The sequence below is a fragment of the Hemiscyllium ocellatum genome, chromosome 33 (assembly GCF_020745735.1).
Source record: "Hemiscyllium ocellatum isolate sHemOce1 chromosome 33, sHemOce1.pat.X.cur, whole genome shotgun sequence".
NCBI classification, from domain to species: domain Eukaryota; kingdom Metazoa; phylum Chordata; class Chondrichthyes; order Orectolobiformes; family Hemiscylliidae; genus Hemiscyllium; species Hemiscyllium ocellatum.
In genome coordinates this window covers 13,273,282-13,345,370 of record NC_083433.1, presented here as the reverse complement: position 1 = coordinate 13,345,370, position 72,089 = coordinate 13,273,282, and the positions used below count along the sequence as shown (strand labels likewise).

The following is a 72,089-nucleotide window of genomic DNA, read 5'->3' as shown; positions in this document are numbered from 1 at the left end:
AAGAGAACTCCAATGACCAGTGTGTCAAAGGGAACACCGATGACCAGTGGGTCAAAGGCAACACCGATTACCAGTGGGTCAAAAGTAAAACCAGTGACCAGTGGGCCAAAGGGAACACCGATGACCAGTGGGTCAAAGGGAACAGCGATGACCAGTGGGTCAAAGGGAACACTGATGAACACTGGGTCAGACGCAACACCGGTGACCAGTGGGCCAAAAGGAGCACTGGTGACCAGTGGGCCAAAGGGGACACTGGTAACCAGTAGGTCAAAGGGAACACCAGGAACCAGTGGGCCAAAGGGTTCAACGGTGACCAGTGGGCCAAAGGAAACACCGGTGACCAATGGGCTAAAGGAACACTGATGACCAGTGGGCCAAAGGGAACACCAGTGACTAGTGGGTCAAAGAGAACTCCAATGACCAGTGTGTCAAAGGGAACACCGATGACCAGTGGGTTAAAGGCAACACCGATTACCAGTGGGTCAAAAGTAAAACCAGTGACCAGTGAGCCAAAGGGAACACCGATGACCAGTGGGTCAAAGGGAACAGCAATGACCAGTGGGTCATATGTAACACTGATGACCAGTGGGCCAAAAGGAGCACTGGTGCCCAGTGGGCCAAAGGGAACACCAGTGACCGGTGGGCCAAAGGGGATATTGGTGACACAGGGCCAAAGAGAACAACAGTGACCAGTGGGCCAATGGGAACACTAGTGACCATTGGGTCAAAGGGAACACCGATGACCAGTGGGTCAAAGGCAATACCGATGACCAGTGGGTCAAAAGGAACACCGATGACCAGTGGGTCAAAGGGAACACCGATGACCAGTGGGTCATATGTAACACCGGTGACCAGTGGGCCAAAAGGAGCACTGGTGCCCAGTGGGCCAAAGGGAACACCAGTGACCATTGGGCCAAAGGAACACCGATGACCAGTGGGTCAAAGGGAATACCAATGACCAGTGGGTCAGACGTAATACCAGTGATCTGTGGGCCAAAAGTAACACCAGTGACCATTGGGCCAAAGGGAACATTGATGACCAGTGGGTCAAAGGCAACACTGGTAATCAGTGGGCAAAAGGGAACACCGGGGACCAGTGGGCCAAAGGGAACACCAGTGACCATTGGGCCAAAGGAACACCGATGACCAGTGGGTCAAAGGGAATACCAATGACCAGTGGGTCAGACGTAATACCAGTGATCAGTGGGCCAAAAGTAACACCAGTGACCATTGGGCCAAAGGGAACATCGATGACCAGTGGGTCAAAGGCAACACTGGTAATCAGTGGGCAAAACGGAACACCAGTGACCAGTGGGCCTGAGGTAAAACCGGGGACCAGTGGGCCAAAGTAACATCGGTGACCAATGTGCCAAAGGGATCACCAGTGACCAGTGGGCCTGAGGGAACACCGGAAACCAACGGGCCAGAGGGAACACCGAGGGCCAGTGGGCCATAGAGAACACCGGTGACCAGGGGGTCAAAGAGAACACCAATGACTAGTGGGTCAAAGGGAACACCAATGACCAGTGGGTCAGACGTAAAATCGGTGACCAGTGGGCCAATGGGATCACTGGTGACCAGAGGGCAAAAGGGGACACCGGTGACCAGTGGGTCAAAGGGAACACCAATGACCAGTGGGTCAGACGTAACACCGGTGACCAGTGGGCCAAAAGGAACACTGGTGACCAGTGGGCCAAAGGGAACACTAGTGACCAGTGGGCCAAAGGGAACACCAGTGACCGGTGGGCCAAAAGAGACACTGGGGACCAGTGGGCCAAAGGGTTCACCAGTGACCTGTGGGCCAAAGGGAACACCGGTGACCAATGGGCTAAAGGAACACTGATGACCAGTAGGTCAAAGGGAACACCGATGTCCAATGGGCCAATGGGAACACGATGACCAGTGGGCCAAAGGGAACACTAGTGACCAGTGGGTCAAAGAGAACTCTGATGACCAGTGGGCCAAAGCGAACACCGTGGCCCAGTGGGCCAATGGGCACACCGGCGATGAGTGGGCCAGAGGGAACACCGGGGACCAGTGGGCCAAAGGGAACACCAGTGACCAGTGGGCCATAGGGAACACCAGTGACCGGTGGGCCAAAGGGGACATCGGTGACCAGTGGGCCAAAAGGAACACCAGTGACCAGTGGTCCAAAGGGAACACCGATGATCAGTGGGTCAAAAGTAAAACCAGTGACCAGTGGTCCAAAGGGAGCACCGACGACCAGTGGGTCAAAGGGAACACCGGTGACCAGTGGGTCATATGTAACACCGGTGACCAGTGGGCCAAAAGGAGCACTGGCGCCCATTGGGCCAAAGGGAGCACCAGTGACCGGTGGGCCAAAGGGGACATTGGTGACCCTGGGCCAAAGAGAACACCAGTGACCAGTGGGCCAATGGGAACACTAGTGACCATTGGGTCAAAGGGAACACCGATGACCATTGGGTCAAAGGGAACACCGATTACCAGTGGGTCAAAGGGGAAACTGGTGACCAGTGGGCCAAAGGGGACACCGCGGCCCAGTGGGCCAAAGGGAACACCGATGACCAGTGGGCCAAGGGGGACACCGGCGACCAGTGGGCCAGAGGGAACACCGGTGACCAGTAGGCCAAATGGAACACCAGTGACCAGTGGGCCAAAGGGAACACCAGTGACCGGTGGGCCAAAGGGAACACCGATGACCAATGGGCCAAATGAACACCAGTGACCAGTGGGTCAAAGGGAACACCAGTGACCAGTAGGCCAAAGAGAACACCAGTGACCAGTCGGCCAAGGGGGACACCGGGGACCAGTGGGCCATTGGGAACACCGGTGACCAGTGGGCCAAAGTAACATCGGTGACCATTGAGCCAAAGGGAACACCAGTGACCAGTGGGCCTGAGGGAACACCGGAAACCAATGGGTCAGAGGGAACACTGGGGACCAGGGGGTCAAAGAGAACACCGATGTCTAGTGGGTCAAAGGGAACCCCGATATCCAGTGGTCCAATGGGAACACCAGTGACCAGTGGCCCAAAGGGAACACCAGTGACCAATGGGCCAAAGGAACACTGATGACCAGTGGGTCAAAGGGAACACCGATGTCCAGTGGGCCAATGGGAACACCAGTGACCAGTGGGTCAAAGAGTACACCAGTGACCAATGGGACAAAAGGAGCACTGGTGCCCAGTGGGCCAAAGAGAACACCAGTGACCGGTGGGCCAAATGGGGACATTGGTTACCAGTGGGTCAAAGGGAACACCGATGACCAGTGGGTCATATGTAACACCGGTGACCAGTGGGCCAAAAGGAGCACTGGCGCCCAGTGGGCCAAAGGGAACACCAGTGACCGGTGGGCCAAAGGGAACATCGGTGACCAATGGGCCATAGGGAACACCAGTGACCGGTGGGCCAAAGGGGACATCGGTGACCTGTGGGTCAAAGAGAACTCCGATGACCAGTGGGTCAAATGGAACACCGATGACCAGTGGGTCAAAGGGGAAACTGGTGACCAGTGGGTCAAAGGGAACAGCGATGACCAGTGGGTCATATGTAACACCGGTGACCAGTGGGCCAAAAGGAGCACTGGTGCCCAGTGGGCCAAAGGGAACACCAGTGACCGTTGGGCCAAAGGGAACACCAGTGACCGGTGGGCCAAAGGGAACACCGGTGACCAATGGGCCAAAGGGAACACCAGTGACCGGTGGGCCAAAGGGGACATCGGTGACCTGTGGGGCAAAGAGAATTCCGATGACCAGTGGGTCAAATGGAACACCGATGACCAGTGGGCCAAAGGGAACACCGCGGCCCAGTGGGCCAAAGGGAACACCGATGACCAGTGGGCCAAGGGGGACACCGGCGACCAGTGGGCCAAAGGGAACACCAGGGACCAGTGGGCCAAAGGGAACACCAGTGACCAGTGGGTCAAAGGGAACACCAGTGACCAGTGGGCCAAAGGGAACACCGGTGACCAGCAGGCCAAAGGGAACACCGGGGACCAGTGGGCCATAGGGAACACCGGTGACCAGTGGGTCAAAAGGAACACCAGTGTCCAGTGGGCCAAAGTAACATTGGTGACCAGTGAGCCAAAGGGAACACCAGTGACCAGTGGGCCTGAGAGAACACCGGAAACCAATGGGCCAGAGGGAACACTGGGGACCAGGGGGTCAAAGAGAACACCGATGACTAGTGGGACAAAGGGAACCCCGACATCCAGTGGTCCAATGGGAACACCGGTGACCAGAGGGCCAAAGGGAACACCAGTGACCAGTGGCCCAAAGGGAACACCAGTGACCAATGGGCCAAGGGAACACTGATGACCAGTGGGTCAAAGGGAACACCGATGTCCAGTGGGCCAATGGGAACACCAGTGACCAGTGGGTCAAAGGGAACACCAGTGACCAGTGGGCCAAAAGGAGCACTGGTGCCCAGTGGGCCAAAGGGAACACCAGTGACCGATGGGCCAAAGGGGATATCGCTGACCAGTGGGCCATAGGGAACACTGGTGACCAGTGGGCCAATGGAAACACCGATGACCATTGGGTCAAAGGGAACACCGATGAACAGTGGGTCAAAGGGAACACCGATGAACACTGGGTCAGACGTAACACTGGTGACCAGTGGGCCAAAAGGAGCACTGGTGACCAGCGGGCCAAAGGGGACACCAGGAACCAGTGGGCCAAAGGGTTCAACGGTGACCAGTGGGCCAAAGGAAACACCGGTGACCAATGGGCTAAAGGAACACTGATGACCAGTGGGCCAAAGGGAACACCAGTGACTAGTGGGTCAAAGAGAACTCCAATGACCAGTGTGTCAAAGGGAACACCGATGACCAGTGGGTCAAAGGCAACACCGATTACCAGTGGGTCAAAAGTAAAACCAGTGACCAGTGGGCCAAAGGGAACACCGATGACCAGTGGGTCAAAGGGAACAGCGATGACCAGTGGGTCATATGTAACACTGGAGACCAGTGGGCCAAAAGGAGCACTGGTGCCCAGTGGGCCAAAGGGAACACCAGTGACCGGTGGGCCAAAGGGGACATTGGTGACACTGGGCCAAAGAGAACACCAGTGACCAGTGGGCCATAGGGAACACTGGTGACCAGTGGGCCAATGGGAACACCAGTGACCATTGGGCCAAAGGAAACACCGATGACCAGTGGGTCAAAGGGAACACTGATGACCAGTGGGTCAAAAGTAAAACCAGTGATCAGTGGGCCAAAGGGAACACCGATGACCAGTGGGTCAAAGGGAACAGCGATGACCAGTGGGTCATATGTAACACTGTTGACCAGTGGGCCAAAAGGAACACTGGTGACCAGTGGGTCAAAGGGAACACCAGTGACTAGTGGGCCAAAAGGAGCACTGGTGCCCAGTGGGCCAAAGAGAACACCAGTGACCGATGGGCCAAAGGGGACATCGGTGACCAGTGGGCCAAAGGGAACACCAGTGACCAGTGAGCCATAGGGAACACTGGTGACCAGTGGGCCAATGGAAACACCGATGACCATTGGGTCAAAGGGAACACCGATGACCAATGGGTCAAAGGGAACACTGATGACCACTGGGTCAGACGTAACACCGGTGACCAGTGGGCCAAAGGGGACACTGGTAACCAGTAGGTCAAAGGGAACACCGGGAACCAGTGGGCCAAAGGGTTTACCGGTGACCAGTGGGCCAAAGGAAACACCAGTGTCCAGTGGGCCAAAGGGAACACCGGTGACCAGTGGGCCAAAGGGAACACCAGTGACCTGTGGGCCAATGGGAACACCAGTGACCAATGGGCTAAAGGAACACTGATGACCAGTGGGCCAAAGGGAACACCAGTGACCAGTGGGTCAAAGAGAACTCCGATGACCAGTGTGTCAAAGGGAACATCGATGACCAGTGAGTCAAAGGCACACCGATTACCAGTGGGTCAAAAGTAAAACCAGTGACCAGTGGGCCAAAGGGAACACCGATGACCAGTGGGTCAAAAGTAAAACCAGTGACCAGTGGGCCAAAGGGAACACTGATGACCAGTGGGTCAAAGGGAACACTAATGATCAGTGGGTCAGACGTAATACCGTTGACCAGTGGGCCCAACAGGAACACTGGTGACCAGTGGGTCAAAAGCAACACCAGTGACCAGTGAGTCAAAGACAACACTGGTAATCAGTGGGCAAAAGGGAACATCGGTGACCAGTGGGCCAAAGGGAACACCAGTGACCAGGGGGCCTGAGGTAAAACCGGGGACCAGTGGGTCAGACGTAACATCGGTGACCAGTGGTCCAATGGGATCACCGGTGACCAGAGGGCCAAAGGGAACACCGGTGACCAGTGGTCCAAAGGGAATACCAGTGACCAGTGGATCAAAAGTAACACCGGTTACCAGTGGGTCAAAGGGAACACCGATGACCAGTGGGTCAAAAGTAACACCAGTGTCCAGTGGGTCAAAGGGAACACCAATGACTAGTGGGTCAGACGTAACACCGGTGACCAGTGGGCCAAAGGGAACACCAGTGACCGGTGGGCCAAAGGAGACACTGGGGACCAGTGGGTCAAAGAGAACTCTGATGACCAGTGTTTCAAAGGGAACACCGATGACCAGTGGGTCAAAGGGAACACCGATTACCAGTGGGTCATACGTAACACCGGTGACCAGTGGGCCAAAAGGAACACTGGTGACCAGTGGGCCAAAGGGAACACCAGTGACCAGTGGGCCAAAAGGAGCACTGGTGACCAGTGGGCCAAAGGGAACACCAGTGACCAGTGGGCCATAGGAACACTGGTGACCAGTGGGCCAAAGGGATCACCAGTGACCAGTGGGCCAAAAGGAGCACTGGTGCCCAGTGGGCCAAAGGGAACACCAGTGACCAGTGGGTCATAGGAACACTGGTGACCAGTGGGCCAAAGGGAACACCAGTGACCAGTGGGTCAAAGGCAACACCGATGACTAGTGGGTCAAAGGGAACACTGGTAATCAGTGGGCAAAAGGGAACATCGGTGACCAGTGGGCCAAAGGGAACACCGGTGACCAGTGGGCCAAAGGGAACACCGGTGACCAGTGGGTCAAAGGCAACACCGATGACTAGTGGGTCAAAGGGAACACTGGTAATCAGTGGGCAAAAGGGAACACCGGTGACCAGTGGGCCAAAGGGAACACCAGTGACCAGTGGGCCAAAGGGAACACCGGGGACCAGAGTGCCAGAGGGCACACCAGGGACCAGTGGGCCAAAGGGAACACCGGTGACCAGTGGGCCAAAGTAACATCGGTGACCAGTGAGCCAAAAGGATCACCAGTGACCAATGGGCCAAAGAGAACACCGGTGACCAGCGGGTCAAAGAGAACACCGATGACTAGTGAGTCAAAGGGAACCCCGATATCCAGTGGACCAATGGGATCACCGGTGACCAGTGTGTCAAAGGGAACATCGGTGACCAGTGGCCCAAAGGGAACACCAGTGACCAGTGTGCCAAAGTGAACACTGGAGACCTGTGGGTCAAAGGGAACACCGATCACCAGTGGGCCAAAAGGAACACCGGTTACCAGTGGACCAAAGGGAACACCAGTGACCAGTGGGCCAAAGGAAACTCCAATGACCAGTGTACCAAAGGGAATGCCGGTGACCAGTGGGTCTAAAGGAACACTGGGAACCTGTGGGTCAAAGGTGACACTTGTGACCAGTTGGTTAAAGGTAGACACCAGAGAGCTATGTGACAAAGGGGGACACCAGGGACCTAGGGTCAAAGGGGACACAAGAGACCAGTGGGGCAAAGTGAACACCGGTGATCTGTGGGCCAAACCAGCAACCCCCACTGTGGTCCAAAGCGGGGACACCAGCGTCTCCTGGGCCAGTGCAGAGTGCGGCAGCAGCCAATGGTCAGACCACGTGGAGGTCTCCTGTGCTGGTCTGTGGTGGACAACCTTTGGAGAGAGACTGCAATGTTGTCTTGGTTTTACTGAGCTACGGTACTACTGTGAATTGCTGTAATGGTCCTTCTTTTTCCTCATTTCTTTATTCTGTAACTAAGGATTGTACCTAGGTGCTCTGTACCTCAGATGGCACTGTATTCGGCAACTTATAAATGAGGTAGGAGAAAGGGAGGAATGCAGATGCTGGAGATCAGAGCTGAAAAATGTGTTGCTGGAAAAGGGCAGCAGGCCAGGCAGCATCCAAAGAGCAGGAGAATAAATGTTTCGGGCATAAGCGAAACGTCGACTCTCCTGCTCCTTGGATGCTGCCTGACCTGCTGCTCTTTTCCAGCAACACATTTTTCAACTTATAAATGCATACATGTGACAATAAAGCTAATTCAACTCAGATCAATGAAACTCTGGAATGAAAAATCTAATGATGGCCATTGTTCGTTGTCAATTGTCAGGAAAAACCCATTGGGTTCACTGATGTCCTTTAAGGAAGGAACTCTGCTGACCTTACCTGGTCTGGCCTACATGTGACTCCAGACTCAAGGTAATGTGATTGACTCTTAACTACCCTCTGGATGGGCAATAAGTTCTGGACTAGCCAGCGCCGCCCTCATCCTGTGAATGATTAAACAAAAATCTCTGATGAGGGTGAAATAAACTGATAGCCTACTACACATTGACAATCACAGTAAGCCTCAGTGAGTGACACTGTACTTAAATTGAATTGCACACTATTTACATGTGCTGCTAAAACTGGCATTTGAACACCCCATGTACCCCCTGGTGAGTGTGGAAATTCTTTGTGGACAAGCATAGGGTTCATCTTAGAATTAGATTAGATTACTTACAGTGTGGAAACAGGCCCTTCGGCCCAACAAGTCCACACCGACCCACCGAAGCACAACCCACCCATACTACGGGCAATTGACCCACCTAACACTACGGGCAATTGAGCATGGTCAATTCACCTGACCCACACATCTTTGTGACTGTGGGAGGAAACCAGAGGACCTGGAGGAAACCCATGCAGACACAGGGAGAACGTGCAAACTCCACACAGACAGTCGCCTGAGGCAGGAATTGAACCCGGGTCTCGGGCACTGGGAGGCAGCAGTGCTAACCACTGTGCCACCACGCCGCCCACGTGTGGCCCATGAATCTTGGCCAATATTCACCCCGCAAGCAATACTATGCATGAATTTTCAAGCTTTTTCTAGAAAATTCTAGCCATGCATGAATTTGTTGTTTGTGGGACCTTGTTGCATACACTAGAGTCTTCTATACCTGCCAATCATGCAAACATGACTGCATTTTGAAAGTAGTTTCTCATTCATAAAGTCGACTGGGCCATGTTGAGTATGTAATGAGCCGTTATCAAAAATACAAGTTCCTCCCCACCTTGACAATAAATGAAAATGAGATAATTTATTCTCCATTGTTAAATTATGATGTAACTTTTATTTTGGAGCACAGGAACAGTGTTTTCAAATTCATTCACGAGATATGGGCATTTCTGGCCATGTTAAAGTTTGTTGGCTCTCCCTAATTGTCTTTGAGAGGTTTGCAGTAAGGAGCTTAAGGTGAGACAGGAGAGATACAAAAAGGTCCAGAGGGGCAATTTTTTGCACACGGACATTGGTGAGTGTCTGCAACAGGCTGCCAGAGGTAGTGGTGGAGGTGAGTACAGTTTTATCATGTAAGAAACATTTGGGCTGGTACCTGAATGGGAGGGGTACGGAGGGATATGGACCAAACACAGGTAAATGGGACTAGACTATTTGTGAAAACTGGGTAGTATGGACAAGTGGGGCCGAAGAGCCTGTTTCCATGCTGTAAACCTCTGTGACTCTATGCTGTCTATACATAGAACATAGAAAAATACAGCGCAGTACAGGCCCTTCGGCCCTCGATGTTGCGCCGACCAAAGTCTACCTAACCTACACTAGCCCAATAACCTCCATATGCTTATCCAATGCCCGCTTAAATGACCATAAAGAGTGAGAGTTCACCACTGCTACTGGCAAGGCATTCCATGAACTCACAACCCGCTGAGTAAAGAATCTACCCCTAACATCTGTCCTATACCTACCACCCCTTAATTTAAAGCTGTGTCCCCTAGTAACAGCTGACTCCATTAACAGAAAAAGGTTCTCAGTGTCTACCCTATCTAAACCCCTAATCATCTTGTACACCTCTATCAAATCTCCCCTAAACCTTCTTTTCTCCAATGAGAACAGCCCCAAGTGCCTCAGCCTTTCCTCATACGATCTTCCTACCATGCCAGGCAACATCCTGGTAAACCTCCTCTACACTCGTTCCAATGCCTCCACATCCTTCCTATAGTATGGTGACCAAAACTGCACACAATACTCCAGATGAGGCTGCACCAGAGTCTTATACAACTGCAACATGACCTCAGGACTCTGGAACTCAATTCCTCTACCAATAAAGCCCAGTACACCATATGCCTTCTTCACAGCACTATTTACCTGGGTGTACCTATATTGCTGTTGAGGAACAGGGCGCACACTTCCCTACCCCCATCAAACCTCCCCCTCTCAGAGCCCGTCAACTCCTTCTCACAGTCATTCTAATGGTCACCAGCATTAATTTCTGGGTCAAAATCCTGCAATTCCCTCTCTAACAGCACACAGACTACTGCAGTTCATAAAGGCAGCTCACAACTGGAGAGGAAGTCTTATGAGGAAAGGCTGAGGGACTTAAGACTGTTTTCATTAGAGAGAAGAAGGTTGAGAAGTGACTTAATTGAGACATATAAGATAATCAGAGAGTTAGATACTGTGGACAGTGAGATCGTTTTTCCTTGGATGGTGATGGCTAGCATGAGGAGATTTAGCTTTAAATTGAGGAGTGATAGATATAGGGCAGATGTCAGAGGTAGTTTCTTTACTCAGAGAGTAGTAAGGGCATGGAACGCCTTGCCTGCAACGGTAGTAGACTCGCTAACTTTAAGAGAATATAAACGATCATGGGATAAGCATATGGATGAAAATGGGATAGTGTAAGGTAGCTGGCTTCAGATTGGTTCACAGGTCGGCGCAACATTGAGGGCCAAAGGGCCTGTACTGTGCTGTAACGTTCTATATTCTATGTTCTCAAGGACAGTTAGGGATGAACAACAAATTTTGGCACCCTGTCAACAAATAATTAATGCCTTCCAGAATCCCTACACTGTGGATGCAGGCCATTCAGCCCATTGAGTCCACACTGACCATCCAAAGAGCATCCCATCCAGAACCCTCCCCCCCCCCCCCCCCCCACCCCCACCACCATATCCTCAGATTTCCCATGGCTAACCTACCTAGCTTGTACAGCCCTAGATAGTAGTCACAGTTAACCCACCTAGCCTGCACATTTCTGGACATTATTCATGGTCAATCCACCTAACCTGCACATCTTTGGAGATGTGAGAGAAAACCGGAGCGAATCCACATAGACAGAAGAAGAATGTGCAAACTCCACGCAGTCGCCCGAGGGTGAAATCAAACTCAAGTCCCTGTCACTGTGAGGCAGTAGTGCTAACCACTGAGCCGTCATGCCACCCCTTTTAGTTCATATAAGTTGGTCATCCTGCACAGATTCTTCTCTTTCATTCTCTCACAGCTTTCTCTGCCTCTGTACTTCCTCAAAACCTGTAACAGCTTGGATGGCAGATGAATGATACCAACAGTGTGGCTTCAATGTAGTGGTTGACTTCACCATGAAGGTCTGGGCTCTTAACCACAGAACTTGCTCGGAGAGGTGGTGACCCTCAGTTTAAACCGCCACCAGTTGTTTCTCTCTAATGAAGGAGCAGCCCTCTGGTTCAGTTAGATAGTGGCAAATTTACCCTGACCTTTAAAGAGTCTTACGTTTCCGAAAATGTGCAGGGAATCCAGAATGAGTCACACTGTAATTTAGGTGCAGGCATCTGCTACACGACACACACCAAGTAGAATATCAAGGACACACCCTTTGTCCAATATGATTCAGGTATGTCTCACAGAAAACTCATATTCTCCTGCGTGCACGTCAGGTCAAAAGGTGATGAATCACTCACTGTGTACACGCTTGTCTGTTCCCCTCTCTGTGTAGAACATGTACGCACAAGACAGTCACAAAATAAACAGTACATCACCTTCGGGAAATGGAAGCCTTTTAGGGGAGGTGTTGGCAAAGTGGGAACATCACTGACCTAGTCAACCAGGTCAATAGTTTTGGGATAGTTCAAATCTCACCATAACAGTGGGAGGTACTTAAACTTAGTTTAAAAATAATTTACAAAGCTGTTCTCAGGGATGGCAACACAGACAATATCACCAAATGCTGTAAAGAAATCCTATTTAAATATAAGAACTGTTGCTAAGCTCTCTTTGGGTACACTGATAGTGAGGAGGAAATAAAATAAAATAAACAGGAGAGCACTAAGCTGGCTGGGTCAAAGCTTATTGACACAAAAATAAAATTCTTTCAAAAAGTAACAGCCTATCTGGCTCATTTGTCACTCGGGGAAGGAAATCTGATGTGCTTTATGTGGTCTAGCCGACATGTGACTTTTGACCTAAAGTGATGTGGATGAATCTTGTTATATTTCTCCCTATACATCTATATCCCAATATTATAACTCTGGGGTATAGGGTCACTGCGGTGTCATGAAGAAATGTCTCCCTTTCTCACTCCTAAGTAGCCAACCCTATATTTTGAGAATATGATTCTCCATTTTAGAGTCTCCCGACAAGGCAAATGCCCTTCCGGTATATCCTCTGTGTAGTGCCGGAAGGCCCTGCTGTGGTATAGAAACAATAATGCTGGGAAGGTGATGGCCTAGTGGTATTGTTGCTGGACTGTTCATCCAGATACCCAGGGAATGTTCTGGATTCCTGAAATCCCACCACAGCATTCAGTAGAATTTGAATCAATGGGAAAACTGGAATTTAATAATGACCGTGATTTCATTGACAAACGTCAGGAAAAACACATCTGGTTGTCTGATTTCCCAAGAGAAGGAAATCTGTCATCCTTACCTGGTCTGGCCTACATGTGACTCCAGACACACGGTGATGGGGCAGACTCTTAAATGTCCCCTGGAGTGGTGTAGCAAGCCATTCAGTTCAAGGGCAATTAGTGGTGGGTAACAAATGTTGACCTTGCCAGCAACACTCTCTGAAATAAATCCACAGAGGCCTGTACACTGTCAACAAGTCACCCTTAATCACACATGAATAGTCCTTGACTTTAGTACCGTCTCTTTAGACAGTTCTGACACTGCTCTGTGAGCCGGGGCTCTCTGACTGGAACAGATTACCAGCCCCAATCAGGGAACTCATATTCAATGACGTCCAACTGGCTGACCTCATTACAACATGATTCCTTCCTGATGACGGTCTCATGCCCGAAACATCGACTCTCCTGCTTCCCGGATGCTGCCTGACCTGCTGTGCTTTTCCAGCGCCACACTCTCAACTCTGACCTCCAGCATCTGCAGCCCTCACTTCCTCCACTTTTATAATCACTACCCTCTCATTCCTTGACAGCATTAAAAAAAAAGCCTTGAATTTTTGTCTATGTTTCAGACCAATCAATGAGGGTGCTTTGTTTGTGTCATTGGATGATCTCATTAGTGACCGTCTCTGGGCCATTATTTGGAAAGTTGATCAGCAAAGTTGGGAAATGGCTATGCCATGTAGTGGTTGAAAAAACTCTGAGGAGAAGGAATTCATGTGATTAAAAAAATGCCAAGGGCACATACTCGGACAATAAAAGCTTTGTTGCGGTTCAGAGTTCAAATCATCTCTCTGATTTAAAGTAGCTCACATGACTATCCCCATGGCAACAGTATAACTCAGAAGTGCCTCTTGAAAGAGATTGATGTTAAAAACTCTTGCATTTGTGTTGAACCTGTTGTAAACTGAAATATCCTTTCTCCTGAGTCACCTCAGATGAGGAGATAGTAGGACAGACCACCAAAATCCTGGTCAAAGAGGCAGGTTTTTGGGAATTTCTCTAAGAAGGAGAAGGTAGAAGACAGGCAATGAGGCCTGAAAAGGAAACTCTGTGCTGAGGGCCCGTGCAGCTAAAGATATGGCTCCCAATAGTAAACTGTTTAAAGGTGGCTTGACAAGAGTCCAGAACTGGGATGGCAGAGGGTGGGGTTTAAGCCAGGCCACAGACGGGAATAAAAGCAAGAACAATTTGCAATCAAAAATTGCTGCAGAAACTCAGCAGGTTGGATTAGATTAGATTACTTACAGTGCAGAAACAGGACCTTCAACCCAACAAGTCCACACCAACCCTCCAAAGAGCAACCCACCCAGATCCATTCCCCTACATCTAGCCCTTTACTCATTCCTGATGAAGGGCTTATGCCCGAAACGTCGAATTTCCTGTTCCTTGGATGCTGCCTGACCTGCTGCGCTTTTCAAGCAACACATTTTCAGCTCTGATCTCCAGCATCTGCAGACCTCACTTTCTCACATAACACTATGGGCAATTTAGCATGGCCAATTAACCTAACCTGCACATTTGTGGGCTGCTAATAGAATTCACTGAGCTTGAGATTTCGACACTGGTTTTTCTTCACAGATGTTACCAGATCTGCCGAGTTGCTCCAGTAATTTCTGTTTTTGTTTTTGCTTCCCAGAAGGTGCAACTCATTGTTTACTTTCCATTTTAAAACCAGCACCTTTCACAACTTACAAACGTGCAGAGCTGGCGAAGTATTTACAGAGGCTAGTCATTGATTAGACATAGCAGCCAATTGTGCTTGTTCTCACAAACAAGCAGTGTGATAACGATTAGATAAACTGTCTACAGTGTCACTAGTTGAGGGATACATTTTTGGTCAGTAAAATCACCACCGTCCCAGAGATCTCATTAGAGAAAGATAGATGGCTGGTTTTAACCTGAGGGTCACCGCACCTCAGGTGAGGTGAAAGGTTAAGAAGCTAGCATTTCACAGTGCCCTCAGTTGATACAGGAATTGAATCCAAGTCACTCTACGTCAAAAGCCAGTCATCCAGCCAAATGAGCTAACCGACTCCACAATAAGTACTCTGTGTGAGGCCAGTATATCGAGGATAATTCTCCTATTTCTTGTTAAATTAGTGGCAATGGAAATCTTTACATCCACCTGAAGAAGTAGACAGGGCCTTAGTTTAACATTTCATTCAAAAGCTGACCCCTCCCTCAATGTGTGTCCCTCCCCATGATTGCGTTCTCATGACCTGAGCGTCTATGCTCAGAGACATAGTCCATCAGCTACAATTTGTACTTACCTGTTCCTGGGGTTGATTTTAGTTTGTCCTGCCCAGTTTCTGGAAGGGAGACAGGGGCAAGGGTGGGACAATGGGAAACAAGTGGATCAACCCTCTCCAATCCATTCCAAACCCCACAAAACGTAGTTTAATACAACTAAATTATTGGGGACTCATTACAGTTTTACCTGACACTCAGACGAGAAACAACAGTTTCCTTCTAAGCAGAGAAAATAGGAGCAGAAGTAGGCCATTCGGCCCCTCAAGCCTGCACTCCATTCAGTATGATCATGGCTGATTGTCCAACTCAGTACCCTATACCCATTTTGCCCCATGACCATTGATTGCCTTAACCCTTAGAATTATATCTAACTCTTTCTTGAAAACATTCAATGTTTTGTCTTCAACTGCTTCCTGTGGCAGTGAACATGTCAAAATCAATGAGGATAGTTATCCCAGCCAGAGCCTGAAGAGATCTGTAGTGATGCATGTTTTAAATTTTTTGATAGGTTTCCTCATGTGCGATAAGAAAGAGAGAACTTACTGAATGTCACAGTGCATTCCTTCTCTCAGTTCCCTCACCTTTAGCCACCTCCCTCTCCTTGACCTCCAACTCCTTACGTGATAAAGTTGACAAGTAGTCTGTAATCGAAGCCGCGTCAGATCCCCCTGTCACGGTTCCCAAACTCACCAACTTTTCACCAGGCCCGGAATAAAAACATAACCAAATGGTCTTGTTTCCCTTCATTTCCTTATTCCTTCGCTGGCCCAGATATACTGTGCCCATGGATATGGTCCTCCATCTACCATCATTACTGTATACTGCAGGAAAAAGGCACATTTTTCATCTTGTTCTCATCAGAACAATCCACAGGAAAGCCAGCGCAAAATGGAACAGCATTCTACACTGACATACAATGGTCTCCTTTGCATTAGTATTCTTATCAATTGTCCCAATGAGTGCAGGACAACAAACCTCAACAACATGTGTCTTTTTCAGCAAAATTCAAGTCCCATGCCATCAAAACACTTTCCTTGTTATGTTTCAGTGATTAATAAACTCACTCTTTGAAAGCTTGCTTAAAATGACTTCCTTGAAAATATAAGCTCATTTGGTTCAGGAACATAGCAACAGAAAAAGGCCATTCAGTCCCTCAAGCCTGTAAAGCCATTCAGTGAGACCATGCTTGATGTTCCTGCCTTTGGCCCCTATCCCTTAATACCTTTGCATTAAAAAAAAGTATCTAGCGCAGATTTAAAATAAACAACTGATCCAGCATCCACTGCAGTCTGTGAAAGATAGCTCCAAACATCTCCCGCCCTTTGTGTGTATAACTTCCCTATATCCCTCTTGTACAGTCTGGCCCTAATTCTCATTCTATGCCCCTCATCCTTGAATTCCCAAATAGTTTACCTTTATCTACCCTGTCTTTTCCTATTTATATCTTGAGGACTTCCATCAGATCACCCCTTGACCTTTTAAATTCTGGAGATAAAAGGCTTAAATTCTCCTCATAACTCAACCCCTGAAGTCCAGATATCATGTTTGTAAGCATATATTATATTCCTTCTGAGGACACTATATCCTTCCTAGGTGTAGTGCCCAGATCTGCTCACAGTGCTCCAAATGGGGTCTAACCAGGGATTTGTACATCTGCAGCATAACTTCTACACCCTAGTAGTCCAGTTCTCTGATATGAGGGACAGCATTCCATTAGCTTTCTAGATTATTTTCTGCACCTAAAATGTTCATAGCATTTTAAAGAGGGTTTGATATAGGGAGAGGCTGAACAGGCTAGGGCTTTTCTCCCCCAGAGGCTGACGGGTGATCTTATAGAGGTTTGTAAAATCATAAGGGCTTGGATAGGTTGAATAGCCAAGGTCTTTTTCCCAGGGTAGGGGAGTCCAAAACTAGGGGGCATAGGTTTAACATTAGTGGGGAAAGATTTAAAAGGGACCTAAGGGGGCAACATTTTTCACACAGAATGGCGTGTGGATGGAATGAGCTGCCAGAGGAAGTGGTGGAGGTTGGTACAATTACAACATTTAAAAGGCATCTGGATGGTATACAAATAGGAAGGGTTTAGAGGGATATAGGCCAAATGCTGGAAAATGGGACTAGATTAATTTAGGATACCTGTTTGGTATGGACAAGTGTGACCGAAGGGTCTGTTTCTGTGCTGCACAACTCTATGACTTACAATTCTATCTATACATCTCAGTCCCCAAAATACTTTTGGACATTCATTATATTATACTTCGAACCAACTTGAAAATCCCCTGATATATCCTTGCTCGATTCAAATGGGTAACCTAATCCATGCTTAGATTGAATGCCATCTGCCACAGTTTTGTCCATTCACTGAGTCTATCAATATCCCTTTGAAGTTTTCTGCCATCATCTACATTGTCAGGGGAAAGGGTATCCACAAGGGAATGGGTCTGCTTTTCAGTGAACCCTATGGCAACCAACTGAGGGGGTGAGTAAAGAAGACGGGACAGTTCATCTCTCCTCACCCAGTCTGCATATGCCAACTGGAACTGCCCAGAGTCTGGCCATAACACTATTATTGAGCCACAGAGTCATAGAGATGTGCAGTACAGAAACAGATCCTTCGGTCCAACTCATTGATGCCGATCAGATATCCTAAATTAATCTATCCCATTTCCCGGTATTTGCCCATATCCCTCTAAACCCTTCCTATTCATATACCCATCTAGATGCCTTTGAAATGCTGTAAGTGTACCAGCTTCCACCACTTCCCTGGCAGCTCATTCCATACACACACCACCCTCTGGGTGAAAAACTTGGTCCTTTGGTCTCTTTTATATCTTTCTTTTATATCTTTATCACCCTAAACCTATGCCCTCAACTTTTGGACTCCCCTACTCTGGGATAAAAAGACCTTGTCTAATCACTCTATCCATGTCCCTCATGATTTTAAAAACTTCTATTATAAAATGTATAATAAATAATAGTGTTATCTTGAAGACTGTTCTTAGCTTTGCCCTTCCCTCAACCATCCTGTCTTGAACACAAGCTCATAATCTGGCTTTGTGATGAGAAGGCCTACAGTGGCTACCAAGAGAGGACTCATCTCTAGGTCAGCCATACTTGACGCAGAGTGGCACCTCCTCAAGGGATAAACTCTATCTGCAGGCTCGCATTCCAGGAAAAAACAAATTTGGGTCAACAGACAAAATTCATGTGGCCTGACCATCTTATGCAAGAAGCTTTCTCAGTCTAAAGACAGGCTCAGTGCAGATATGATACAGGCTACCCTGCAGTTCCTTCCTCTCATTGTTAGAGGGTGACAAAGTGCTTTGTAAACGAGCTATTGACCATTGTTGCCTGGAGCCCTGAGCATTTCACATACACTCCGCCCAGCACAGCAGCATTGCATTCCCTTTAACCAAATGAGACAATACACAAAGATAATGGATATTTGGCTCTGCCAGCAATTGTTATAACACAAAGTACAGCATAGTCCCAGCCAGTCAAAGTGCACTAACGAATTGCTAAATTGTCCGATAACATGAGTCTAGCAATGTAGGTATCCGAATGGAAATACTGTGGCATAAAACAGAATTCTCAGAAAATGTGAACAAAGTAAATTTGAATTTGTCCAAGTTAATGGAACAACTGCACTACTGAATATTTGGTCAAACTTTTTTTTTTGCTCTGTAAACTTTATTTCGAGAAACAGCAGGTAAGTGAATAAAATGCTCAACCATTAGCAATCAAGGTAAAACATTAATTCGGAATTTAAGAAGGATCACACAACACAGGTTTGTCAAATATTTTTTGCTTGCTTCAGTGGGGTCACTGACTATGTGGGTTCGTACAAAAATGTTATACCTATCAGGTTTAGTGGAGTCATTGGCAGAGAGATTGAATGCACTGTCCAACTGCTCTCTATACCATAGCTTTTTCCTACCTGTTAACCATTGAACTTTGAACCACAAGTCTCAGTGCCATTGAGAAAAAGAAAGCTTTCCCCAACAGAATTCAATGCCTCGTTCCCTCCCAGCGTGGCCAATGGCACTGTCAGTGATCTTGTGTGACAGGAACATTAGTGAAAATGACTAGAGACTGGAGGCAGATTCGACAGTAACTTTGAAAAGGGATTGGACAAGGGGAGAATATTGCTGAACAATGGGGCAGAGAAAGGCGGGGGGGGGGGGGGGGATTGTGGGACTAATTGAAGAGCGCATAGTCTCCTTCACAGCTGTACGCAGGGAGAAAAGTTGACAACGAAAATTCCAATCGATTCCAAACTCTATTGTGGTCACTCCATGTCTCAGAAAAGGCCAGAGATTTAACTCATTAAAAAAAAAGAACCTCTTGATATTTATTCTACAGAATACAGCAGGGTATCCTTCTCTTCTGCACAGGTTGGAAGATCACAGCACGAATAGCCTCATCAAATATTGTCTTTAGGCCCTTCTGTTTGTAGGCCGAGCTTTCAATAAACTTTGCAGCTCCTGTGCAAATTGAAAATAAGAAAGAAACATTTTTCAGTGTTTGTCTTCTGTTTATTTTTTTTAATCAGGTTCTCCTCATGCACTTCAGGAAATCTTTCCTGTAATGGACTGATGGACAGTTGTGAGCCTGAGGCCTACATGTCCATGATATGGATGGCAGATGGTCAAGTTAGGCCCATTCACCTAGAGAGTGGCAGAGGCGGTGGCCTATTGGTATAATCACGACTCAATTAATCCACAACAGGCCCTGGTAATGCTATGAGGCTCTGCGTTTTGTTATTTTTAATCAACCTATTCAGACATACTATGACAGGGATTTGAATCAAAATATCCAGGGATATTGTGACACACCTCTGGTGCAGGTGTGATGTGAACTGAGGCTTCCTACCTCAGAGGTAGGGACACCTCTGGGCAGCACGGTGGCACAGTGGTTAGCACTGCTGCCTCACAGCGCCAGAGACTCAGGTTCAATTCCTGACTCAGGCGACTGACTGTGTGGAGTTTGCACATTCTCCCCGTGTCTGCGTGGGTTTCCTCCGGGTACTCCGGTTCCCTCCCACAGTCCAAAGATGTGCAGATCAGGTGAATTGGTCATGCTAAATTGTCCGCAGTGTTAGGTTGGGGGTATGGGTGGGTTGCGCTTCGGCGTGGACTTGTTGGGCTGAAGGGTCTGTTTCCACACTGTAAGTAATCTAAACCATCACTGCACCATAGGTCCCCCAGGGATCTGGGTTTGAATTCTGCAATGGTAGATGGAGAAATTTGAATTCAATATTTATTGTAAAATTCTGGAATTAAGAGTCTAATGATTGACTCCAGTATCATCCTTCACCAACTAGCTTTCCAGAATGGAAAACTCTGTTTGCAGATAACCACAAAGCACACCATGGCCTTATTATCACTTAGGAGACTGCCAATGGTCAACTTGGTGTAAAGGACCATGCTCTCCTCCAGCAAGAACATCACTTACCGATCTCCTTTGCTATCTGTAAGCCTTCCTCATGGGTAACAGGGACTTGGTTCCTCTCTTTCAGTTTCTCGATGGTTTCTTTGTCATCGCGTAAATCAAGCTTGGTGCCCACGAGGATGATGGGAGCATTGGGGCAGTGCCGCTTCACTTCAGGGTACCACTACATGAGGAGAAAGGGGAAAGAAAAATGGGAAAATTACTAACTATATTTACATGGCTTACACTATAATAGCAATTTTCATAGCTGTTATGACAACGGATCATCATGCTGCATGACTTACAAGGAAGTGAACTTTTACATACAACTGGGTCTTTTGAAAAGAAAGAAATAGATGTCAAAAGCTGGCTGAGGCTATAAATTCAATTGTTTGCTAAAAGCCTCATGTGGGTTACACTGAATCCCAAGAGGAAGCATGGAATAGCCAATGGACTAAAGCGTGTTCGGGAGGGACACAGCTAAGAATTTTCACTAGACACCCCTTGACCCTCTTCAGACATGACATTCTATGATTGGGACATGACAGATTAGGGGGAATCACTTTATAGATAGGGTCCTGGAGATCCTGGTGGATGGAATAGTGTCGAATTTATCCCAGGACCAGCAGAGAATGCCACGCCATCAGACCTTGTCAGCGTGGTTTTGCTACCTAGATCATTGTGGCCTCAGGTGACTGCGGGAATGCCAGGCCAAATGGGCTGAGAAGTGGCAGATGGAGTTTAATTCAGATAAATGCAAGGTGCTGCATTTTGGGAAAGCAAACCTTAGCAGGACTTATACACTTAATGGTAAGGTCCTAGGGAGTGTTGCTGAACAAAAAGACCATGGAGTGCAGGTTCATAGTTCCTTGAAAGTGGAATCGCACGTAGATAGGATAGTGAAGAAGGTGTTTGGTATGCTTTCTTTTATTGGTCAGAGTATAGAGTACTGGAGTTGGGAGGTCATGTTGTGGCTGTACAGGACACTGGTCAGGCCACTGTTGGAATATTGCGTGAAATTCTGGTCTCCTTCCTATTGGAAAGATGTTGTGAAACTTGAAAGGATTCAGAAAAGATTTACAAGGATGTTGCCAGGGTTAGAGGATTTGAGCTATAGGGAGAGGCTGAACAGGCTGGGGCTGTTTTCCCTGTAGCCTCAGAGGCTGAGGGGTGACCTTATAGAGGTTTACAAAATTATGAGGGGCATGGATAGGATAAATAGACAAAGTATTTTCCCTGGGGTGGGGAAGTCCAGAACTAGAGGGCATAGGTTTAGGGTGAGAGGGGAAAGATATAAAAGAGACCTAAGGGGCAACTTTTTCACACAGAGGGTGGTACGTGTATGGAATGAGCTGCCAGAGGATGTGGTGGAGGCTGGTACAATTGCAACATTTAAAAGGCATTTGGATGGGTATAGGAATAGGAAGGGTTTGGAGGGATATGGGCCGGGTGCTGGCAGGTGGGACTAGATTGGGTTGGGATATCTGGTCGGCATGGATGGGTTGGACCGAAGAGTCTGTTTCCATGCTGTACATCTCTATAACTCTATGACCTTCTCTCCTCCAACAGGATAAGTGCCATTATCTGTTCTCTGCTCCCCCACACCCAGTCCTTCCCAACCACTGTACCCACCTCCCATCAAAAGTTGTATTCTACCACTCTCGCTATTGCCTCCAACATTTTCCTCACTCGCTCTCACCCACCCAACCCTCGCCCACAAAACACTAACCCTGCATGCCCCCTTTGATGCCTACTTACCATCACAGGACGACTGACCACCTTTCCAACACCTGCATCAGCACTACCCAGCTTTTCCAGCCACTGCCATCTCACTCAGTCCCTCCCTTTATTTGGTTCCAGTGGAAAACAGGGTAGAAAGAGCCAAGACAGATGCCAGACTGATTGGCTTTCAGCTCCTCAGCCTCTGTGAGGAAAGGCACTCAGCTCCAACCATTCCAATGGCCAACTGACCATGCCCATGCTTCTGGACTGATATCGGAGTCTGCCCCTTAACATACTGCCCCCTTAACCTGAAGGTTGGCTCCCTTGAGACGGATGTAGACCTGCTGACAGTAATGGCAAGCTTCCTGGCTTTGTGTCTGTGCTAAATGGTATGGCAAGACAGAAGGAATGCCACTATGAAGAGCTTATGCTCGAAACATCGACTCTCCTGCTCCTCGGTTGCTGCCTGACCAGCTGTTCTTTTCCAGTGCCACACTCTCGACTCTGATCTCCAGCATCTGCAGTCCTCACTTTCTCTTGGAAAGAATGTCAGCCTGGTAGCTCTGTGTGGGAGGGCAAAGGACAGACAGACCAGGTAGGGATGGCGTGAGCGTCAGGTAGGCCCAAGAAGAGTGAGCATTCAGACAGCGAGCGAATAAACAGGAGATGCAGCCTGGCTCAGTCCATGAGCTGGGCACCTGACCCTGTGTGCAGAGTGACCTCGCTGGTTTCGGAGTTTATTTGCCAGTTGTTGGCATTCTCCAGAGGGCAGCTGTAAACTGCAGAAGCATCCTGTCGATCAGAAAGACTCCCTGACCCATTAGATTGGCAGGCATCAGTTGCCAGGGCCCATTGACACACGTGTGGATGGAGCGTGGAGACGTTGTAGCCGGGTGTCTGAGATGACAGCTCGGAGGAACAAGTGGCAAGCTGGAGTCATTAGATTCCCACTTTGATTTTCACATTGGGAATTGTTGCCACCTAGTTTCCTCACTGCTGGCAGTTGGAGAAGAAGCTGCATGTGCATGAGGAGAGATTTGTACTTATTAAGATTGACAACAAGTGGTAAGCCCAGTAACTAGGAAATTCAGAGCACCCTGCAGAGAATCTGGCCTCAACAGCGACAATCTGTCGCAGGTGTGATGAGCTGCTCCTGATGTCAAGAGAGACCTCGCCCAATTCCTCACCCACTTCTCCCAGAATTCTCGGTGTAGTACACATCATGCAGGCCCCAATAAGATTCCATTTGAAGTCAATCCCTGGTTTGCTGAAAACAAGTCATAAAGCCACTGTTGATGGAAACTGGCCAAATGTCTTTCAGCTCGTGACAGAATCAAGAATCTCCAATCAACTATTCAATTGCCAAGGCTAGTGCCATCAGAATCTCTAAGCTGAACGGGTGTAGAGTTTTACAAACTTTTTGTCTCAGACAAGCTAAAGTATATTCTCCATTTACTTTAATTTTTCGACTCACCTCTTATTTCCCAGTGACTGCAGAATTCCTTCCAGAGACACATTGCCATTTTTGTCAATTGTGAGGCATCACAGACACAAAACAAACAGAGAACATGGAGATCTCAGGCGACTGACTGTGTGGAGTTTGCACATTCTCCCCGTGTCTGCGTGGGTTTCCTCCGGGTGCTCCGGTTTCCTCCCACAGTCCAAAGATGTGCGGGTCAGGTGAATTGGCCATGCTAAATTGCCCGTAGTGTTAGGTAAGGGGTAAATGTAGGGGTATGGGTGGGTTGCGCTTCGGCGGGTCGGTGTGGACTTGTTGGGCCAAAGGGCCTGTTTCCACACTGTAAGTAATCTAATCTAATCTAATCTAATCCATGAACAGAGAAAGAGAGTTAAGGTTTTGAATTCAATGTGACTCTTCATCCTCCTGTCTCCAGCAATCTCTGCAATTGTTTCAGATTTCCATCGTTCACCACAGGCATGATCCTCATTGTATTGTCAACTGAAGAAAAGGAACAGCAGCAACCACTGGACAGGGCCTCTCTTGACATTGTAAAAGCCTCAGTCTCTGTCAATTTTGTAAGCTTATGGTGTAACTTCTTGGCAGTCCTCAAACCTCATCCGACACCTACTTCACGATGATATGCCAGCTGTGATCCTCATCAATGGAACCACCAGAGGATCATAACTGAGTGAAGAATGAGTTCAAAAAAAGGTGAATGCAGTGATTGTAATGAGGTCAGCCATACAGAATGAGTTCCCTGATTGGGGCTGTTAACCTGGTCCAATTAGGGTTCCCTGGCTGACAGATAAGAACAGGAGTATCAGATATCCTGTTCACTCTGAGAGCTGGCTCTGAGGAAACTGGATCAGTGTCAAGGGCTCTCCACATGGAAGTAAAGGGTGATTTGGTGAGGGGATACCGGCATCTGTGGAGTTATATCAGTGAGTCAATACAGCAACCCTCTTCTCCATTTTCCTCACCACTCTCCAGCCTCAGCAGATAATCTACAGAGCAGAATTAAATTATTTAATACACGCTGCCTCCAACCCAAACTTCATACACTCCAACCTCAACCTTCAAGTACACAGGATAGTAGCAACTTGATGAGTTACAAGGAGTGGCTGGGTAGGCTACCACAGCTCACCTGAGGGAAGAGAGAGAGAGGTCCGAAACAGGGTCTTCCTGGTAACCTCAGCCACATCAGGAATTGAACCTGTACTTTGATGTTTGCAAGCCAACTGTCCAGCCAACTGACCTTCAGCTGACTGTAATCTTTATCTGTGCTTCTGTATAAAGAGTCATATAGCATGGAGGAAGGCCATTTGCCCCATTGTGCCTGATCTAGTTCAAAGAAAGAGCCATTTTGTTCAGTCCTATATCCTAGCCTTTTGCCTTACTCCAGGTCTCCTTTACAATGATCTACGGGGTCAGCTGTCATCACTTATCAGAGCAACCATTCCAAATGCGGATAACACTCTCGGAGACAACATTCCTCTTTGTGTAAAATGGGTCGACAGTACAGAGAAAGGCTCTCTGGCCTATCAGGTCTGTGCCAATCAAAAAGAAGGAACGAACAATTCTCGCCCCATTTTCCAGCACTTGACCCTTGTCTGCCTTGGCATCACAAGTGTACATCTAAATTCTTCTTAAATGCTCTGAGGGTTTTCTGCCTCGATCATCCTCACAGAAGATGAGTTCCAGGTTCTCATCACCCTCTGTATGAAAAAGTCTTTCCTCACACCTCTTCTAAATCTGTTATTGAAATACCTAATCTACCCTTTAGACCCTTTGAGAGTGATCTTAAATCCTCCATATCTAATCATTACCCTTTACCCCACAGGGAATAATCTTCCTCTCCCTCCTCTGTGAAACTCGACTGGAAAAGTCTTATTCGGCTCAGCTCTTAACTTGCTCTACTCCAAGGAGAACATGTTTACATTTTGTAACCTCTCCTCATAACTTCACAACATCCTGTTGCAATTATCCAAACTGGAGCTGATTTCCTGTTGGAAAGAGCTGGATTGTTTTGTCTGTAGCGCAGAAACAATCTGAGGAAACCAATGCAGGGCAAAGCAAAACTCATATTCAAATTCCAGTTGGTATTTGCATTTTCTTCCTCCCCTGCCAACTTATCCAGGATTTCTGAACATCATATGCAAATTGAAACAAACAAAACTTGCAAAGAGAAAGAACACCCTCAAGAGAGCTGCCGAACGGAAGGTGAGTAGTAACCCTCCTTGCAGACTTACGGGAGAATACTGTGGTAACTTCATCTCAGTGAACATAAGTCAACATTGTGGGCACTCTGTGGAATCAACTAGAAACTCAAGAACACTCTTCAAAGGCCTCACTTTTCTTTTCAAGCAGGTATGTTTTAACCACGCACGTTTCTGTGCCCAGACATCCAATCTGGGATACTCGCACCAACCAACCTCACTGCCCCATGGCTGAACATTTCAACTCCACCACCCCCTCGCAGCATCAAATATATGCAGGCCCTGGGCCTTCCCCATTGCCAAACCCTGACCACCCGACGCCTGGAGGAAGAAAGCCTCACTTTCGACCTTGGGACCCTGCAACCACACAGGATTAATGTGGATTTCACCAGTTTCCTCAATTTCCCTCCCCCTCATCTTATCCCACTCCCAAGCATCCAACACCCCTTGACCTGTCCATCATCTTTCCCATCTATCTGCTCCACCCTTCTCTTCGACCTATCATCTTCTCCCCACCTTCATCAACCTATTGTATTCCCAGCAACTTACCCTGCACCTCCACCCCCCTCCCATTTATCTTTCAGCCACACCCACCACCTCCCCCCCCCACCACCGCCTTGCCCACAAGCCTCATTCCTGATGAAGGGCTGATGCCCGAAACATCGATTCTCCCTTTCCTCGGATGCTGCCTGACACGCTGTGCTTTTCCAGCACCACATTCACAAATCTATCCATGTCTGTCCTATAGGTGTTGGCTGGTTATTTTGACCACACAATTCATGGCGTGATAGACATTGTCATCGATCCCTGACACCCACATTAGATTAGATTAGATTACCTACAGTGCGGAAACAGGCCCTTCCACCCAACAAGTCCACATTGACCCTTCGAAGAGAAACCCACTCCCACATATTTACCCCTGACTAATCCACCTAACACTAGGGGCAATTTAGCATGGCCAATTTACCTAACCTGTACACCTTTGGACTGTGGGAGGAAACAGGAGCACCCAGAGGAAACCCACGCCGACACGGGCGAATGTGCAAACTCCACACCAACAGTTGCCCGAGGCCAGAATTGAACCTGGGTCCCTGGTGCTGTGAGGCAGCAGTGCTAACCACTGAGCCACCATGCCGCCCCACCTTTGTACCTCCAGCAAATTGGACAGCAATGAAGACATGGAACCCAGGCTGATTATCCCTTCACCAAAGAGGCAATAAGAGCATAACGTAAATCTCTTCTGACCCAGGATGTCAATTCTCCAGGATTTTCCAAGAGCTTCCAGGATCATCTCCTGACCATCTCTTGGAGACAACCAGGGAAACAAAAACACTGGGCTATTAAAACAGCAGTCAGAGGAATTCATCTTTCAATTTCCTCTGGAAACTCTTTCATTGCTGAAAAAAATATCGCAGATGGGGAAGAAAAAGGTTTGATGGGATAATTAGATGTGGAAGGTCACATGATAACATCTCCACAAATGCAACCAAGTGAAGTTTGTAACCCCACTTCTGACTGTTCTAAGAATCAAAGGTAAGCTGAACATACATTCCTGATGAAGGGCTTATGTCCGAAACGTCGACTCTCCTGCTCTTCAGATGCTGCCTGATCTGCTGTGTTTTTCCAGCCCTGCACTTTCGACTCTGATTCTCCAGTATCTGCAATCTTCACTTTCTCCCCGTAAGACGAACACAACTGTGCCTAGTGGGTAAATCCTCATAGTCCCAGAAGACCTCTGGGTTACTAATGTATTTGAGAGCAGGAGACAACTAGTGAAAGTTTAACCTGAGTGCTACCAGAGCTCAAGTGAGGGGAGAGAGAGGTCAGGAAACAGGATCTTCCTGGTAACCTCAGCCACAGCAGGAATTGAACCTGTACTGTGATGTTAGCTCCATGGTGCAAGCCAGCTGTCCAGCCAACTGACCCTCTCTGCTGGGAAGGGAATGTGGCTGTCTACATTCAATACTGAGCTCACTAACTCATCCCTTAAGAACAGTGGATGTGAAAGCAGGTGGGGAGTGCGATTTTACACATGAACTTTGCATCTATCTCCTGCCATACCTAACCTGGGAATATGATATGCAAATACTAATGCCTGGGGCAAATGCACTGAGAAAGTGTTCTGTGTCCTTGAGCCTGAATAAAATAGTGGATTTAGTTAGAGTTCAGAATGAAGGCAGATGCTCATTGTTGTCCATGGAAGACTTCCTGAAAGAGATAATATCTTGTGTATTTGGTCTTATCTGGTAAAATGCAAATAGAGTGAAACTGTGCAAATGGAAATATAACTTGGTTTCTGTTCTGTGTTTCATTAGAAACCATTAGTGTTTCTGAATTATAATATGCCGGCTAACAACATGCATTGATATAGCACCCACATATCCCATGTTGCTTCTGAGGTGACCAATGTTTGACACCAAACCAAAGGACACATGAGAACAGCTGATCAAAGAGAAGAGTATTAAAGAAGGGAAGAGAGCTGCACAGGTTAATGTCTGGCATTCTAGAGTTTATGGGCATCCATTAAGAGTCTGGAAACTCAAAGATCAACCTTCTGCATTGTAAGAAATATTATGCACTCTATGTGAGGTTAAGTATGGACTGTTATGTAATGTATCTTGACATATTGTATGAATGAGTTTTGAAAAACATCTCTATGCAAAGCTGCTATTGGCGGAATGACAAAAGTGAATCCCTGAATTGGAGAGAATCAAGGTTTCTGAAAGGTCGTAAGATTGGACAAGGTTACAGGAGGAGCTGGAGAATCTGAGTGGTTTGAACTTATGAATGCAAATGAAGTGGAGTTGTTCAGGAAGCTTTCATTTTCATGTACACGCCTGGGAGGCTAACTAAAGGAACCCAGAAGCAAGCTCCCCGAGGCTGATGGAAAGGCGATTAGACGGATCAGAAGTTGAACAAAACATTTCTGAGTTCTGAAATTTGATCGGATGGTCAGGACTCTGGGTTCACACAGTTTTAGGGCTTGAAGCATCTTCACACACGTCCTTACCCCCGACCCCCCCCCCAAACACACACACACACACACACACACTTGTTATTAAATGCTCTACTACTACACACAACATACTGTTAGCCACTCATTGTCCCCATTTGTAGCTATTTATTCTCCTCAGTGGATTGTTTTCCACTCCTTTGTCCATTCTGCTGTTCTTCTCTCTCTTCGGGCTCTATCCCCACCTATCATTTACCCCTTAACTCCTCCCACCTCCCAATCTTCTGTGTATAAACCTACTTTTTCATCAGTTCTGAGGAAAGGTCACTGAACCCAAGAAATTAACTCTGATTTCTCTTCACGGATGATGACTGACCTGCTGACTGTTTCCAGCGATTTCTGTTTTGGTTTCTGATTTCCAGCACAAACAGTTCTTTCGGTTTTTATAATTAGTAAACCTACTGATACTGAGAAGGGCAGTTCCTCATTAAAACTATAAGGGTCCAGATTGCAAAGGATAGATGTAGGAGAGAGGTAGAAGAGAAAGGGTGAAGTTTCAATGTGCATCTCCCATTGGAAAACCAATTCTGTGGGTTAATGACTCGTTGCAGAAAACTGCCTGATCATCATTATCACCAACTTCAACGGCTTCTTTAACGGCCAACCATTCTGCAACATCAGTTTTTCAGTTCATCACAAAACATACTACATTAAAAATAAAAGAACCAAATTTACTGTACAGTTGCTACTACCTGCAAAGTCCACATTTATCATAAGTTGGTAGACAGATGCAGCAAGTGATTAGGAATGTTCACAGAATGATTGCATTCATCGCAAGTTTGCTTCATCAATGACCTTCCATCCATCATACGGTCAAAGGTAGGGATATTCGCTGATGATTGCACAGTACTCAGTACCATTCACAGTTTCTCAGGTTCAGAAGAAGTTCATGTTCAAATGCAACAAGATCTGGACAATATCCAGATTTGGACTGACAAGTGGCAAGTAACATTCGCAACACACAAATGCCAGCCTATGAGCATCTCCAGTAAGAGACAATCTAACCACTGTCCCTTGAAATCCAGTGGTGCTCCCATCACTGAATGCCCCCCATCAACACCCTGGAGGTTACCATTGACCAGAAACTGAACTAGACTCACCACATAAATACAGCAGCTACAAGAGCAGATCAGAGGCTAGGAATACTGCAGTGATTAACTCACCTCCATCATCTATAAGGCATAAGTCAGGAGTGTGAAGGAATACTCCCCATTTGCCAGGATGGGTGCAGCTCCAACAACACTCAAGAAGCTCAATACTATCCAGGACAAAGCAGCCCACTTGATTGGCACCACATCCACAAACATCCACTCACTCTAGCACCAACACTCAGTAGCAGCAGGGTGTACCATCTACAAGATGCAACGCAGAAATTCACCAAAGATCCTCAGATAGCCCCTTCCAAACCCACTTCCATCTCGAAGGATAGGGGCAGCAGATACATGGGAACACCACCCCTTGCAAGTCACCTTCTGAGCCAGCCACTCACTATCCTGACTTGGAAATATATTGCAGTTCTTTCACTGTTCAAGGGTCTAAATCCTAGAATTCCCTCCCTAAGGACATTGTTGGTGAACCTACAGCACATGGACTGCAGCTATTCAAGACGGTAGCTCACTCCCACCTTCTCAAGGGCAACTAGAGATGGGCAATAAAAGCTGGCCCGGCCAATGACACCCAAGTCCCACAAGTGAGTTAAAAAAAAGGATCGAAATGCAGAGGTATTTTGCTACAGCTGATGATACTACATCTAGAGTACAGTGTCCAATTTTGGATTCCTTATTCAAGAAAAGGCATTACTGTATTAGAAGCAGTTCTGAAAAGATTCAGGAGACAGTGAAGTCTGCAGATGTTGGAGACCAGTGTTGAGAATGTGTTGCTGGAAAAGCACAGCAGATCAGGCAGCATCTGAGGAGTAGGAAAATTGACGTTTTGGGCCAGAGCCTTTCATCAGGAATGATTCCTGCTGAAGGGCTCCGGCCCGAAACGTCAACTCTCCTGCTCCTCGGATGCTGCCTGATCTGCTGTGCTTTTCCGGCAACACATTCTCAACTATGAAAAGATTCATTCAAGAGAGGGTCTGTTTCCATGCTGCATGACTCTATGAGCAGTCCATGAACATGGTTCTGGGCAAGGTGTATCTTCTGAGGAAATGTGGACAGGTTGGACCTGTATCTATTGGAGTTTAGAAGAATAAAGGGTGACCTTCTTCTTAACAATATCCTTTGCCTGAGATATGGTAACCCTCCGGTTAAACTCAAAACCAGTCATCTCTCTCTCCCTCTCTTTAATGGGCAAGAAGTCCGATGGTCCTCTGGGACTATGCAACTATACTTTACTTATAATATGATCCTGAGAAAACTTAATTGGGTGGATGCTGAGAGGATCCTTGTGCAATAGAGCGGAACTGTCAGACACAGTTTCAAAGGTTCTCCTGTCTACGATGGGAATGGATTCTTTCTCTCCAAGGACCATGATCCTCTGCAACTCTTCACACAGCGGGTTGTGAGTTCATGGAATGCCCTGCCCGTATCAGTGGTGAACTCTCCTTCTTTATGGTCATTTAAGCGGGCATTGGATAGGCATTTGGAAGTTATTGGGCTAGTATAGGTTAGGTAGGATTCGGTCGGCGCAACATCGAGGGCCGAAGGGCCTGTACTGCGCTGTATCCTTCTATGTTCTATGTTCTAACTCTCTTCCCTGAAGGCTGGACCACTGGCTAGAGTCATAGAGATGTACAGCACAAAAAAAGACCCTTTCGTCCAACTCATTCATGCCGACCAAATATTTCTAAATTAATCTAGTCCCATTTGCCAGCATTTGGCCCATATCCCTCCAAACCCTTCCTATTCATGCACCCATCCAGATACCTTTTAAATGTTGTAATTGTACCAGCCTCCACCACATCCTCTGGCAGCTCATTCCATACATGCGCCACCTTCTGAGTGAAAATGCTGCCCCTTAGGTCCCTTTTATATCTTTTCCCTCTCATCTTAAACCTCTGCCCTCTGATTTTGGACACCCCTACCCTGGGGAAAAGACCTTGTCTATTTATCCTATCCATGCCCCTCATGATTTTATAAACCTCTATCAGGTCACCCCTCAGCCTCCAACACTCCAGGGAAAACAGCCCCAGTCTATTCAGCCTCTCAACAGCTCAAGCCCTCCAACCCTAGCAACATTCTTGTAAATCTTTTCCGAACCCTTTCAAGTTTCACAACATTTTCCTGATAGCAAGGAGACCAGAATTCAATGCAATATTCCAAAAGTGGCTTAACCAATGTCGTGCACAGCCACAGCATGACATCCCAACCCCTCGGCTCTGTACCAAGTGCCTTCCTCACCATTCGGAGTACTTTTAATGCAGAGCTTCTTGACTGATGAAGGAGTCAAAGAGCATCAGAAATGGGCATGGTCAGATCAGTCTTGATCTTACTAAATATCAGAACAGGCCGAAGATCTACTGTAGCTCCAAACTTGCTATCTGGATCTGGTCATTAAAACAAAATGTGTCACTTTACCATGACAGTCAGACACTACCTATGAGAAGCCTTGACTATACTGAGCAGATCAGTTATTGCTCAGACTACATTTGTCAGGTTTGATAAATATTTCCTAACCAATCTGTTCAGAGATGTTATAATAAGTGTTTGGAGACTGTATTCAACCCAAGGGGTGTAAAAGACCTTTCTAAAGTCTAACACTGGAACAACAGCTAGGGTTTACAATGCAGGAGACTTGGCATTGACTTCATTGGAGCTGAGAATGGATTGTTAAGAATGCATAAAGGAAGATTAATTTTCGTAGCAGGCGAATCGTGAGATATATTATTTGGCGTTTTAGAGTCAAGGAAATTTGAACTGTGCCACAACAACAACACTTTGCATTTACATGGCCTTTCTAACGTAGAACCACAATCACAAGTTGCATTTTTCCACCAGCCATTGATTGAAGCTAAGGAAAATATTTGAAAAGGAAAGCAGAGAAGTGGGCTTGGACTTGAACATTCTGGTGCAAGGTGTGATTAATGGCAGTGCTCATTTCTTCTGAACTATCCCCCAGGACTTACCTTGACACGTACGTTCTGGAAAGAAGCAGGACTGACAAGTGAAAAGCAGATCACAAAAACATCCTGGAAAAGAATAAAGTCCAACAATTAGCTGAGTGGTCCTCAGTTCCATTCTACTCAGCTTTGTGTCAAACTATAGGACATACAATAGAGAACAGTACAGCACAGGAACAGCCCATGATGTTGTGCAGAGCATCATGCCTGCCCTTGGTCCATATCTCTCCGTTTCTTGCATATTCATGTACTTATCTAAAAGCCCCTTAAATGCCCATATTGTACCTGCCTCCACCTCCACCCCTGGCAGCATGTTCCAGACACCTACCACTTGCCCCTCACACCTCCTTTGAACTCTCACCTTCACACCTTAAACGCATGCCCCCGAGTATTAGACATCTCAACTCTTGGGAAAAAGGGTCAACCCTCTCTGTTCTTCTCATAATTTTATACAGTTCTATCAAGTCTCATCTTGGCCTCCACTGTTCAAGCCTTCTCCTTACAGCGCATACCCTCCAATCCAGGCAGCATCCTGATAAACCAATTCTTGCACCCTCTCCAAAGTCAAATATGATTATAAGGTTTACAATCTGGAGTGGTATTTCTGCATCAAAACCCTGGAATGTGTTAACTATGATTTCCACCATTTTAATAAGTGCTGGCCTTGCCACCCATGCTCACCATGTTCCCAAGGAACGATTATTCACAAATGTAAAGCTTGCTCATCTAAGATGCAAGCAAGTCCAAAGTTCACCAAGAATCTGATTCTAGGGAGGGAGGGTATGTGCCATTGGAATCACACTTTCCACAGCTTTTGTCTGATCACAGTCACAGCAGGGATCCAAGATATCTGGGTAGCCTGGTCTCTGCAGGGCATTGCCAGACCAGGGTATACTCCAGTCTAACAATTATTAATCATGACTTATATCATATTTTTGTTTTATTCGTTCACAGCATCGCTGGCTAGGCTATAATTTATTGCCCAGATGGCAGTTAAGGGTCAGCCGTGTTGTTGTGTGGTCTGGAGTCACACATTAGTTAAGGACAGCAGTTTTCCTCAATAAAAGGCATTATCAGAAGTCAGATGACACCAGGTTATAGCCCAACAGGTTTATTTGAAAACACAAGCTTTTGGAGCGCTGCTCTTTCTTCAGGTGAAGTGTAACCTCACCTCAAGAAGGAGCAGTGCTCTGAAAGGTTGTGACTTCAAATAAACCTGTTGGGCTATAACCTGGTGTCAAGTGACTCTGTCCACTCCAGTACTTCCAAATAAAGAGCATTAGTGAACCAGCTGGAGTTCCCACTCTCCACCCCCCAACAATTTCATGGCCATCATTAGGCTCTTAAGTCCAGACTTTCATTGGATTCAAATTCCCTCCATCTGCCCTGGTGGGACCTGAACCCAGATCCCCAGAACATTATCTGGATCATTGGGATAATAGTCTAGCAATAATACCATTAGGCCATCACATCCCCTATCACTGCTGAATAAGGCAAGAAGTTAGGCCCAAGGCCTACCTCATGCATGAGGATCAACCCCATACTATTGGCAATACACTTATTTAATGAAGTAATTAGTCCTCCCGCTCTCTTGTAAAAAGACAGAAAGAGAGTGACAGGTTTTCTGTGGAAGTATCCTTACAGTTTGAGGGTAGGAGAGAGGTCGCAGCTTGTCATAGTCTTCCTGACCAGCTGTGTCCCACAATCCCAGGTTCACAGCGTGGCCATCGACGGTCACAGAGGTCGAGTAGTTGTCAAAGCTGTCGGGGAAGACAGTAAAAAGATGTCAGACCAAAACAAAATGAGATTAATTTGGCCTCAGCAGCTCCAGGTCAATAACCCAGGGCAGGATTTTGATGTGGGTGTCAGTTTTGGCTCAATGTGTAGCGCTCGCATCACTGAGTCAGAAGGTCATAGGTTAAAGCCCCACATGAGGGAGGTGAGTGAGCACCACATCTGGCCTGACACCAAAGAGCAATACCAATGGGACTCCTGGACTCTAGGAGGCGCTGATTTTTAAATAAGTCATTAAACCCAGCGCTCATCATGTCTGGCCTCTCAGCTGGACACAAATGTTTCAATGCCAGCATTTTCAAGAAGAAGAACTTTCCCTGGTGTACTGACTAATATTTATCCCTGGACCAAATTCAGAATAAATAGCAGTCTGTTTCTGGGATCTTGTTTCAAACTGGCTTCAATATTACAACCTTACTACCTTACTATATTGCAACCTTACAACAGTCAACTATGCTTGCACTGTACTGAGTGTCAAGCTTTTGAGATATCCTAAAGTTGTGAAAGGTGCTATATAAATGCACATCCTTTCCCTTTGTATAATAGAAACAGCTCCTATACTTACTTGAAAAGGGAACTGGGTGCAGCTGGTGCTTGATGAGTAACCAGACTGTCACAGAAGGGACAGTGCCCTCAAAGGCCGATGGAATGTTGCCAGACATTGCAAGAGAAATGGAAAATACTGCGACTGTACAGGCGATCGGACATCTGCAGCACAGTGTACTTAGTCAGCTTCAGAGAATCAGTGTGGAAAACAGGCCATTTGGTCCATAGAATCCATGCTAACCCTCTGAAGATTGAACCCCCTACTTGTAACCCTGCCTTTCCCATGGCCAATCCACCTAACCTGCATATCTTGGAACTTTGTGAGGAAACCAGAGTACCTGGAGGAAACCCACACAGACACGGGGAGAACGTGTAGACTCCACACAGACAGTCACCAGAGGATGGAATCAAACCTGGGTCCCTGGCGCTGAGAGGCTGCAGTCCGAACCACTGAGCCGCCATACTGCCCATTGCATTGACTGAACTGTGAAGGTTGCTGTCACCATCGTCATTAAGTGAAAGGAACAACAGGGCCTGCTTTATATGGTGTAAATGAGGGAAACCACTTCTGGGTCAAACTGGGCGAGTCCCTCATATTTGACCAAATTTATTTCAATGTGTGTTCGCCACTAGTTATGGGCTTGCTTTGATATGATGGACATTGTTCCACTGGAGAAGCACTCAGCATCAGGTCTCACTCCTTCAGGATCCCTACAAGTACATGTCACATCATGACACTCCTCAGTATTTACCCTTTCAGATCCTGTCTTATCCAACACAGATCTTGAGACTGATTCCTGGCTTGAAGGGCTGAGAAACATAGAAAAAGGTAGGCCATTCAGCCCATCCAGTCTGCTCCACCATTCAATATAATCATGGCTGATCATTCAATTCAGTCTCCTGTTCCCCCTTCCTCCTCCATACTTTTGATCCCTTTAGCCCTAAGAACTATATCTAACTCCATGGAAATATTCAATGTTTAGGCCCCACTATTTTCTGGGCTAACGAATTCCACAAGGTCAGCACTTCCTGGGTGAAACGATTTTGCCTCAATTCAGTCCTAAATGGCTTACATTACACCCTTGGACTGTGACCCTTGGTTCTAGACCCTCTAGTCACTGTGAATTATCCACCCTGCATTTACCAGGTTTATTTTCTGAAGAAAGCTGGTCCAGGTTAGACCTTTCATTTAGGAAAATGTGAAGTGATTTTTTTTTTGGAAACATATAAGAGCCTGAGGTGACAGAATTGGATGGATACAAAGTGGATCTTTCTTCTTGTGGGGAACGCCAAAAACCAAGGCTTATAGTTCAAGAGTAACAGGCGTCCATTTGTTTTCTGTCAGAGGTTCATTAGAGTGTGGAATTCTCTTCCCCAGAAGGCAATCGGAGGTCAAGTTTTCAAAAGGTTGAGTCAGATAGGTTCTTGAAGGACAATGAAATCAAGGGTTATATAGTACACACAGGAAAGTGGTGTTGAGATGTAGGCACGAGTTTAGCATGCTCACCTTCATTGCTCAGTCCTTTGAATACAGGGCTTGGGAAGTCATGTTGAGGTTGGGCCAGGCATTGGGATTGGCAAGGCCTCTTAGAGAATACTCTGTCTAGTTCTGGTCACCCAGTTATAGGAAGGATATTATTAAGCTAGAGACGGTCCAGTAGAGATTTACCAGAAAGTTGCCAGGTGTGGAAAACGAGGTATAGAGATAGGCTGGATAAACTGGGACATTTTTCACTGGAGAGTAGGAAGTTGAGAGGTGAACTTACAGAGATTTATAAAATCATGAGGGGTAATGGATAGGTTTAATGGCAGGTATCTTTTTCCTACGATGGGGAATTTCAAGACTAGAGGGCATACTGTTAAGGTGAGAGGAGGGAGATTTTAAAAAGGATCGAGAGGCAAATCTTTTACAGAGAGAGTGGTTCTCATGTGGAATGAACTTCCAGAGGAAGTGGTGGATATGGGCACAGTTACAACGTTTACATGAGTAGATAAAGGTAAAGTTTGGAGAGATATGGGTCAGGAGCAGGCAGGTGGGACTAGCTTTGTTTGGGATTAAGTTTGGCCTGGACCAGTTAGACCAAAGAATCTGTTTCCGTGCTGGATGACTCTATGACTGTAGGTCATAACCAGATGATCGATGATCTTACTGAAAGAGGAGCAGGTTCAAAGTTCCAAACCGCCCACTCTTTCCCTATGTCACACATTCCTGTGTTCAGAATTTTGATGGTTCCATTTAAATATCATTGGTGTTGCTGGTGTTCAAGTATGTATGGCATCCTGCTGGTGCCAAGAGCTATATATTGTAGGATGTAACCATATTTCTTGTCACTCATTGACTGCGCAATGATCTTCCAAAGCAAACTCACTTTAATGTCAATCAGCATTAAGAGTGGTCAATTCTTTGGCATTGCCCTGGAATCTGAATGAATTAAAGGCCAGGACATTGTTGCCCACTATTTATGACCAGTTCAAACAATTTGTGGAAATGTTGGTCTCACAGGAAAGATTGGCAATATGTGAATTTGCTAAAATGCAAATGTTGGGATTATGGGATAGATCTTGGGCCAGCTCCAGACACACTTAAGCATGAAGGGTGAGACCCGGATGCAGAAGACCTTTTGCCCTTTGTTGTAAGATTCCGTTTTCTCCAACAGGAAAAGGGAGCAAGATGTGAATTGTGCAGTTGGGAAAGCAAGATATTTTGAAATTAGTGCTGAGTTCAGACTATTTCTTCAAAATCCTGAGCCGATTGTCTGGTAGTCATGAATTTATAGCATGATCGTAAATGCTTTTGAAGGGTAAATAAGTTCTGTTTAGGTGTCACAATCTGAAGTCCTTAAAATACCCAGTTTTTAGTTATGATAAAAATAAAGTGCTGGATCTGTCAGTTATGTTTGAAAACAAAACGTTTTACTTTGATTGATAGACAAACTGGTGGAGATTATCTGGTTCTTCAGTTTCAATGATGTTCATTGTCGTGTGATGAGATGTGCCTTTAAGAGAGATTGGTCTCTCCTGATTCTCTTGAAGGGGCATGTTGTAAATTTGGTGCCTAGGTGTCTACTCCATGAAAAGCAGCATAAATAGCTTTGGTTTTTTTTAGAAAACAAGAAGCATAAGTGGGTTGAGTCAGGCTCAATCAAACCCAGGGAGGGATTTAATTTTGCTTTCAGTTGTTGAAGTTGGGTCTTTTGGACTTGAAGCTGCTAGAGATAGCTCTCCAACTATTGCTACAAAAAGCTAGAGTTCTGACTCTGCTGCTAGACTCATTTGGTACTTCTTCCTAGACTGGACGTAGCACAGTTCTGTATTGCTGAATTTGCTTTTGCCAAGGGCATGCTTATGGGATGCTGCTACACTGAAAGAGTTGATGAGTAGTAGTTACATGATATATTGTTTTGTTAAGCATTTGTACAGAGTTAAAATTAAAACAATTCTTATTTTTTGTTTGTGTTTTAACTGTGGTATAAGAATAACATCTGTTTTGTTCAAAGCCTACTAGTTTGACCAATTGAATCCCATCTGGAATGCAACATCTTACACTTGCCTTTAAATAAGATAAAAGTTAGAGTCTAGGCTATCTCCTTGGTGTGTTTTGCAGGAGTTTGGTCTGGTCTATAACAGTTGCTATTTCCAAAAGCTGTTATTAGAGGAACGGTCAGACTAAATGCTTGGCTAAGTTGCAAAATCTCCCAAAGCACTTAATTGGTAAAGTGAGGCTGAGTTAACATTTTATTGATAATTAAAAATGTCTATTAAAGGAGCAGCCATGTTTGACATGGTTTTTTGGATCAAATTTTGTTTTTATAACGGAATGAATACTGGAAAGGATTTAAAAGCTTTGAAATTCTTATGAATATTCTTAATTTTTTAGTATTAAGCATTAAGTCATGCATTAGATTATAGTCATAGAGATGTACTGCTTGGAGACAGAGGTTTTGGTCCAACTCATTCATGCCAACCAGATATCCTAGATAAATCTAGTCTCATTTGTGAACATTTGGCCCATATCCCTCTAAACCCTTCCTACTAATCCCTCCATCCAGATGCCTTTTAAATGTTGTAATTGTACCAGCCTCCACCACTTCCTCTGGCAGCTCATTCCATACACACATCACCGTCTGCCTGAAAAGATTGCTTCTGAAGTCCCTTTTTTTATCTTTCCCTTTTCACCTTAAACCTGTGCCCTGTGTTTTTGGACTTCCCTACCCTGAGGAAAAGACCTTGGCTATTCACCCTACCCATGCCCCTCATAATTTTACAACTCTCTATAAGGTCACCCCTCAGCCTCTGAAGCTCCAGGGGAAAAAAACTCAGCCTATTCAGCCTCTCCCTATAGCTCAAATTCTCCAACCCCGGTAACATCCTTGTAAATCCTTTCTGAAACCTTTCAAGTTTCACATCATCCTTCCGCCAGCAGGGAGACCAGAACTCAATCCAGCATGCCAAAAGTGGCCTCACCAAAGTTGTATGCAGCCACAACATGACCACCCAACTCCTATTATTGATCATCCATAGTTACCCAGAGGATAGTTTAGAGTCACATAATTGCTGTGCTTCTGGAGCCACGCATAGGCCAGACCAGGTAAGGATAGCAGATTTCCCTCTCTGAAGGACATTTGTGCGCCAGGTGTATTTATGATAGTTGGCAATGGTTTCATGACTAGAGAAAGTGAGGACTGCAGATGCTGGAGATCAGAGTCGAGATTGTGTTGCTGGAAAAGCACAGCAAGTCAGGCAGCATTCAAGGAGGAGGAGAATCAACGTTTCCGGCCGGAACCCTTCATCAGGCTTCCTAATGAAGGGCTCTGGCCAAAAACGTCGAATTTCCTGCTCCTCGGATGCTGCCCCACCCGCTGTGCTTTTCCAGCAACACACTCTCGAAAATGGTTTCATGTTGCCAAGAGGCCAGTATTTTATTCATCAGGAAACTCTGAGGCATCTAAACCCAAAGTAACCATCCTATGTAAGGAAGACCTGAAAGTAGAAGTGAACAAAGTAGTAATGGATACTCACACAGTCGGAATGTACTCCTCAGGGAAGTCATTGGTTGTGTAAGTGATGAGGAGGCAAGTTTTCCCAACAGCTCTGCAGAAAGAGAGGAATCCAGTTTGCTATCAATCTCTCTCTCTTTTGATAGTTAACCATTGGATATGGCTTCAACAGATCCGAAATAACAATGATCAGAGTGACCAAGGCTCAACATCTCTCTGTCTATACGTCTGTTCTTCTCCCCAATACCTGCTGCTTGACATTTGCACTATCAACAACAATTTATAACTGGAAGATCGTAATGAATAAGAATAGGATAAGGCCATTCAGCCCCTCAACCCTGCTCTGTCATGGCTGATCCAACACCTCTCTTGTCCACTTTCCCCATAACACTTTATTCCCCTATTGCTTCCTACTTTGCAAAATACCCCAAAACTACTGCTTGGGAGTGATTATTAAACAAATATTTGAACCTAGCCACTGGAGTCGATTTCGGTCAGGTGGCTAAGAATTCAGTCAATGAGGTGAAACTGAGGAACCACCTATCGAAGAGTAAGAGAGAATGCCAGAGTTTAATGTCCAGCTGAAAGTAAGGCTATCAACGTCCAGTCATTAAAAATCAGGGTATTGTTGCAGGAGATCTGCATTAGAGGATTGCAGAAACTTTAGGGGAATACAGGGCCACAAAAGGTTTCAGATCGACACATAACAATTTGTCTCTCCCTCTGTTCTTTCTGCTAACTTCTCAAAATACTGTGTTCTCTGAAAAGCCTATTTCTTCGAACCCGGTTCACCTCATCTGCCACTCTTCGAAACTCCATTTCAACTTTTGATCTAAATGCTTGGCTAAGTTGCAAAATCTCCCAAAGCACTTAATTGGTAAAGTGAGGCTGATCGAATCTCTTCAGCCCCTCACACACATACAAACAAGAGTGGGCCATTCAGCCCATGTAGCCTGTTCTATCATACATAGCAATCATGGCTGATCGAACACTTCAATGCCTTTCACCCCCAGACCCTGCACTCCATCAGGAATCAGAAACCTATCCTTGTGTGGACGCACACAACTATTTGCTGTTTGAAAATGCTGCCTGAAAGGTCATCAGAATTAGATTCAGTTTGGAATGGGAATCTCTTGAAAAGGGAAAGGATGTATGATTAATTAGATGTCTCTTTCAAAAGAGTTGGCACAGGTATGATGAGCCAAATGGTCTCCCTTTGTCCTGTAAGACATCATGCTTCTTTTGTGACCAGCAGTTAACAGACTGTGGGACACAATTTACAGAATTCTCGAGCATCAGTTTCCATGTTATGTGAAGGCAGACTCTGCATCTTCCCTCTGATTTGATTTGATTTGATTTATTCCTGTCACCAAGGTCCAGTGAAAAGGGCCTTAAGTGCTTTACGGGGAGGTCGTGCATCAAGGTGACAGAACAGAATGCAGGATATAATGTTATAGTTGCCGAGAAGATGCAGAGAGAGATCCATGTTAATATTAAAGAGGGTCCATTCAAAAGTCCTTTAACAGTGGGGAAGAAGCTGTTCTTGAATCTGTTTGTATATGTACACAAACAGTTATATCCTCTGCCCGATCGAAGAGGGTGCAAGAGAATATAATCATGGTGGGAGGGGATTTTGATTATGTTGGTTGCTTTCCCAAGGCAGTGGGAAGTAGAGATGAAGTCAGCAGATGGGAAGCTGGTTTGCATGGTGGACTGGACTTTATTCACAGCTCTCTGTAATTTGTCTCAGTCTTGGGAAAAGCAGTTGCTGTACCAGGCTGGGATACATCAGGATAGGATGCTTTCTATGGTGCATCCATTAAAATCAGTAAGAATATTGATGGACATGTCAAATTTTCTTAGCCTCCTGAGGAAGTAGAGGCATTGTGGGCTTTCTTGACTGTGGTGTTGACGTGGATGGACCAGACAGACTGTTGGTGATATTTACTTCTAGCTCTCAACCATCTCCATCTCAGCACCATTGATACAGACACAGGAGTGTCCCCTTCACTCCCCTTCCCAAAGTCAATGACCAGCTCTATCATTTTGCTGATGTTGATGGAGAGATTATTGTCTTTACACCATGCTGTTATGCACTCTATCTTTTTCCTGTACTCCATCTTGTTTTGAGATCCAATCTACAATGCTGGTGTCGTCAGCAAACTTTATAAATGGAGTTGATGCAGAATTTGGCCACACAGTACCATTACGGGCTGAGTTCACAGCCTTGCGGGGCCACTGGTGTTGAGGATTATCAAGGAGGAGGCATTGTTCCCTATCCTTACTGACTCCCAGTCTGATGGCCCGGCAGTCAAAAATCCAGTTACAGGGGGAGGACCAGAGACTGAGATCCTGGAGTTTTGACATGAGCATGTTAAGAATGCTGGTATTAAAGACAGAGTTGTGGTCAATAAGTAGGAGCCTGACTTAGGTATGCTTGTTGTCCAGATGTTCCAGGGATGAATGTAGGATCTACCATGGACCTATTGCAAATTGCAAGGGATCAAGGCAATTTGAGAGGCTGCTGGTGATGTGAGCCATGACCAACCTCTGCAACCACTTCATAAATATGGACGTCAGAGCCACCAGGCGGTAGTCTTGAGGCAGGCTGTATAATCATTCCTTGACGCTGGGATGCTGATGGTCTTCTTGAAGCAGGTGAGGGGCTTCAGGTCATAGTAAGGAGAGACTGAAGATGTCTGTGAACACTCCTGCCAGTGGTCCACACAAGATATGAGTGCACAGCTAGGGACTCCATCTGAGCTTGTCCTTTTCCATGGATTCACCCTTAAGAAGCTGATCCCATGTCTGTGGCGATGGCTGAGGGTACAGGTGCATCTGAGGCTGTGGGGACAGGTGATGTTGTTTCACTGCCCTTCTGTTCAAAGCGAATGTCAAAATGCATTGAGCCTATTGGGTAGGGATGTACTGTTGCTTGTGATTCTGTTCGACTTTGCTTTGTAGCCTATTATGTTGTGTAAGTCCCAAAGTTTGGGTGTCCATGTGAGTTAGTCTGGGTCTCAAGTATAATTTGGTATTGCCTCTTGGTGTCCCTAATGGCCTTATGAAGGTCATACCTAGATTTCCTGTATAGGTCAGGGTCACCCGGCTTAAACGTCTCAGAACTGGACTCCACTAGGGAGTGGATCTCCTAGTTCATCCATGGGGAATGGTTGGGGAATGTTTGGACTAACGTTTTCAGCACACAGTCATCTCTGCACGTACTAATTAAGTCCATAATGGTAGTGGTATAATCGTTTAGGTTGGCCACTGAGTTCTTGAATGTGGACCAATCCACCAACTCTAAGCAGCCCTGTAGAAGCCCTTGTTTCCTCAGATCATCTTTCAATGGTGGGGAATACAAGAACTAATTGCAATTCAGCCTCTTGACCCTGTTCTGCCATTTATGATCATGAACGGCCCTCCCAGAATAGGCAAGATTAAACACAGAACATTAGTTAAAGTTGCCATTCATGTTGACTATTCAGGAACAACTGACTGAAAGGGTGTGGCTTGAAAGTAGACTGACAACAGGAGCTGCTAGATAACCGACCGAAATAAATAATAATTTGTATACGTATGACAAAGAGGTGTGGTGTAATGGGGAGCATCCTTGCTGTTCCACCAGAAACATTGAGTTCAAATCCCACGCCAGGAGTTGGCAGCTATGGGAACTGTGCTCATCAGTGGGTGGGGGGAGGGGGACCTACAAACCTGCCAAAATCACAAGCAGTGAGGTTGAGAGAGAGAGAGTCCTGGTCGTAGTCACTAACATTTGGAAAGGACGTTTGAGCTTCTACCGTCACGATCTGTGACTCCAGACCACGACTCACATATAAAGACTATGGTTTGGAGATGCCGGTGTTGGACTGAGGTATACAAAGTTAAAAATCACACAACACCAGGTTATAGTCCAATAGGTTTAATTGGAAGCACACTAGCTTTCGGAGCGACGCTCCTTCATCAGGTGATTGTGACAATCACCTGATGAAGGAGCGTCACTCCGAAAGCTAGTGTGCTTCTAATTAAACCTGTTGGACTATAACTTGAAGTTGTGTGATTTTTAACTTTGTAAAGACTATGTGTTACCACAATAGCCTGGACTCTGACTGGCCTGTAATATACCACCACCATTTTAGAAAGTGTCTTTAATGTAGTGAAAGCTCCCTGGAAACATAGAATGTTACAATTATATTGGACTCACTTATGAGAAGAAAGTGGTTAATGGAGGCAAATCAAACTTTATTGCATTTCTGGAATTTCTAAATTGAGTAGGTTTTGCTATATACCTTTCCAAATTTTATTACTTAAATATATTTTTGGGAAAATTTGTCAAATGTTGACACTGAGATATTTAAGGATATATGAGGAAAGCTGGGAGGTAAGTGTTAAGCAGCAACTTAGAGGAGGAGAGCAAATGAGATGTTTAGGAAAGAAATTTAAGGATTACAATGATATAGTGACATGCCATTGGAATAATGAGCCAGAGTCTCATGCTAAAGATCTGGGAATATGGATGGAAATTCCACAACAGTAGCTGGTTCAATCAACAAACAGAGAATTGAAAGCTGACAATTAGCAGTTAGCACTTGTCTCACAGCGCCAGGGACCCAGATTCGATTCCAGCCTCAGGCGACTGACTGTGTGGAGTTTGCACATTCTCCCCGTGTCTGTGTGCGTTTCCTCTGGGTGCTCCGGTTCCTCCCAAAATCCAAAGATGTGCAGGTTAGGGTGGATTGGCCATGCTCAATTGGCCCACAGTGTTCAGGGATGTGTAGATTAGGTGCATTAGTCAGGGGTAAATGTAGAGTAATAGGGGAATGAATCTGGGTGGGATACTCTTTGGAGGGTCAGTGTGGACTTGTTGGGCTGAAGGGCCTGTTTCCACACTGTAGGGAATCTATGAATTGACAATTGGCACTGAATGTAAAAAGAGAAAGTCATGTTCACTAATGTCCTTAATGTAAGAAAATCTACCATTCTCCCCAAGTCTGGACCATGTGTGACTCCAGACCCACAGTGATGTAGTTCCACTTAACTGATCCAGCAAGCCACTCATTTGATGGGCAGCAAATGTTGGATTTGCCAGTGATGCCCACATCCCAAAGTAATATAGTTTTCAATGTGTAAGAGATAGCTTTGGTTTGTTGAGATTGAGTCAAACTCAAATGTTTGCTTGTTCGCTTGATTTGCTACTGTACAGAATCGTTTGTGACAATGCATACTTACAGAGATATATTTTATGAACAAAATATATCTTTGCAATTTAAAAAAAAAGCAAATAAAATTTCAAAGTTTATTTTGATTTAATTGCTTCACCGTTGTCATTACCCTTATTGGGTTTTGCTTGTTACTGGTTCCCAGACCACCTGGGTGGTTTCCTGGTGGTGGACTTAAATCTTTTGCACATGGTGTCTTTTTACTGAGAAAAATAAAAATTTTTAAAAATGGAATTCCAAAGTTTAGTGCCTGTGAGGTGACAATGGTGGGGGTCCCACAATGAGACCAGAATTAGAAAAGTGGGCAATGACCAACAAAGTTGGAGGAGCAAAGGAAGAGAGACTGGGAATTATGGAACTGTGTTCATCGCGAAAGGGAGTGAGGAAAGGTATCAATTATATCACTTTCAAAGAATGCAGATACCAGGAATCATAGAATCAGACAGCACAGAAACAGACCCTTCAGTCCAACTCGTCCACACTGACCAGATATCCTAAACTCATCCACTCCCATTTGGCAATATTTGGTCCATATCCCACTAAGAGAAAGTGAGGACTGCAAATGCTGGAGATGAGAGCTGAAAAATGTGTTGCTGGAGAATGTGTTGCCTGAAGAAGGGCTCATGCCCGAAATGTTGACTCTCCTGCTCCTTGGATGCTGCCTGACCTGCTGCGTTTTTCCAGCAACACATTTTCAGCCATATCCCACTAAACCTACCTATTCATAAACTCATCCAGATGCCTTTTAAATGTTGTAATTGTACCAACCTCCACCACTTCCTCTAGCAGCTCATTCCATATACACACCACCCTCTGTGTGAAAAGATGGCAACCCAGTCCCTTTTAAATCTTTCCCCTCTCACCTTAAACCGATGCTCTCCAGTTTTGGACTCCCCTACCCTGGGGAAAAGGGCTTCATCAGCCTTTTGCCTGAAACATCGATTTTCCTGCTCCTCAGATACTGCCGGACCCGCTGTGCTTTTCCAGTGTCACTTTAATCTTGACTCTGACCTCCAGCATCTGCAGTCTTCCTTTTTTGCCGAAAAGGACTATTCCACCTAGCCATGCCCCTCATGATCTTATAAACCTCTATAAGGTCTCCCCACAGCCTCCGACACTCCAGAAAAAATAGTCCCCGCTTATTTAGTCTCTCCCTGTAGCTCAAACCCTCCAACCTTGACAACATCCTTGTAAATATTTTCTGCATCCTCTCAAATTTCACAACATTTTACCTATAGCAGGGAGACCAGAATTGAATAAAATATTCCAAAAGTGGCCTAATCAATGACCCCTACAGCCACAACATGACCTCCCAATTCCTACACTCAATGCACTGATCAATAAAGGCAATTGATTCCTGATGAAGGGCTTATGCCCGAAATGTCGAATTTCCTGTTCCTTGGATGTTGCCTGACCTGATGTGCTTTTCCAGCAACACATTTTCAGCAATTGTACCAAATACCTTTATCACTATCCTGTATGCCTGCAGCTCATATTATCAAACAAAATGAAACATTCAGGCGGTAACAACAAAGTGTACTCACCCATCACCCACCACCACGCATTTGATGTTTTGCATCATTTAGCTGCTGGATTGTATAGTTTTCTCTCAAGGAAATGAAAGAGTAAAAGTAGAAGTCAACTTCTCGCTCGAAGCAGCTCAAGGATCAATCCTGGCTTTGTTTCTGGGCTGTATGAAACCTCCCAGCCATCCGACTCTGGCTCCCTTGCTAACTGAATACGTGTCTCATGGCACACATACCCTCCTGAGCAGCTATGTAGGCAAATAAGCTAATGTTAAATTTAACTACCAAATTAGAGATTTGGTTGGGAGAAGCTTTGGACTTTATGAGTAAGCTATCGGATTAAACAAAGGGATGTGTGGAACAAGGCACCACTGAATGTTGGAGGGGACCCACTGACCAGATTATCGGGGAAGGGGATTGAGGGATTGAATGAGATGAATTGGGAAGTAGATATGAAGGACAAATACCTAGAAAGTGAGTGCATCCCATCCATACCTAACAGATCTGTGTTCAGGAAACAAGAGAGAAAGAAAGGAGAAATCACTTCGTAAATAGTGGTCATGACATTTTCCTTTCAAAGACCTATATCGCACACTTACTTATGGGATGTAAGCTCCAAAAAGAGCTTTAGGGAGAGAATCCATGATTGGACCTGACTGCTCTACACCGACATTGTTAGTGCAGTCTCAATCAATGGGTGGGAATCAGACAGCTTCCTGATCAGATCTAGAGTCAAGCATGGCCGCCCACTCTCTCTTGCCTCATTTGAGTGTTTTGTAAAGCTTTTTGTTGTGTCTATGAGGAAGGATGCGAGCCTGAGGTGGGGGTGGGGGATAGGGGGGTAACTATTCCAGGCAGTGGAGACCTGCAGGTCAAAGCCTCCCCATACATGGATGATGTCGCCGCTTTCTGCTCGGATCTGCTGTCAGTGCACAGACTCATGAGCTTCGGGTCTCAGAAGTCAAGGTAAATCAAGGCAAGAGTGAGGCCATGTTCTTTGGGATCTGGGTCAACCAATCCTATATCCTTTCACCGTCGGGACAGGTTACCTGAAGGTGCTGGGAATACAGCTCAAAGGGGAGTGTGCAAAATCTTGGGAGGAGCGCATCGCCAAGATGAGGTAGAAACTGAGCCTTTGAGAGCACCACTCCCTCTCTATTGTGGGTAAAATCCTGGTCATCAGGTGTGAGGCACTTTCTTTGTTGTACGTGGCGCAGGTCTGGTCTGTTCACTGAAACTGCGCTGTTACCTGAGCCATCTTCCACTTCGTTTCGAGGTCTACGATGGACCATGTCCACAGGGAGTCCATGTACAAAACTCTGGATAAGGGGGGGAGAAACGTATCCAACATCATGCTCATCCTGATGGCCATCTTTGTGTGTGGGTGCATCAGGCTGTGTGTAGACCCTCGGTACACAAACACCAGGTGTCACAATGTACTGATGTTCTACCTGTCCCCGGTGTTGCGAAGAATGGGCCTGGCTGTAGAACGCTCTGAGTAGTTGGACTGTTCAGTATCACCTGTCCTTTGTGGAGAAATTTGTAAAGAAAAGCCTCATTGACCACAAGTCCACCAGGAAGTGGTCAGCACGTAGCGTCCTTGAGACCCTATGGGAAAAGGAGAGGGTGGATCCTGTTGGGCTGTTCCCTGAGCAGACTGTCAAAGCCATTTGGCAGAATGCCTCATCACCAGAACTTTACAACAAGAACCAAGACATCGCTTGGCTGGTAGTGAGAAGGGTTCTGCCTGTGCGATCCTTCATGCACGCCCAGTCTCTCTGTGCCACCACATGCTGCCCTCGAAGCAGCTGCCAAGGATAGAGACAGTCACACATCTCCTTCTGGAATGTGCCTTTGCAAAGGAAGTCTGGAGAGAGATGCAGTGCTGTGTGTTGGGATTCATCCTGAGCAGCTCCATGACATGGGACTCTGCACTCTACGGTCTGTTCCCCAGGACACACACTGAGACAAACATTGATTGCACTTGGAGGACCATCGACTTGGGGAAAGATGCTCTTTGATCTGCCTGAAATCTGTTGGTCTTCTAGAGTAAGGAGCTCACCCTGACCAAGTGTGGCAGACTGGCACGATGCAGTAAAGCTTGGGGCAATTGCTGCCAATGCATAGTGGGGAAAGACCACCATCTGAGGTCTTCCTACTGAAGGTTAATGGGGGTCCGTTCAGCTATCAGACCCTCCCAGTGCCTCAAGTCTATGTAAATATAATCTTGTACAGGTAGGAAATGCATTTGGTTTGGAGTAAAACTCCAATGTTTATTTGTTTCTTCAAATATTACTGTACAGTACTGAACTGCTTTCATGACGAAGTATGCATATAAAGATATTTTTATGAATAAAGTATATTTTTTAATTAAAAAATACATGATAACGACATAGTGTTAATATCACTGAGCTAGTATTTCAAAGGCTCAGCCTAAAACTCTATTATACATGGGTTCAAATCCCATCTCTGCCTCTTCAATCAACAAATCTGGAAGATAAACATTAACCTGATGACCACAATACCTATTCACCAATTGCTGTAGAAAAAAAAACTCACCTGGCACTCTAAAATACAATCAGGAATGAAATTTGTCATCCCCACTTACATGTGACTCCAGACCCACAGCAATGTGATAGACTCCTTCCTGCCATCCGAAATGGCCAAACAAACCACTCATTATTGGGCGACAAATGTTGGCTATGCCATGGGACGTTCTCACCTCATCAAAGGATAAGTGGAAAAGATGGCCATTCGGTCCCTCAGGCCTGTGGTAGTGGTGGAATGGCTACATAGCTCCCCATTGACCTATTTTCCAGAAAAGAACCAATAACCCTGGTGAAAAGGTTGAGGCGGTAATGTTGTGATGTGCATCAATTGGATAAGATTGGAGGTTGGCTAACATGGCGCCATTATTTAAGAAAGGTGCTAAGGAAAAGCCAGGGAACTAGAGACCGATGAGCCTGATGTCAGTGATGAGTAAGTTATTTGAGGGGATTCTGAGGAACAGGATTTACATATATTTGGAAAGGCAAGGACTAATGAGAGACAATCAACATGGCCTTCTGCGTGCAAAATCATGTCTCACTAACTTGATTGAGTTTTTTGAAGAACTGACAAAGAAGATTGATGAAGGCAGAGCAATAGATGTTATCTATTTGGACTTCAGCAAGGCATTCAACAAGGTTCGTCGTGGTAAACTGGTTAATACGATTAGTTCACATGGAAGGCAGGTAGAGCTAGCCATTTGGATAAAAAATTGGCTTGAAGGTAGGAGATAAGAGGATGGAGATGAAGAGTTGTTTTTTAAACTGGAGGCCTGTGACCAGCGGTGCACCACAAGGATCAGTGTTGGGTCCACTGCTTTTTGTCATTTATATAAATGACGTGGATACGAATATAGGAGGAATGGTTAAGCATTTGCAATGACGCCAAAATTGGTGGTGTCATGGACAGCGAAGAAGGTTATCTCAGGGTACAACAGAATCCCTTGATCAGATGGGCCAAGGGGTGGCAGATGGAGTTGAATTTAGATAAACGTGAGACATTGCATTTTGATAAGGCAAATCAATGGTAAGGTCCTGAGGTGTTTTGCTGAACAAAGAGGCCTTGGAATGCACGTTCATATTAACTTAAAGTCCCAGGTAGTGAAGAAAGTATTTGGTACACTTAACTTTATTGGTCAGTGCATTCAATACAGAAGTTGGAATGTCAAGTTGCAGTTGTACAGACATTGGTTAGGCTGCTTTTGGGATAGTGTGTTCAATTCTGGTTTCCCTGCTACAGGAAGGATGTTGTGAAACTTGAAAGGGTTCAGAAAAGATTTACAAGGATGTTGCCAGGATTGGAGGGTGTGAGCTATAAGGAGAGGCTGAATAGGCTGGGGCTATATTCCCTGGGGTGTCAGAGGCTGATGGGTGACCTAAAGAGGTTTATGAAATCATGATGTCCATGGGTAGGCTGAAAAGACAAGGTCTTTTCTCTGGATTGAGGAAGTCTAAAACTAAAGGGCCCAGGGTTTAGGATGAGAGGGGAAAGATTTAAAGGGGACCTAAGGAGCAATTTTTTTACACAGAGGATGGTGCCTTAATGGAATAAGCTTCCAGAGGAAATATTGAAGGCTGGTACAAAAACAGCATTTAAAAAGATACCTGGATGATTACATGCATATGTAGAGTTCAGAGAGATATGGACCGAATGCTGGCAAATGGGAGTAGTTTAATTTAGGATGTCTGGTTGGTATGGACAAGATGGACCGAAGGATCTGTTTCTGTGCTGTACAACACTATGACGCTATTAAATTTAAGACCATTAGAAATAGGATCAGGAGTAGCTCGGTTGGTACCTTGAACCTGCTCCACAATACAATAGAATCATGGCTGTTCCAACACTCCACACGTTCAATTTCCTGCCTTTTCCCATAACCCTTGATTCCTCAACTGATCAAGAATCCATTTATATCAAAATTTAATATATACAAGGACTCTGCTCTCAGTGGCAAGGAGCTCCAATGACTCAGAACCCTCTGAGAGAAGAAATATGCTCCTCATCTCCATGTTAAATTGGCACCTCTTTATCCTGAGACTATGTCCACTGATCCTTGACGTTCCCATGAGGGGAAACATCCTCTCAGCATTTACCTTGTCAAACCTATTAAGAATTCTATATGTTTCAATGAGATCACCACTCATTCTTCTAAACTCTAGTGAGTAGAGTCCCAACCTGTTTAGCCTTTGCTGATAAGACAATCCCTCTACACCAGGGATCATCCTAGTGAACCTTCTCTGAACTGCCTCCAATGAAGTTGCATTTTTTCTTAAATAAGGAGACCAAATCTGCTCACGGTACACCAGATGTGGTTTCGTGGGCACCTTACATTTGCAGTAAGACTTTCCCACTCTTATACGCTAACCGCCTTGACATAAGGGCTAACAATCTAATTTGTTATCATGAAATCACCGCCACTAAATCACCCATGGTATTTTTATTCATCTGTTAGCCACCATCGGCAAACCATCTGTGTTTTCCAATGGATTCATCTATGTGCAAAGCCTGTTGAGGGCAATAAAGACCATCAAAGGTGGGCAGCCTTTGGGAGAGGGGGAGTGGACTAAATCAAAATGGGGTTGAAAGGGGCCAACATTCTATTAACCTTCTTGATTATCTGCTGCCCCTTTACATTTCATGTACAAGTACCCTCAAGACCTTCTGTGTTGCATCTTTCTGCAATTTCTTCTCCATTTAACTAATGTTCTATTCTTTTGTTATCCCTTCCAAAATGAACAACTTCATGCTGGAGTGACTGGAGCAAGGTCAACCAGGTGGACCTCATAGAATATGAGTTCCCTGGTTGGGGCTGTTAATCTGGTCCTGTCATAGTGTGATAGAGTCATATAGCACAGAAACATACCCTACGGTCCAACCAGTCCAAGCCAAACATAATCACAAACTAAACTAGTCCCACCTGCCTGCTCTTGCTACCTCAAAACCTTTCCTACTTGGGTATTTGTCCAAGTGTCTTTTTAAACATTGTACACACATTCACCACTTCCTCAGGAAGTTCATTCCACACATGAGCCACACTCTGTGTCACCAGGTAGTGCTGGCTGACAGATATAAACAGAAGTGTCAGGCATTCTATCCACTCTAGGAGCTGGCTCTGTGTGAGCTGGGTCAGTGTCATGTACCATGCACACGTAAATAAAGGGTGACTTGATGACGGGATGCTGGCCTTGTTGGAGTTGTTTCACATATTTTCCCACAATACACTCCATATGACTTTTGTTTTGTCCAATACTTATGATATGAGTATAGAAGACCTGATCAGTCAGTTGGCAAAAAATACTAAAATTGGTGGTGTGGTAAATACTGAGGAGGAAACCCTCGGAATATATAATGATATAAGTGGGTTGGTCAGATGGTCAGAATGGTGACAATTGACATTCAACGATATTACCATCATTGAATCCCCCACTGTCAAACATCCTTGGGGTTACCATTGATCGGAAACTCAACTGGACTTACCACATAAACACAGTGGCTACAAAAGCAAGTCAGAGGCTGGAGATACTACAGTGAGTAACTCACCTCCTGACATTCCAAAGCCTGTCCACCATCTACAAGGCACAACTCAGGAGTGTGATAGAATATTCCCCACTTGCCTGGATGGGGGCACCTCCAACAATACTCAAGAAGCTTGACACCATCCAGGACAAAGCAACCCGCTTGCTTGGCACCACATCCACAAACATTCAATCTCTCCTCCACCGGTGCTCAGTAGCAGCAGTGTTTACTATCTACAAGATGCACTGCAGAAATTCACCAAAGATCCTCAGACAGCACCTTCCAAACCCATGACCACTTCCATCTAGAAGGGCAAGGGCACCACCACCTGCATGTCCCTCTCCAACCAATCACCAGTCTGACTTGGAAATATACCACTGTTCCTTCACAGTCATTGGGTTAAAATCCTGGAATTCCCTGCCTACCGGCATTGTGGGTCAACCCACAGCAAGTGGACTGCAGTGGGTCAAGAAGGCAGCTCACTCCCACCTTCTCAAGAGGCACTAGGGATGGGCAATCAATGCTGTCCAGCCAGCGACACCCAAAATGAATACTTTTAAAAAATTGGAATTTAATCCTGAAAAGTGTGAGGTGATGAATTTCAGCAAGGGAATATATAGAACCTTGAAGGCAGCAGGACATATCAATAAAGTGGTTGAGAAGGCATATGGAATACAGGTACTTGCCCTTACAAGTGAAGGTATTGAATACAAGAGTTCATGATGATTAAGACAGCACTCACTGATCATTGTCATTGGTCAAGATTCCAATCGAATATAATTCAAATCATTCTAACAGCATGTTTTTTATAAACTGTATTCATGGGTTGAGTCAGCACTGCATGGTCAATTGCAGATATCAGAGAGCTGGATCAGCAATCAAGGTATGCATCAAGTCATGTACTGTGGCTCAGAACAGAGAGAGGAAACAGCACCATCTGTAGGAAGATCCTGGAAAATACAAATATGGTTCACAAGTGAATCAAGTCTTGCATAGCTATCATTATTTGCAAAAGTTGGTAATAAGGAGCTGGTAGCATAATAGTGATGTCACGTAGTTAGTAATCCTGCCACACTGAATAATAAAGAAAGTTATTCAAGACTAGAAAAGTTAACTCTGTTTCCCTCTCCATGGATGCTCCTGAGTTTCTCCGCTGAGGGGTAACCTTATAGAGGTTTATAAAATCATGAGGGGCAAATGATAGGGTAAATAGACAAGGTCTTTTTCCTGGAGTGGGAGACTCCAGAACTAGAGGGCATAGGTTGAGGGTGAGGGGGGAAAGATATAACAGAGACCTAAGGGGCAACTTTTTCACGCAGAGGGTGGTACGTGTATGGAATGAGCTGCCAGAGGAAGTGGTGGAGGCTGGTACAATTACAACATTTAAAAGGCATCAGAATGGGTATATGAATAGGAAGGGTTTGGAGGGATATGGGCCAGATGCTGGCAGGTGGGACTAGATTAGGTTGGGATATCTGGTCGGCATGGACAAGTTGGACTGAAGGGTCTGTCTGCATGCTGTACATCTCTATGACTCTATAATTCTCTCTTCTGAGTTCAGTATTCCAGCATCCATAGTATATTGCTTTTATTTGAGTTTTGTTACAGGAATTGTCTGCAGCTTAAGAAGATTAACTGTGTAAACCATGGTGACACAAGGCCTTCATACTTAGCTAGGAAATAAAGATAGTGGTCTAAATTTGATCAGTTTGCTAACATCAAAGCTATTTCATTCATCTCCATACCCATAAGTAGCCTGATATGGTGTCGAGTTCATGGAGAGACGTATCAACTAATCTGGACAGATCTAGAAGAGGGGGCATAGAAGGTCAATGACATTAATACACAAATTAAAGTTAGCTGTAATTAACAGAAATGGAACACTCATTTTCTAACCGCTATCACACAAACTCACTATAGAGAGGTAAAGAGAGGAGGCTGAGACCTCTATGTCATGTTGCTGGTTGAAAGGAGCATTAATGTTCTAGAGTGAGTTTTGGGACACCATCCATAACAGAAGATGCGATGGAATAACAGCAAATATTCCAAGTGTCTGAGAGCCAGCTGTGAAGAACAAAGAAATCTTGTTGTTTCTGAACTGCGAGGGACATGCTAGACATAATCCCCTCTACCTTACCAAGATGGCAGATCACCACTACCTTCTCGAGGACAACTAGGGACAGGCAGTGACACCCACATCCCAGGAGTGAATAACAAAAAAGGATTCTGTTTAACACAACATGTGCTTCAGATGTGGAAAGCAGTCTGCAAGTGTGGTGAAGGGTAAAAAATGAGGTCTGCAGATGCTGGAGATCAAAGCTGAAAATGTGTTGCTGGTTAAAGCACAGCAGGTCAGGCAGCATCCAAGGAATAGGAAATTCGACGTTTCGGGCATAAGCCCTTCATCAGGAATGAGGAGAGGGTGCGAAGGCAAGTTCAACTGCGGATTTTAAAAAGGGAACTGGATCATAATCCGAAAGTGGAAAATTAAAACAAAGCCCAAAAGGGCAGGCGAGTGGGACTGGTCGAGTTGATTTGCAAAGAGCCAGCACAGTTATGAAGAGCGAAGGGCCTCCTTTTGGGTGTTGCCATTCAGTGCACTCTATTAAATCCAAGGTAGCTTTGTTTACCTAAGGAGCAGTTAATATGTTTGATTCACTGACAATAAGATCCCAGGGCATGAAAATTCAACTAGAACCCAGAGCAGGAAACCTCTGCCCTGTTGAGGTATCAGTGATATCAAGATTGGGATGGCACAGTGGTCAGCACTGCTGCCTCACAGTGCCAAGGACCCAGGTTCGATTCCAGCCTCAGACAACTGTCTGTAGGGAGTTTGCACATTCTCCCCGTGTCTACGTGGATTTCCTCTGGGTGCTCCAGTATTCCTTCCACCATTGAAAAAGATGTGCAGGCCAGATGAACTGGCCACGCTAAATTGCCCATAGTGTTAGGTGCATTAGTCAGGGGGTAAATATCGGGTGGGGGAAGGGGTCTGGGTGGGTTATTCTTCGGAGAGTCAGTGTGGACTTTTTGGAGCTGAAGGGCTTGTTTCCATACTGGAGGAAATCTAATCTAAGTCTGATACTTGAATTCAGGCCAGGTGTAACAACATATTGCATTTATATGGCACCTTGCACTTGGTTACAGTATCAACATGCTTGACCAGAGGGTTACCAAACACAAGAGGGTATTAAGAGACAGTGACTATAAATTTCATCCGAGAGCTGGATGGAGGTAATGGAGTATGGAGAGGCAGAGAGGAATGGAGGGAGGGGGAGGTGCAGTTCCAGAACTTAAGCTGAGGGAGCAGTAGTGAAATGAAAAAAACTGGAAAATAATATAGGAGGTTAGGATTGCAGCAGACTGGAATTGTTGTCAGGCTGGAGAAGTGTGCAGAGATAAGGAGATACAAGGCTGAAGCTGCAGCAGACAACAGTTGGATTTTTTTTGGTGGAAGAATTAAAATGTCTGATTGCCCCATAAATCCACAAATGCTTTAATAAGTGGAACCCTCTGTGCTGTTTTATTTCTGTCACATTGCATTCTACCCAGCTCATAATCCTGAGATTTATGTACGACAATGTCAAATGCTTTTGTGCTCGGGTGAATACATAAAGAATAAAAAGGAAAATAGGAAATATAAAGGAATACAGAATCCAGATTGACAATTAACCCTCGCTGAGAAGAGGTGGAGTTAGAACCATTGACATTGTTCAAATTAAAGACACCCTTTAATGGCTAAACAATATGGTGCTGGAAAAGCACAGTTGGTCAGGCAGCATCCGAGGAGCAGGAGAGTCGAGCAGAAGGCCTTCATCAGGAATGATGGGATGGCCCAAGGGGGGCTGAGAGATAAATGGGAGGGGTGGTGAGGCTGGGAATGTGATAGGTAGATGAAGGTGGGGATAATGGTGATAGGTCGGAGAGAAGGGTGGTGCAGATAGGTGGGAAGGAAGATGGACAGATAGAACAGGTCTTGAGAGCGGTGCAGAGGTGGAGAGTTGGATCTGGGATAAGGTGGGGGGAGGGGAAGTGGGTAAACTGGTGAAATCCACATTGATCCTGTGTGGTTGGAGGAACACTTTAACTCTCCCTCCTACCCTGCCAAGGACATGCAAGTCATGGGCCTCCTCCACCACCAAACTCTAGCCACCCGACGCCTGGAGGAAGAATGCCTCATCTTCTACCTTGGGACCCTCCAACCAAAGGGGATCAATGTGGATTTCACCAGTTTCCTCATTTCCCTTACCTCCATCTTATCCCAGATCCAACCTTCCAACTCTGCACCGTCCTCTTGAACTGTCCTACCTGCCCATCTTCCTTCCCATCTATCCACTCCACCCTCCTCTCCGACATATCACCTTCTCCCTCACCTTCACGTACCTATCGCCTTCCCAGCTATCTTCTCCCCTGCCCCAACATCCTCCCCTCCTCCCATTTGGGCCACCCTCTCATTCCTGATGAAGAGTTTATGCTCAAAACGTCGACTCACCTGCTCCTCGGATTCTGCCTGACCTGCTGTGCTTTTCCAGCACCACACTCACGACTCTGATCTCCAGCACCTGCAGTCCTCACTTACTCCTTGCTGATTACACCTTTTAATAGCAGTTGGATGTTAGCATAGTTGCCTGCAAGGTTGGTCTGTGATGCTAACAGCACAGGTTCAATCCCCACATTGTCTGAGATTACTATGGTCTTCTCAACCTCACCCCTTGCCTGAGGTGTGGTGACCCTCAGGAGAAACCATCACCAGCTGTCTCTCCCTAATGACAGTGCAGCCCCATGGTCTGGTAAGAGTATGGTGACTTTATCTTTTATTGACAAAAACAACTACTGACCTGGAAAGGAGCCATGAAGAGATGACTTTGTTGCTTCATCTCTGGCGGAATAGCACTCAGTTGTCTGTCAGCTATGATTCACGGAGCAGCAGCCCCTTCCCTAGAGTTGGTGATTCTAGGTTCAAGGCCCACTCCAAAACTTAAGCCAAAAAGTCATGGCTGACAATCCAGATGAGAATGCTCTGTTGTCAGAGGTGTATATTTTCTGAAGGAGATGTTAACTTGAGGCCTTGTGAATGGGGCAGCTCGTGTTGTGCGCAGATAAAGGCACAGAGGGGCTTCATCCCAAGGGTCCGAGGAATCATGTACACCTCAATCAACATCACAGTCTCTCTGTTCATTACTATTATAGCAGTAAAGTCACCATGGACCGACCGCATTCTCATTGCTCTCTCTCATTAGGTAGAGATGACCTTTTAACCTGAGGGTCACCACATCTCAGAATTTGAGGTGGAGTAACCTCAAACAGCGCAAGAATTGAACCCAGGCTGTATGGTGTCACAAAAGAGCCATCCAAGTTAAACCAGCCCTCAAGATTCAAGACACATAGGTTTAAGGTGAGGTGGAAAAATGTATTTTCTTTCTAAAATTAGTTCATGAGAGCATTGCTGGCTGGGTCAGTGTTTATTACCCATCCCTAATTGCCCAGAGATCAGTTAAGAGTCAGCACATTGCTGTGGGTCTGGAGTCACATGGAGGCCAGACCAGGTAAGGATGGCAGTTTCCTTCCCTAATGAACATTAATGAATCAGATCCAATGGGCATTGAATTTGAATTCCATTATCTGCCATGGCAGGAATTGAACTCAGCTCTCCAGCACAGTACTTGGGTGTCCAGATTAAATGTCCAGAAATAATATGACTAGGCCACTCTCTCCCCTAAGAAAGGACCTGAGGGGTAACTTTTTCACACGGAGGGTGGTGGTGTGTATGTGGAAAGAGCTCCAGAGGAAGTGGTGGAGGCTGGTACGATTACAGCATTTAAAAGGCATCTGGATGGGGACATGAATAGAAAGGGTTGAGAGGGATATGGGCCAAATGCTGGCAAATGGGACTAGGTCCAATTGGGATGTCTGGTTGGTATGGATGAGTTAGACCAAAAGGTCTGTTTCCATGCTGTATGACTCCATGACTCTAAGATGGAGAAAAGGGTGATGACACCTCCCTGCTTGACTCCATTACTACAATGATGACACATCAAAAGCTATCATATTGGTCACAGAAGGCTTTGAGCTGTTCAGTATTCATGAAAAGTGCTATAGTGTAAGTCTATGCGATCAGGGAGAATAGACAATAGTCAACAAGTCTTCCTTCACACATTGGAGATGGTGGTGTTGTGGTAGATTAGATTACTTACAGTGTGGAAACAGGCCCTTCGGCCCAACAAGTCCACACCGACCCACCGAAGCGCAACCCACCCAGACCCATTCCCCTACATTTACCACGAACACTACAGGCAATTTACCCTGGTCAATTCACCTAACCTGCACATTTTTGGATTGTGGGAGGAAACCGGAGCACCCGGAGGAAACCCACGCAGACACGGGGAGAACGTGCAAACTCCACACAGTCAGTCGCCTAAGGCAGGAATTGAACCCGGGTCTCTGGTGCTGTGAGGCAACAGTGCTAACCACTGTGCCACCGTGCCACCCACCCACTGTAATCTTGTGCATTTTTTTTTAAATAACCTAGAAACCTAATACGCTGGGGACAGGGGTTTCAAAACTCACCACAGCAGGTGGTGGAATTTACAGTCAGCTGACGAAACTCTAGAATTGAGCTGTTGTGGTGCAGCGGGAGTGTCCCTACCTCTGGGCCAGGATCTCTTTGCAGCTGCATCCAAACAGCTTGATTTTAAAAATTTGTAACATCTGGAATTGAAAGCTGTCCTCAGTAATAGCGACCTTGACACCTTTCATCAATTCATGGTCCACTAATGTCCTTTCGGGAAGGAAATCTGCCCTCCTTACTTGGTCTGGCTTAGTGACTCCAGACCCACAGTAACGTGGTTGACTCTTAACTGCCCTCTGAATCGACCCAGCAGCCCTTTCTATTCATGTGTGAGATGATATTACTTTAATCTGCAATTGACCAGAATGATTCCGTCTCATTTAGAAAAGGCCTTTGTGTTTAACTGCACTCAGTATCATGCCTGAGCTTAACTCTGTTGAAATGAAAGCAAGAAAAGAAACTGCCTTGTTATACATTCTTGAACAGCTACAAAATGGCAAATTTGGCATTTAAACATTGCATCCTGTTCCCCTCAGGCCCAGGAAGTTGTTGCTAATGTCGGTTCCACTAGATTAGGGTGAATTCCCGATATTATTAGTGCATCCACTGGAACAGTTCCAATTAGTCCATAATGGGAACACTGACAAAGGCAGATTTTTCAAGATATCATTACAAAATACTCCATTCAGACATGAAAGCAAAATGCACTGAATGCTGGAAATCTGATATTAAAACATAGAAAATGCTGAGAATACTCTGCATGTTGGACAGCATTTATGGAGAGAGAGAGAGAGAGAGACAAAGCTAATTTTTAATTTGCATATGAATTAAAATACATGTTTCAGTAGGCAAAGGCAGTACACTAAACTGAAAGAAGCGCAAGCACTTGAAATATCAAAATATTCAAGGCTATGGGTAGAGTGCTGGAATGTGGGACTAATGTAGATTTAGTGTAGCTTTGGCAATGTAGACTCAATGGGTCAAAGGACCTCTTCTGAACTGCATGATTCTAAGATTCTACAAAAGACTGCTTAACCTGAAAGATGTATTTGGTCCTCCAGAGCTCTGGACGCTTTTTTTTAAGATTAGATTAGCTTACTTACAGTGTGGAAACAGGCCCTTCGGTCCAATAAGTCCACACCCAAACCCATTCCCCTAAATTTACCCCTTCACCTAACACTACCTGCACATTTTTGTACTGTAGGAGGAAACCAGAGCACCCGTAGGAAACCCACGCAGACACGGGGAGAACGTGCAAACTCCACACAGTCAGTCGCCTGAGGCTGGAATCGAACCCAGGTCCCTGGTGCTGTGAGACAGCGGTGCTAACCACCGTGCCGCCCAGTACAAGTATCATTGAAGACAGGCCTGTGACACTTCCTCAGCCACTTGACTCAAGGGAATTGTAGAGCAGTGCACATCTGTGCTGCCTGAACTGTGACTATTCTCTGGAATGATTGGCAGAGTGAGTCGGCTTTCCCTGCTTGTCAAATTGGCCCCATAAATAATTCAGCGGACAGTGTTTCTGGACAGTGGAGGTTTCATGTGAACAGCAGGTGGCAGTGCAATTCACAAAGTCAACTGCGCAAATCAGGCTTGCAGGCTTGCATTCAACCTCCGGATTCTGTTCTGTCAGTCTGAGAGATCCGGCTGAGTTGTACTTCAACCCTATGTCCCTGTTTTTGTTCTCTATCTCTTGATATACTGATACACAACAAAACTGTATCAACAAAGCAAATCTGAAGTACAGAAATTGCAGAAGAAACTCCTCATTTTCCCTCCCCCCCACCTTACCCCAGTTCCAACCTGCCACCTCAGCACCGTCCTCATGACCTGTTCCACCTGTCAATCTTCCTTCCCACCCATCCACTCCACCCTCCTCTCTGACCTATCATCTTCATTCCCACCTCCATCCACCTATTGCACTCTTAGCTACCTTCTCCCCAGCCCCAACCCCCTCCCATTTATCTCTCCACCCGGCCTCATTCCTGATGAAGGGCTCCTGTCCGGAACGTCGATTCTCCTGCTCCTCGGATGCTGCTTGACCTGCTGTGCTTTTCCAGCAACACATTGTCATCTCTGGTGTTAGAGACCTGCATCCTTTGTGGATGCTCCAATGAATTACCAGCCAATCAGGCAATTAACAGGCCACCTGTCATTGGGCTTTTGACAGGATGAAGACTTCAGTGTCAGGAAGTGCAGCACAGTAAAGAGCAGATCTTTTGTTCTGCAGTTCCACTGGAAAAATAGTGGCTGGAGTTAGAGTTAAGATTAGAAACTGCACCCATGGTTATCTTATGAGGTTTGGAATGTATTTCCTTTAAGAGCTCCATGTGCAAAGGGCCAAGTACCTGGATGTTGTCCAAGCCCTCTGCAATGTAGCACTCAAGGCACAGACTGTATCTGAGGATTACTCCATACTGTATATTTGGTTCAGCTGTCAATAAACTCATCTCAGATCTTTAGGTTAACAGACTCCAGGTACTTGCATTTGCGTTATGTTTAAAATAGCACAAGAATATAACAGAGTAAGCCAAGCCAGAGGTATCTGAATGCAGGAGCCAGGACGGGAGGGCACATGGGAGTTGGCAGCAAGGACAGGGATGTAGCTTGCAGTGGTCTGCATTTCCCAATGTCGGGTCCTTTGATCAGGCAGCAGTGAGTTCACCATGCTCCCTAAGTCTCAGGAGCCCTGCCTGTCATTAATTGCCTACTAAGGGCCTCAATTGGCAGCAGGCTGTGTGGTCCACTCAGAGGCCTTCTCATCACTGGTTTAATCAGGAGGGTAGCAGTGTCCCAGCCGTGGGAAAGAACACAAGTACCATCTTTGAGGTAATATTCCACCAGCCCCATCAGCTTTCTTTGGCTACTTTTTGGGCTTGGACATTAGTTTTTAATGAGTTATGTACATGGACATCAAAATTATTTTGTTTTTTCACACTCCTACTCCCTCTTCAATGAGGACATAATGATTGTTTCTCCAATCTGAAGTAGATTGTTTTAAGTTGTTCACAGAGTGTGGGTCTCACTGACCAGGCCATCCCTAATTGCCCTGGAGAAGACAGCGGTGAGCTGGCTTCTTAAACTCCTGCAGTGCTTGGGCTACAAGGGCACCCACACACTGCTGTTAGGGAAAGAGTTCCAGGATTTTGACCCGGCAACACTGAAGGAACGGCGATGTATTTCCAAGTCAGGATGGTGAATGACTTGGAGGGGAACTTGCAAGTGGTGGAATTTGCAGTGATGTATCTGCTGCCCTTCTGGATGGCAGTAGTTGTGGGTGCAGTAGGCACTTGTGGTAGAAGCCTTGGTGAGTTGCTGGGGTGCATCTTGTAGTTGGTATACACCGCTGCCTACTGTGTGTTGTTGATGGGTGAGGTGCCAATCCAGTGAGACACATTCTATCTCCCATAGCCCTCTCTCACTCTTAGCCTGACTGTATCCATTTGTAACTCTCCTCTCCCAAGCACAAAACAGACTGTGTCTCTTAACTCAGTGAAAACACAGTGTTCAGGGCCACACCCAGAGACAGAGGGATGATTAAAGGCTTCATGTTTCTCTGGCAAAAATAGACTATAAACAGCTCAGGGATGGCAGCAGTGTTTGAAATCTATTCTATTCTCATGCAGTGCTATTATAAACTCTTGTAGTCAGTTTCTTACCCTTCATATCCACGCTGTACCAAACTCAAGGTTTGCTGAACTGTCCCCCCCCTAGTTTCATCCTTTCCAAGAACTTTCAAATTTGCGGTATTCCAAGGAAGGAGGAGAAATAGGGCGGTATGACAGAAGGGAATAAAGCAGGGAAACTAGAGACATGGGAGGAATTGGGATGGGGGGAAAGAAAGAAAAAGTTACATTTATTTATCACCTGTAACAGCTATGGGATGTCCCAAAGTACTCCGTGGCCAGTAAAGTGCAAGTGTCCCTAGTCCCAAAGGCTGCTCTTTGGTAAGATAGAGACAACTGATAGTGAGTTTAATTAGCCATTCCAAATGTCATGAAGGGCCTTTAAGAATTATGTGCAAGCCAGACCAGGCAAGGACAGCATCTTCTGTCCCTCAAGGATGTGAGGTAACCATATCGGTTTAGTTCAATTACATATTGTTATTGAATTCAAAAACCACCATCTGCCAGGCTTGGTTTTGAACCCACATCCCCAGAGCATTACGTGAGTCTCTGGATTAACAGGTTGTAATCGTACCAATAGACCAGTGCCTTCCCACAAATTAATCCTAAATTACAGACGGCTCAGTTCGGTTTGAGTTAGTTCAGTTCCTTCCCAGAGTATCACCACCAGTGGGAGTGGTTCCTTCCCAGAGGGTCGGCTGTGGTATGTTCTTTTGCTGAAATGGGGGTCCCAGGGGGCAGCTGCAGCACCATCAGCTCGAATGATGCACTGGCTACGTCAGCATGGCGAGCCCGGTGTCAGGTTTGAGACCAGTTCCAGACCCAGCTGCCTCACTGGTGACTGAATTGTCAGGATTTGCCCAGCGCGGACTCATGACAGTGACCCGTTGGTGGAGGCGAGTTGGTGCTGAAGAATAGTGACGTGGTTGCAGCGTTGGTGATGTGTCTCCAGGCCACAGTTGGTTCCCGTTACCTGATGGGAAAGTCTGGCTGCCGCAGCGTGCATGGACTCAGGGCGCCTGAGTGTTCACAGACTGAGGGATGGACTTTGAGGCTTTGTTTTTCAGGTGGCCTGGACTCATGGCGAAGGTGGGAGGTGATCTGGATGTTTTCTTTCCTATTGGCTGTTCCTTTAATTTCTGCTTCTGTTTTTAATCCTGTCTTTTGTATAAGATGGCACCGGAGAAAGGCGATTTTGTACACTGTACTCCTGTACTTGAGTACACATGACAATAACATCTAAATCTAGATCTCAAACAATTTCCAGCAGTTTCTGTTTTTGTTTGAGCTGAGTTTAAGCACCTTATGGAGAGACATTAATTGATAAACATAATATCTATCCAATTAGCAGAAATTTGGCAAAAGGAAACATTATAGAGCTGTGCTAACTGAGAAACAAGAATTATTGTAAAGATAGAGGATGATTCTTCACTGAGATTTGTGTATCTACTAAGGTCATTGCTGAAATAAAAATGATTAATCTTTCTTTCAGTTGTTTGTAATGAGATTGTTCCAATAGTTATCAACTGTTGTAACATAGTCTGTATTCCCCTTTTGTGTAGTAAACATGCTTTTTTTCCTTTTGTTAAAAGTACATTGGCAGCTTCTTGTGAGAATTTTCAGTGACCAGTCTCACAATAAACAAGAAAACTAAAGTTTGTTGCCTATCAAACCAGATTTTATCCTAGGACCTGACTTGTTCAATGTTACCATCACCTACGATTGTAATACATGTTAGAGATGTAACAGGTTTCAAACAAATCCAGAAGCTGGGAGACCAAGATGGTGTGAGTGTGAGAGAGTGAGGGACAGAGAGAGAGAGAGAGAGAGGGAGAGAAAGGAAGGAGAGGCAGGAGAGATTAAATGATAAAATGATGGAGCAAGGTATATATGAATGGTAAAAGGACAAGAAACAAAAGGTGGCTCGAGAGAAGGTTAAATGCCATCAGCAGGCTATTGTGAGCATCTCGTGCTGAATAAAATATAAGCAATACTTGAATAAGTATTCGATAAGGGACTTTGATGTTGTGGCCATTTCAAAGACATGGATAGAGCAGAGTGAGGAATGGATGTTGCAGGTTCCAGGGTTTAGATCTTTCATTAAGAACAGGCAAGGTGGTAAAAGAGGGAGAGGTGTGGCCTTGTTAGTCAAGGACAGTATAACGGTGACTGAGAGAACTTTTGATGAGGACTCGTCTATTGAGGTAGTGTGGGCTGAGGTTAGAAACAGGGGAGGAGAGGTCACACTGCTGGGAGTTTTTTATAGGCCTCCGCAGAGTTCCAGGGAGGTGGAAGAAATGGATTAGCAAAATTATTCTAGGTAGGAATGAAAGGAACAGGGTGGTCATTATGGGGGACTTTAACTTCCCCAACATTGAGTGGAAATGCTATAACTCTTGTACATCGGATGGATCAGTTTTTGTCCAATGTGTACAGGAGGGTTTCCTGACACAGTATGTCGAAGGGCCAACAAGAGGGGAGGCAACACTGGATCTGGTGCTTGGTAATGAACCAGGCCAGGTGTTTGATTTAGTCGTAGGTGAGCACTTTGGAGAGAGAGACCATAATTCAGTTATGTTTAGTTTAGCGATGGAAAGGGATAGATTCATGCCACAGGTCAAGAGTTATCGATGGGGCAAGGGCAATTATAATGTGATTAGGCAAGATTTAGGATGCATAGAATGGGGTAGCAAAATGCAGGGGATGCAGACAATGGAAATGTGGAGCTGGTTTAAGGAACAGATATTGTGTGTCCTTGATAGGTATGTCCCTGTCAGGGAGGGAGGAGGTGATAAGGTAAGGGAACCGTGGTTTACAACAGAAATTGCATCTCTTGTTAAACAGAAGAAGGAGGCTTATGTGTTGATGAGGCAAGATGGTACAGATGAGGTGATGGAGAATTACAGATAGCTAAAAAAGATTTAAAGAGAGAGTTAAGAAGAGTAAAGAGACGACATGAGGGGTGGTAGGTATAGGACAGATGTTAGGGGTAGATTCTTCACACAGCGGGTTGTGAGTTCATGGAATGCCCTGCCCGTATCAGTGGTGAACTCTCCTTCTTTATGGTCATTTAAGCGGGCATTGGATAGGCATTTGGAAGTTATTGGGCTAGTATAGGTTAGGTAGGATTCGGTCGGCGCAACATCGAGGGCCGAAGGGCCTGTACTGCGCTGTATCCTTCTATGTTCTATGTTCTATGAGCAGTCTTTAGCAAATAGAATAAAGGAGAACGCTAAAGCTTTCTATAGGTATGTGAGGAATAAAAGGATGACTAGGGTAAGAATAGGGCCAGTCAAAGATAGTAGTGGGAAGTTGAGTGTGGACCCTGTGGAGATCGGAGAGGTGCTAAACGAACATTTGTCATCGGTTTTCACTCAAGAAAAGGTGAGTATTGTAGAGGAGAAGAATGAGGTACGAGATTTTAGACTAGAAAGGATCAAGGTTAGTTACGAACAGGTGTTATCAATTCTAGAAGGAGTGAATGTAGACAAGTCCCCTCGGCCGGATGGGATTTATCGGAGGATTCTCTGGGAAGCTAGGGAGGAGATAGCAGAGCCTTTAGCTTTGATATTTGAGTCGTCATTGTCTACAGGTTTAGTACCAGAGGACTGGAGGATTGCAAATGTGGTGCCCTTATTCAAGAAGGGCAGTAGAGATGACCCAGGTAATTATAGGCCAGCGAGCCTTACTTCTGTTGTAGGAAAGGTTTTGGAAAGGATTATAAGAGATAAGATTTATAATCATCTAGCCAGCAACAATTTGATTTCAGATAGTCAACATGGTTTTGTCAAGGGTAGGTCGTGTCTCATTGAGTTTTTTGAGAATGTGGCCAAGCAGGTAGATGAGGGTAGGGCAGTTGACATTCAGTAAAGCGTTTGATAAGGTTCCGCATGGTAGGCTGTTGGAGAAAATGCAGAGGCATGGAATTGAGGGTGATTTAGTAGTTTGGATTAGAAATTGGCTTTCTGAAAGAAAGCAGCGAGTGGTGGTTGATGGAAAATATTCAGCCTGGAGTCCGGCTACTAGCGGTGAGCCACAAGGATCTGTTTTGGGACCACTGCTGTTTGTCATTTTTATAAAGGACTGAGACACAGGTGGATGGATTAGTAAATTTGCAGACGACACTAAAGTTGGTGGAGTAGTGGACAGTGTGGAAGAATGTTACAGGTTGCAGGGGGACTTAGATAAACTGAAGAATTGGGCTGAGAGGTGGCAAATAGAGTTCAATGCAGCTAAATATGAGGTGATGCACTTTGGGAAGAATAACAGGAAGGCAGAGTACTGGGTCAATGGAAAGATTCTTGATAGTGTGGATGTGCAGAGGGATCTTGGAGTCCATGTATGTAGATCCCTGAAAGCTGCCACCCAGGTGGATAGTGCTGTTAAGAAGGCATTCGGTGCAAGAGGTTTCATTCGTAGAGGGATTGAGTTCCGGAGCCGCAATATCATGCTGCAAATATACAAAACGCTAGTGCGGCCATACTTGGAATATTGTGTACAGTTCTGGTCGCCATATTTCAGGAAGGATGTGGAAGCATTGGAAAAGGTGCAGAGGAGATTTACCAGGATGTTGCCTGGTCTGGAGGGAATGCCTTATGAGGAAAGGCTGAGAGACTTGGGTCTGTTCTCATTGAAAAGAAGAAGGCTAAGAGGGGATTTGATAGAGACATACAGGATGATCAGAGGATTAGATAGGATAGACAGTGAAAGTCTTTTTCCGAGGAGGATGACATCAGCTTGTACGAGGGGGCATAACTACAAATTGATTTAAGACAGATGTCAGAGGCAGGTTCTTTACGCAGAGAGTGGTAAGGGCGTGGAATGCCCTACCTGCCAATATAGTCAACTCATCTACATTAGGGAGATTTAAACAATCCTTAGATAAGCACATGGATGATGATGGGATAGTGCAGGGGGACGAGCTGAGAATAGTTCACAGGTCGGTTCAAAATTGAGGGCCGAAGGGCCTGTTCTGCGCTGTATTGTTCTATGTTCTATAAAGCAAAGAACACCAGAAACAAAATCGGAAATTGCTGAAAAAGCTCAGTAAGTCTGGCAGCATCTGTGGAGAGACATCAGAGTTAACATTTCAGGTCCAGTGACCCTCCTCAGAACTGCTAAAGATCTGAAACGTAAACAGAAATTACTAGAGAACGTCATTAAGTCTGGTAGGATCTATGGACAGAAACAGAATCAACATTTTGAGTCCAGGAATCCTTCTTCAGAACTCTCATCTCGACTAGAAACATTGCTTCTGCTTTCCCTGTCTGCAAATGCTGCCAGACCTGCTGAGTTTCTCCAGCAATTTCTGTTTTTGTCGCTGAAGGCACCTTGATGTGAGTACGTTAATTGGAGTGGGATAACTAAGTGATGATATCATAACAGATTTCAATCCTGGTCATGTCCTGTAATCTGGGCTGCAGCCCTTTATTTGGATCTCTGAACGAAAACGATGCACATTTATGGAGGTAAATCATCAGAGAAGATGACAGACTGAGCACTTACTATTGAATCATGTTGCTGCATTACGAAGTTATATTTAGGTTTTAACAAACCGTGTGATTAATTGACATTTCCTGACAGAAATTTCTCCTGATTAGGTCATGGTTCACTGGGAAGAGATTGTAAAACTAATGGGAGAGAGATCGGGTGAGTGGAAGGCTGAAGGATATCCTTCTGGGACGTGGGGGAGGGGAGGGTGATGATTGGTGGATGGCGGTTTTAAAGGTAGGCGAGGTTTGCCCGGCCTTAAAGCTTTAGAGAATTTAAGATGACTAGCAAAAGACCACAAGCTTCCCTTCATTGCCCAGACCATTGAGTAGAGGAGTTGGGTCATCATGTTGAGGTACAGGATGTTGGTGAGGCCACCTTTGGAACACTATGTCCAGTTCTGATCGCCCTGCTATAGGAAGGATATTATTTAATTCGAGAGGGTTCAAAAACATTTGCAAGGATGTTGCTGAGACTGGAAGGTCTGAGTTATAAGGATAGACTGGGACTACTTTCACTGGAGCAGAAGAGGTTGAGTGGTCACCACATTGAGGTTTATACAATCATGAGGGGCATATATAGGGTGAACAGCAAAGGTCCTACCCCTATGTTGGGGGAGTTCAAAACTAGAGGGCACATTTTTAAGGTGAAAAAGAAAGATTTAAAAGAGATGTGAGGGGCAACCTTTTCACATAGAGCGTAGTTCACATGTGGAAGGAACTGCCAGGGGAAGTGATAGATGCAGGTACAGTTACAACATTTAAAAGACATTTGGATAAGTACATGAAAGGAAAGGTTTAGTGGAATATTGTCCAAATGCAGGCAAGTGGGACTGGTTTAGTTTGGGAAATCTGGTTGGTATGGATGAGTTTGACCGAAGGGTCTGTTTCTGTCCTGTATGACTCAGTGACTCTATGTAGAAACAGAAGTACCCCAAACAGCTCTACCATTCACAGAGATCATGGCTGATCTGATAACTCGCTCCTCTTCCTTAAACAAACCAAAGGTGACATGAGGAGATTTTTATTTGGGGATCTGAAATGCACTTCCTGAGCACACAGGATACAATTTCTAAAGGGAGCGAGATAGTTATCTGATGAGAAAACATGGGGTCAGAGCAAGTGGAGCTAACTATATAGCATCTGGGGAGAAATGGGCTGAATGGCCAACTTCCTGTAATCATGATGCTGTAAATATTCCAGGCTTCTATTTTATGATGCTGAAAATGTGTTGCTGGAAAAGCGCAGCAGGTCAGGCAGCATCCAAGGAGCAGGAGAATCGACGTTTCGGGTATGAGCTCTTCTTCATGAATGAGGAAAGTTTGTCCAGCAGGCTAAGATAAAAGGTAGGGAGGAAGGACTTGAGGGAGGGGCGTTGGGAATGCGAGAAGTGGAAGGAGTCAAGGTGATAGTGATAGGCGAAGTGGGGGTGGGGGTGGGGGCGGAGAGGTCAGGAAGAAGATTTCAGGTTAGCAAGGCGGTGCTGAGTTCGAGGGATTTGAATGAGACAAGGTGGTGGGAGAGAAAATGAGGAAACTAGAGAAGTCTGAGTTCTTCTATTTTATGATGTTGGGACAGTAGCCACTGAGAAACTTTGTCCCCAGACAGGAGAGTCTAGAATGAGGGGTCAAAATCTCAGCAGCATTACTGTATTAAAGTGGGAGATAGGAACCAATCTATCTCCCAAATCAATCTACTTACAAAACCCAACACAGCATAAATACACACAATCCTTCAATTCGGCCAGACCAACCATTCCCAAACAGAAACAGCTTTTTTTGTAAAACTTATTTTTAAAATCAACCTGTTTGGACAGGTTAGGATACACCTTCAAGACACGGCATTACCTGAACCTGGACTTTCTGGCCAGAGGTAGAGACACATCCAGGCGCAGCAGGCAGTGAAGAAGACAGATGGTATGTTCACCTTCAGAGCGAGAGGATTCGAGTACAGGGCCTTCTCTGAGGAAGGATGTTCTGGTGATGGAGGGAGTGTAACGAAAGTTTACCTCTGTTCCTATATTGTGTTTCTGTTTCTAATCCTTACCACCATGTGCCTGGAAGCGTTTCCTCATTTCACTCCTGCTCCTATTTTGTATGACTGTATTTTCAACTATCACTGTGCTAGGTTGTCCTATTCTTTCCACCAGCTTCTCTTAATGGCAACTAGACCATGCACCCAGACACAGTCAATTCATACGGCTTTAGTAATTGAAAGTTATTTTACATAACGGTGACCGTGAACCTACCATTGATCAGCATCGAAACCCATCTCATTCACTAATGTCCTCTTGGGAAGGAAATCTGCCATCCTTACTTGGTCTGGCCTACATGTGGCTCCAGACACAAGCAATCCATATGGCCCGAATCTCCCTTCTGAACTGGCTGAGCAAACACTCACTTCAAGGGCAGGTGAGGATGGACAACAAATATTGCTCTTGTCACATCTGATGAGAGAAGCCTTTAGAATTCTCTGGAGTCATGGAGTCGTAGAAATGTACAGCATGGAAACAGACCCTTCAATCTAACTCGTCCAAGCCAACCAGATATCCTAAATTAATCTAGTCCCATTTGCGAGCACTTGGTCCATATACCCTTCCTATTCATATCCCCATCCAGCTGCCTTTTCAATGTTGTAACTGTACCAGCCTCTACCACTTTGTCAGGCAGCTCATTCCAAACAAACACCCCCTCTGCATGAAAAAGTTGCCCCTTAGATCCTTTTAAATCTCTCCCCTATCACCTGAAACCTATAATTTCTAGGTTTGGACTCCCCCACCCTGGGAAAAAGGCCTTGGCTATTCACCATGTCTCTACTTGGACAGCAGTGAATGGTGAGCTTATTTTCATTCATTCATGGGATGTGAGCATGGCTCGTCATGCTGCCATTTATTGTTAGCCCTACGTGCCCTTGTAAAGGTGGCAGTAAGCTGCCTTCTTGAACAGCCGCAGTCCATTTATTGTGAATATTCAAGACTGAAGCCAATACAAATCTGAAAGCTAAGGGAATCCTGAAACAAGAGGCTTGGCAAGCACATTGTGTTGGCATAGCTGGTTAAAGCACATCTTGTTGACTTCAAAAACAGGCTCGAAGGGCCAAATGGCCTACATTTCCTGTGCTCCTATATTAACACTGAGCAGATTGGTTGCTATAAAAGTCTAAATCGGGGAAAGACATTATAGAATCCTGCTTTGAAATTAAAATGAAGTACG

General features: G+C 45.6%; 1 protein-coding gene across 2 annotated transcripts; it reads right to left on the bottom strand.

The window, feature by feature from the left end:
- Positions 1-18,850: 18,850 nt before the first annotated feature.
- On the bottom strand, positions 18,851-47,323 carry LOC132831499 (ras-related C3 botulinum toxin substrate 1-like). 2 transcript variants are annotated; one of them, XM_060849676.1, is made up of 6 exons: positions 47,147-47,323; positions 40,406-40,477; positions 34,689-34,806; positions 33,053-33,115; positions 20,595-20,754; positions 18,851-19,624 (listed from the first exon to the last, which is right to left on the bottom strand). In XM_060849676.1, exons 1-6 carry the CDS (start codon positions 47,182-47,184, stop codon positions 19,497-19,499), a joined length of 579 nt encoding a protein of 192 aa, XP_060705659.1. In that variant the 5' UTR covers positions 47,185-47,323; the 3' UTR covers positions 18,851-19,496. The 2 variants fall into 2 exon arrangements, with proteins under 2 accessions (XP_060705659.1, XP_060705660.1); XM_060849677.1 differs by lacking the exon at positions 40,406-40,477.
- Positions 47,324-72,089: the final 24,766 nt, after the last annotated feature.

Bases quoted from the DNA above. Each gene is read 5' to 3' on its own strand.
- LOC132831499 (XM_060849676.1), bottom strand. From the start codon at position 47,184: ATGATGCAAAACATCAAATGCGTGGTGGTGGGTGATGG. The intron at 33,116-34,688 runs GTAAGGATACTT...ATTCTTTTCCAG, and splicing joins CTCTCTCCTACCCTCAAACT to GATGTTTTTGTGATCTGCTT. The intron at 20,755-33,052 runs GTAAGTCCTGGG...CTCCTCATGTAG, and splicing joins TCCAGAACGTACGTGTCAAG to TGGTACCCTGAAGTGAAGCG.